The sequence below is a fragment of the Lemur catta genome, chromosome 2 (assembly GCF_020740605.2).
Source record: "Lemur catta isolate mLemCat1 chromosome 2, mLemCat1.pri, whole genome shotgun sequence".
In the NCBI taxonomy this organism is placed as follows: Eukaryota; Metazoa; Chordata; class Mammalia; order Primates; family Lemuridae; genus Lemur; species Lemur catta.
Window position 1 is genome coordinate 118,530,034 of NC_059129.1, and position 72,089 is coordinate 118,602,122.

The 72,089-nt window shown below is 38.1% G+C and overlaps 1 protein-coding gene and 1 non-coding gene across 2 annotated transcripts; one reads left to right on the plus strand and one right to left on the minus strand.

Moving 5' to 3' along the window:
* Window positions 1-19,531: 19,531 nt before the first annotated feature.
* LOC123633626 lies at window positions 19,532-19,647 on the minus strand. The gene has a single exon (XR_006733654.1). It is a non-coding gene; the product is annotated as a U5 spliceosomal RNA (small nuclear RNA).
* An 11,819-nt stretch (window positions 19,648-31,466) lies between these two features.
* On the plus strand, window positions 31,467-56,584 carry TMEM200A (transmembrane protein 200A). The gene is made up of 2 exons (XM_045542316.1): window positions 31,467-31,723; window positions 53,630-56,584. The coding sequence occupies exon 2, from the start codon at window positions 53,646-53,648 to the stop codon at window positions 55,119-55,121; it is 1,476 nt and encodes a 491-aa protein (XP_045398272.1). The 5' UTR covers window positions 31,467-31,723; window positions 53,630-53,645; the 3' UTR covers window positions 55,122-56,584.
* Window positions 56,585-72,089: the final 15,505 nt, after the last annotated feature.

The window sequence follows — 72,089 nt, forward strand, 5'->3', positions numbered from 1 at the left end:
TTTGAAATGCAAAATGAACATTTGAGAAAATTATCCTCCAGTTGAGGAAGAAAATCCCATTAAGTTGTTTTTATAATTGTAAGGGGGCTCGTAAACTTAAATTTTCTAGAATTTTCCTCTGTTCTTTATTTCACTTGTGTGTATGTGTCTAGGTGTGTATCTGGGTTTATGAAACAACATTCAGTTTGGGGGCAAAATAATCGATAGCATTGAAAGAGCTTTTTGGTTTTCATTCTCTGAGGTAATCCCATCCCCATACCTGAAAGGTAAATGATCTCTAATATGGTAAATCCAGGAGCTTGAACAGGGGCCAGTCTTGTTCACTGAAGCTCAGAGGAAGGGTAACGCCTACTGGGAGTGACTTTGGTGTGCAGCACTTGAGTGTTTTGAAGTCTTTTCTGCTGAAAGGGTAGCTGCTGAGTTTGCTTAGGGCAGGGGTGTAAACTGCTGTGGACCAAGGTTTTGCCTGTCCGAGCAAACTATGATTGCCCTGAAGGTGCATCTTTTATAAGCTACTCTTAGAGTCACTAAAGGAAACTAACTGTGTTATTGTCAGCCATAAATACTGGCACATGGGAATTGATGACCTTTTTAGACCAGCAGAAAGAATCTAGGAAAGTGATTAGAAAAGCCTTCTAACCTCATCTTACATGTCCGTTTTTTTCCTTATACATGGTTGCAAAATTGCCCCAATTCTTACCCCTTCCAGACATCAACCTTTAGTGCAGAAAGGAAACCGTGGATCTTTAAAAGGTACCAGTCTAGGTGATTAGCACTGAGATTTTTTTTTTTTTTCACCAAAACAAAACAAAAATCCAAGAAACTAGCAAGAATGTCATCTTGACAGATATGAACTTGGAACATTTTCAAATAAAACAAATTTGCCTTGCGTTAACATACTGCTATTTTTAAACTTTACTGAAAGACGGTGTCCCTTTCCCTTCACCAGCAGCATTTGAGAGCTAGGTCCTTTTATAGGTACTCCTTCACAGAGAACTAATTTCTAAACCTTAAACCTGCAGTTGTGGTGGAGGCGGTCACACAGCTCATTCATCAATAGGAATCCTTTAATGCCAATGGAAAGAGTGGGGAGAAGAAGGCCTTCTTTAATTATCAGTGCTGAGAGGCCTTGGCCTTTAAGATCCTTTGCAACTCTATCATTTTGTGACAATATATCTTTCTTACACAAGGGTGGTGGTGGATGACACCAAAATGCTTAAAAAGAAAAACTCTTTTTACTTGTGTTTATAGTAAAAATAATAAACAACATTAAAGGCCTTTGCAAAAACTCCCATAATTCCTTTGTAGCAGAATGGATGTTTTCCTTTGGATAGGATTCTTAAAAGGGCGGGCACCTCCATATATTTTCTGTTTGATTGTGATCTTCTAGACTTGGCCACGTGACTTCTCAAGTTTGTTTGTAATTGGTTGGACCAACAGGACTCAAATCTGTAGAGGGAATTCTAGACTGAACTTGTGACTTAGTTTCTATACCCTTACGTATGTTTCCCGAAACAGTCATGCACCAGGCTCTTTGGCAACTGGCTTTAGGAATATTTAAGTTTAAATTTTTTGACTAGAGTGGTCTAGAGCTCTGTCCAACTTCTGGGGATTTTTATCTTGAGAAGCTTTTAAAAATCCTGTTTGTTCTTGTGGAGCTAGGAAAGAACACGAAAGTGTGTAGGTATTCATATGTCTTAGGGAATTGAAAATTTATAACTTATTTCCAATTCTCAAACTAGTTTTCCTTCCACAGGTGGAAGTTTTCATGATGAGTAGTGTGGGAGTTGAAGGGAAAATGGCAAGTACCACTCAGGAAAGGGGAGAATAACATTTTAAAATTCAGTAACTTTATTATATGCACTGTGGAAATCTTTTGAAGATTACCACGTCTACTTTAGTAATCTACAAAAAAGAAAGAAATGAAAGAGTTGAGATTGTAGGCAAGCAATAAGGCTTAAGAAGTTGGAAAATGCAAAGGAGTTAGAATTATTCTGGAAAAGAGAAAGTTTGTATTAGTGGCTTTCAAATGTAGGAATCAAATATCTCCCTCCTTAGGGAAAAACCAGTTAAAAAGGAAATGTAGTTAAACTACAACATTAGGATAATAGATATGTAAATGTTTCTTAAGTTGATAACCCCCAAAATGAATTATCAGGAAGGGTGTTAAATCTGTCCTTAGAGAACATGAACCTGTCCTCAGGGTGTGACAATTCATTGCTTAGGTAAGTTCTGTTTCTGCTGATGTAACATGTGCATTTTTGCTTGTGTATGTTTTCACTTGTGCATAATCTAAATTCATATATCCTTACTTTTTCTATTTCTGATAAGGTGATTGGTTCTTTTGCTCAGTGGCCTAATTAGATAATTATGTTTTCTCAATCTTGTTACCAGAAACAAAGACTAATAATTTTTATATTTGTAAGAGTATGGTTGATTTTTTTAAATAATTCTACTACTTAAAAAATATATGTAACACTCAACTGTAAATACTAAAATTACCAAGATTGAAAAAAGAAAGCATTAGAATATCCTTACAGAAAGTATAATTCCTGCAGTTCTTGGGAATTACATCAACCACTGCAGGTATGTGTGTTTATAAAAACCACCTAACTCGTGATATTTGCCATACCACTAAGTGGCAATAATTTTAACACCAATTATTATGTTTAAGGAGAAGCCAAGAAAACTTATTAGAAATACCTTCATCTTTTCTCAAATAAGGATTTATTGAATATAAAATAAGATAAAATGTATTTTATATAAAATAAATATAATATGAAAATACTGGCCGGGCGCAGTGGCTCACGCCTGTAATCCTAGCACTCTGGGAGGCCGAGGCGGGTGGATCGCTCGAGGTCAGGAGTTCGAGACCAGCCTGAGCAAGACCCCGTCTCTACTAAAAATAGAAATAAATTATCTGGACAACTAAAAATATATATAGAAAAAAGTAGCCGGGCATGGTGGTGCATGCCTGTAGTCCCAGCTATTTGGGAGGCTGAGGCAGGAGGATCGCTTAAGCCCAGGAGTTTGAGGTTGCTGTGAGCTAGGCTGACGCCATGACACTCACTCTAGCCCGGGCAACAGAGCAACACTCTGTCTCAAAAAAAAAAAAAAAAAGAAAATATTGCCATGTTCCAGCTCCATTATCTTTAGATAAATCAATGATACTTTCATTGTCACTCAACAAATTTGACTGTAAAATATAGTTTGATATTGGAACTGTAGATTGTTGGATTTGGATAGCCTAGAAGATCTTGGAATGTAGTCCCCTGATGTTACAGATGAGCAAATGAAGATTCAGCATTGGCACCAGTTACACAGCAAGACATTAACTGAAGCAGAAGCAGATGAGGGCTCTCCTAATCTTCAGTCCAGGGCGCATTCCACTGCAGCTCCTGACCAGAAGGCCACCTGTGGATTTTGAGACGAGCAGTGAAGGCACGTGCTGAGTATACCGATGAGGAGAGTAGATACTTCACTCTGCTCGTACCATTAGCTAAAGAGAAGAAGCTAGTTGTGACCCTGCCAAAATGAATTAAGGAGACCTAGGACCAGGAACTGCAGTTCACCTGCCAGCTCTACTTTGTGTGTGACCACTACGGGAGGTAGCCTTTTCAATGTGAAGGGCGGTATGAGGTAAATGTTACTTTACTTAAAATTTTTTTTTTTTTTAATTTTCCTGGATAGAGCTAGAGCCCATTCTACTAAGTGAAGTATCACAAGAATGTTACTTTAGAACTTGAGTTTCATCTTTCTATAAGGGAAAATGGCTAACATTTGTTAGCGTGTACTCTGTGTACTTTGCTAAATACTTTGTACATGCATTCTCATTTGATTCTCACTGCACTGTGTGAGGTAACAGTATTCCATATAAGAATATTCTAGAAAGGTGTAGGAATTTGTCCTTGGTTGCTTACTGGGTAAGGTTTCTATCACCAAAGCTCTTGCTCTTTTTAACACTATGCTGCTTTTTCCCTAAACCTGTAACTCTGTCATTATAATGTAAGAAACAATTTGAGAGGCAAAAGGTGTTATAAACTTGAAAGTGATATATATTGTTAATATGGATCCCAGAAACCTCTGCCAAAAAAAAAAAAAAATTGAATAGGAGGAAAGAAATGACATAGCTCTTTAGAGTTTTGAGAAACCATTAATTTTAGGTACAAAAGATCAAGGCCAGATTTTAACACTAGCAATTGATTCTGAGTAATTCAATGAACTTCAGATTTTCTCAGAAATTTCAAAATTTCTCAGTAAAACTTCCCAATCAGTTGTGCTAAGTAAGGGAGTTAGTTCAAGATTCCATAAGCTCATTTTATTACATGGGCTTCCCTTGCTAGAAGCGTTTTAGGGTCCCCATCTGGTTCTTTGTTAACGTTTTACTTAAGAAGGTTTAGCCATGTAAAAATTGCTCATATTGACACCCAGGAGTTACTAATAAAAGTTATTTTGCTCACAAGGGCATCAGGCACTTGTCAAGAATGGCTAGAAAATAAGAATTTTGGTTTTTTAGATGTTCTGGTTAACTGAGAATTACTATAAACGCGTATCAGTTTTCAAAATGTATAAAAAATGAAATGCCCAACAGTCCCCAAATTATTTTTGATTGTAATTTAACCTTTCTTTGATTTACAAAATCTTGGGGTCAGATAGATATGATTACAAATCATACAGTTTATTTTATTTTATCTCAGTTGTTTTAATTCTGGAGAAATAAGATGTCATCATACTTCTCAGTCATCTAGTTTTAACCAAGAAGCATTCTGAAGTTCTGTAACTTTAGCTGTAGAGTAAATTTGAGGCTTGCATTTTGGTGAAATGACCACCGCCTTTTACCATGTCATGCGAATGTGACACACATTATGTAGGGTGCTTTTATGCAGAGAGCTGGAGTAGGAGGAGAGAGACTTGGGTTCAGAGCTGTCCTGTGTGGTTTGAAGTGTGGTATTTAATCTCAGTGAACCCTTTGTGACTTGACAAAGTGAAACTAGTACTGCCTACTTGACAGAATTGCTGAGGTTTAAGTGATGATGTCGAAAAGCTTGACAAGGCTTAGTATTCTGTATAAACTTAAAGGTGCAAATCCTGTCTTTTTCATGAATATTTCTCATGGCACAGAGGGGCACACGTTGCATATAATACTATTTATTGCTTAATAAATACTGATAATGGATTGAGACTATGAGAAACAGATACTGCCCAGCAGGGAACAAACATCCACTAAAATCAAACATTGACACATTAGCCTGTCAAATTGCTTCTTCAGGAATCAGCTTCCATGTTTGAGAGGCTACTGTGATCCTCCAAGGTGGCCTTGAGTTGGTTTTCCCTTGCTGTGGGCTTTTTCCTTCTGCTCTCCTTCATTCCAACAGGGGTTCTCAACCTCCACACTGTTGACAATTTGGACGGAAAAATTGTTTGTTGTGGAGGACTGTCTTGTGCCTTGCACAGTGTTCAGGTCATCTGTAACCTCTACCTACTAAATGCCAATAGTGCCCCACCCCAAGTTGCAGCAATTAAAAATGTCTCCAGACATGGCCTAGTGTCCTCTGGGGGACAGAATTTCTCCAGGTTGAGGACTGCTGCATTCCACTGCTTTGTGATGTAAAACCAGTTTGCCGGTGCTCCTCCCACCGCACCACCGGCCCCTAGAGGGCAGCACCTTTTTCTCTGAGTTGTAGCCACAGCTCCTACACATGGTAGAAGTGCAATCAATGTGGAAAGAGGAAAAGGTTTAAGAAATACTTAAGGAGGCCAGGTGTGGTGGCTCACGCCTGTAATCCTAGCCCTCTGGGAGGCCGAGGCGGGTGGATCGCTCGAGGTCAGGAGTTCGAGACCAGCCTGAGCGAGACCCCGTCTCTACTAAAAAAAAAAAAATAGAAATAAATTGTCTGGACAACTAAAAGTATATATAGTAAAAATTAGCCACACATGGTGACGCATGCCTGTTGCCCCAGCTACTCGGGAGGCTGAGGCAGGAGGATTGCTTGAGCCCAGGAGTTTGAGGTTGCTGTGAGCTAGGCTGACGCCACGGCACTCACTCTAGTCCGGGCAACAGAGTGGGACTTTGTCTCAAAAAAAAAAAAGAAATACTTAAGGAAGTAATCAGTTATAATGCTTGTGTTGGTTCATTATATGCAGTGGAATTTTATTTACTTCTGGACCTAAAGGGCGAAGACTCACTGTAACCTCGGCTCTCTTTCCGGAAACAACCAAATGGCAACACCTTCTTCGCAGATTTTTCTCTTGTTCATACCCCATCTTTGATACCATTAGGCAATGTGTTCATCGAAGAAGAGGGTAATCTGGGATTGGATACCTGAGACTTTAGGCTTCAAGGTCCAGGCAGAAATTAAAGACATCTGTCTCTCTCTCCTTCTCTCTTAAACTCTGTAACAACTTCCATACTTGGGCTCCAGCAACCACCTATACCCTAAAGATCCCCAAATGTGTATCTCTAGTTGGAGCCTACCTGTTAGTTCCAGAATCACATTTCCCAGCCCTGCTAGAGAGCTCCTCTCCTCTTGCATATTTCACAGCCTCCAGAAATAGAAACCTAGTGTATAGAAAACTCAACTCTTCATCTTCTTTGCTTCTTTTAAACTCCTTTCAAGGTTCTTTACCCCAAGGAACGGTGTAGGGGTTTTGCAGTCAGAATCTTGCTTTGCTGTTTGATAACTCATGACCTTGTGCAGATTATTTATTTGCTCTTTGCCTCATTTTCCTTATCTGTCAAATGGATACTGATCTCCCAGCACTGTTGTAAAGATCAAATTAGGTAATGCATGTAAATTACTTAATGAGATAATGCATGTAAATCACTTAGAAAACAGTGCCTGGCCTGCTTAATCAATGAAAGATGCTATCATTATCTAAAAAACGGGCTTTAACCAGATACTTGAGAACAATCTCTCACTATAGCCCTCATTGTTTCTTTGTTTCCACCCTCTATACTTCCTTACTCTTGTCTCCCATTTCAATGCTGTGTGGACCATCCTTAGCCATTTCAAGAGCTGTGGCTTCAGTGCAGGCTTTGATCCATTCTTCCCTAGTCATTACAGTACCCTTTTAACCAGCCTTACCACCTCCAGTTTCACCATGGGCCTACCTGTCCATTTTCTTGCTGCCTGGACAAAGATATTCTTTAGTGTCTCCCATTGCCTTCGTAGTAAAGTTCAGCCTCTCAAACTCCATGTACCCGGCCCTTTGTGGTCTGTATCCTTCTTACCCTTCAGTCTCACCATCTGTAGTATCCCAACGTGCCTTAGCAACTCAGATCCCAGTGTGCTTCCAACATCCCTTAGCAACTCAGATCCCAGTGAGCTTCCATGCCTTTGTGTCGGCTGTGCCCACTTCTTTGTTTCTGTTTTCTCTTTGTGGGGCTAACATCTACTCAGCTTTAAGACAAAGCTCCAGCAATTCTTCATCTTAGAAGCAACACCTAACCACTCTTTCCTGAGGCCATTGCTCCACTTTGTGCCTGTCTTCTCACCATGATAACATTTTGCACATACGTATTTTCTGACACTTACCATGTATAATCTGTGTTTCTTAATTGTGTCCCCCACTAAATTGTGAGTGTTTGACATCTCATTCATTTTGGTTTCTCATTTGTTTTGGTTTCTACAGTATCACATTTCTTGACACATATAGGGGGTTTAATAAGTTTGTAGTTAAATAAAGCTAGGATTTCATGAGATTGAATCAGGCAGTATAGACTTACAAAATCATAGGAACAAAACCAAATCAGAATAAGTTGATGGAATTAACCAGCCAAATTAGGAATGAAGAAACCATGCAGGCATCTCTACTGGATAGAACCAGGAGATCAGTAGATACATAAACAGAAGCTAAAAGCTGTAATACAGTTAGAGGCCCTAGCCAAGTAAGATAATCTATAATAAGTGGTAGAGGGAGGAAGACGAAGGTGGGTCTGGGTATTAAGCCATGCTGTCTCCTCCAATTGTCCCTAACTTTAAGGAACTTGATCTTTAAGAGAGAAACATTAGAAGAAAAAAAAATGAATTCTAATAATAGAATGCCATTTATTAATAAAAAGATATGTACCTAGAGGCAAAGTAATTTTTCAACAAGTGGAGTCACATTGTCGCCTGTGGACCAGACATGACCAGCTCAAACATCAGAGGTGAGTACTGTGGGCAGATGAGTTTCGTCAGTCTCAAGGCCTCCAGTGTCAGTACAGCTTCACGTCAGGACCCTGACGAGAGATCATGTTTAGCGTGTCAGACTGCATTGGGATCACATTGCTTCAGCCTCAGAAGGTGCCAGTGTTTTGTCATTTTCTATGTAAGCATAATTTTTAGTCTAGTTTGCTTCTAAAAACAATAGTCTCCAGAATTCTTTTTTGGGGAAGATTATTTTTCAGGCCTGTCATGTAAAGCAGAGAAACAGGATACCGTTTTCTCAACACTAAGGAGATGGCCAAAACACCATTTAGTGACATCACTAACCATTTTAAGCCATGATTTCTTCAAAGGAACCATGTTGTTCTCTTTAGTCTAGGAAACATGTTCTACACTACCCAATGACGTGCTTTTAAAAATTACATTTGAAACACTTCTAATCATGGTTTATCTACTGGAATCTCATCCCACCTTCTGGATGAGGACTTTTCTTCCTGTCTTGATCCTACAGATTGAGTATCGCATGTAGCTCTTTGATTAGAATAACCAATGAGTTTCCATTCCCACTGTTTGTACACTGCTTTGCTGTAGAGGTGAAATACAATGAGTCACATCCTTAATTGTAGTTAGTGATTCAATAAACTGTACTTGTGATTTTGTTGTTAGGATTTGAAGTCAATATTTGTCCACTTCTCAAAAACCCTGGAAGATTTGGGTCTTGACTGTTCTATGTTGAAGGAGTCAACACCCTTCTCTTGCATGCAGCCTAGAGTCTGTAAGCCCAAGACTGCTTAAAGGGAAATGCCGAACTGATGCACAAGAAAGAACCTTTATCAAGGCTTGATATGATTTTGCTGTTTCACAACTGTCATATTGAAATTCCCTTCCACTCCCATAGAAGGGAATGCTTACCTCTGCCAGCAGGTTCCTGTAGGGAACTGGAATGTATCCCTGTAAATACTCAGAATGGCAGAGTGGAAGAGCTTTCTTCTGTCCCCACGCTGCTTCTGCTTTTGGCAAAGGCTCAGGTATTGGCAGGGGCACCCGCCTCTGCACAGTCTGCTCCGGGAGGTGGGGGGATTCCTCTTACTTCCAATTACCAGTTTCTTTATATGTGGGAGGACATTTTTTGGCAGGGACTATCCTCTTTTCTTCATGTCTGGCTGACAGCACCCTTGCTAATTTATTTTTTGGCATCCCTTATGCATTTGTTAAAACGTCAAAAGGTACATACAAAGTATTGAAGTGAAGATTGCATTTACATTCTGGAGCTTCCAGTAGACAACCTGAGTGTTAGAAACTCTCTCCTTGGAACAGACGGAAAGGTACAGGGTAAATAGAGGAGAGTGGGCATGATTTACTTGCCTTCTTGCAAAAGTCCCAAGGCCCTGTAGTGCACAGTGCCTCAGAGTCCCAGCTTGTATGAGGGGAAGGATTTGAAAGTCTGTATGATCTGCTGCCTTCATTTCCCAGCTGTGCAAATTGAGACCAGGAATAGTTAAGTGACTTGCTCAAGGCCACCCAGCCAGCCAGTGCTAGAGCTAGGATCCTGGTCTTCCCTCTCTGCCCTGTATTATTTTCACTATATTGAAAGGTTTTGAAAGTAGTAGGCACTCAGGAAATATATATTAGGTATATTGAATATCTATTTTCATAGTTTCTTTCTGCATATAGGATGGAAAAGAATACCACACCCTGTTCCCCTCCAAAAAAATTCTAATTAGTTCCATAGCCATACAAGCTGAATTGGTTATAATTCTTGCAGCTAGATTGAGTTGCCTGGAAAAGGGGTCACTTCAGTAGTTTTTTCCTTTCCCAAGTGGATGGAACCCTTAGTTGAAACCCAGCCAGCTGAAATGTGTCAAAATCAATCTGTAATTTCAGAGGCTGCAGAAAAGCAGTTCCAACGGCCTGCCCTGGACAGTCTGTTCTGTTATACTGTCTGCAACATTAATATAGCAGATCTATGAAGACATGCTCACGAACAGCACATCTCACAAATTGTCTCCTCAGAGGGAATAATTATCCAAACAACTAATTTGAGTGAAAGTAGCCCAGAAAATGTTTCGGGTTCTGGTTGAGAATAATCGTAAGTGCCCAATTACATAATTTTTAAAAAGCTCTTATTAAACTGAAACTAGGAAGTTATTTTTTAAAATAAAACATTAGAGAACTAAATTTGTATTTATAATTGCTTTTAGAGTCACTGGTCACATGGAAGAAAGTTTTGCTGGTAATGATGATAGAACAGGCTCATCACACACTGTCTTGATGAGATTGTTTTATGTGTCCAAGAAGGTAACTCAAGCTGGATTGAAGTCTGATTGAATTTAAAGCAAGCATTACACTTAATGGCATACTGAGACCATAGTACGATGGCCTTTTACGACAACCATTTTGTGATGACAGTTCTAAGTAGGGTGTGGATATCCAACTTGTCATAGTGACTCTAGTGGTTACAACTTAATGCTTAAATAGCTCCATCTTCCTGGAGTAAATATGAAAATAGTGAAATGGGATATTTGATGTTGGCATCATTTCAATGAAAAGTCTTGGACATGCTTCAGTTATGAATTTGTGTGCAAAGCCAATATAGTTTAATTTTTTTAGCTTAAAAATATAAACTAAAGCTTTTAAAAAATTTCTCTACTTTAAGATTTATTACTGATTAAATTAGTATTTCTTTTTTTTTTTTGAGACAGAGTCTCGCTTTGTTGCCCAGGCTAGAGTGAGTGCCGTGGCGTCAGCCTAGCTCACAGCAACCTCAAACTCCTGGGCTTCAGTGATCCTACTGCCTCAGCCTCCCGAGTAGCTGGGACTACAGGCATGTGCCACCATGCCTGGCTAATTTTTGCTATATATATTTTAGTTGGCCAGATAATTTCTTTCTATTTTTTTAGTAGAGACGAGGTCTCGCTCTTGCTCAGGCTGGTCTCGAACTCCTGATCTTGAGCGATCCACCCGCCTTGGCCTTCCAGAGTGCTAGGATTACAGGTGTGAGCCACCACGCCCGGCCTAAATTAGTATTTCTAACACTTATGACTATGGGGCCAACACTTTCTTGCACGTAGTGGGTGCTCTGCAAATATATTATGATGATATAGCAGATAAAAATATTTAAGAAAAACATTTTGCACCAGTTTTTTATTTGTGTGTTTTTGTTTGCTTATGTATTTATTGGAACTTTCACAAATTCCTCAGAACTTATTTTGGATTATGACCAGTTTAGTTTTTATAACTAACAATATTCCAATTTGGTGAGATAAAGGTTGTAAAGAATAAAATTGCACAAGAGGAAAGGAGGGAGTTCTTGTTGTTGTTTTGGTTTTATGAAAATAATATTTTTTTCTTAAAAAATAAATCAGATAATTTAGAAAAGTATAAGTCAATAAAAGCAATAATTTCTCTCTCCAGAGATACTGACTATCCATATTTTGAGCATAGCCTTCCTGATTAAAAAAAATCAAAAACGTATATATTATATATGTGCACATATTTTGTATATTTAATATATTTAACAGCAATGGAGTCACCACATCCTTTTTAATATGCTAATGTTTTATATTTAATAATGAAATACTTTAAATATACAAAAATATACAGAGAATAGAAGGTACCTGTGTACCCATTACCAGACTTAATTTATTTTGACATTCAGTCATTAAAAAATATTTTAGAAATACTTTTTAAGAAATAAAATGGAGGTACTGCTGGAGACCCATCCCCCAACATCCCAAGTTCCATCTTCCTCCTCAGAGGAACTAGGACCCTGTGCAGCCTTCACCTCCCTTTTACACTTTTACTACATCTGTTTGTACCTGATTATTTAGAGCATTGTCTGTGTATTTTTAAATTTATGCAAATGGTTTTGTAGTTCACATGCTCTTTGTACATTTTGTCATGAAATATTGTTTTTTAATTTAACCAGATTGATACTTGTAGCTCTAGTTGATTGTCTGGACTGCTGTGTCGTGTTAGATTACACGATTATATCATCCACTCCCTGTTGCTGGGCCATTAATTTGTTTCCAGTTTTCCACATTATAAATGATATTGCAGTGGACAATCTCCTTGTACACATATATAAGATTTCTCTAGGTTTTATATTTGCAAGTAGAATCATAGATTAAGGGCAGCTTCAAATTTACAAATAATTGCAAATATGGACTCTAAAATGATCGTGCCAATTTATACCCCATATTAACAGGGATCAGTTCTTTGTAATTTAATCCATTTTGGCTTTCTATATTTTGAACTCATGTTGTTGGATAAACGCAGATTCAGGATTATTATATTTTAACAGTAAATTGTTCCTTTTGCTATTATGTAGAAACTCTTTTCATCCTTAATAATCTCTTTTTTCCTTAGGTGTCTATTTTGTATGATATTAATATTGCCACACAAACTTTCTGTTGGTTAGTATTTGTCTTTTTCCATCTCTTTATTTTGTGTCATTTATGTTTTAAGTTTGTGGAGTATTTTTAATCCAATATGAAAATTTCAGGCTTTTAACTGGCAAATTTAGTATGTTTGGTTTTATTAATATTATGATTACTGTTGCATTTGGATTTATTATTTATGATATCTCACTGCTTCACTTAGCATTTCTTGATTAATAAAGTGTTTTAAGTGTGCGTTTATGAACTTTTTCGATTTTTCTCTTTTATGAATTGCTTGTTTATGTCCTATTTTTTCATTTTGTTTAAACCATTGATTTCTAAGAACTCTTTATATAGTAGGGAAAATATTCCTTTGCGGGTCATGTAGGTTGCAGTTTGTCTCTAAATTTGTTTGTGTTCTAAATGTGACTATGGTGGCTTTGTCTTACAGGAGCTTTAAATTTTATATATTCGCAGCTACATTTTTTAAAAAAAAAATCCTAATGGCTTTTGGTTTTATTACTATGACTAAAAGACTCAAAAGAAGGAATTTATGAATTGCTTTCATGGGGAAAAAATTCTAACTTGCCATCAGAGTAATTCATATGATAAACAAATGGAGCATTATATAAAAATAACATTTCCCAGAATAAATAAGGAAAAAACTTATACCTTTAAAATAATTAAAATGATGAAAACTTTAAAGTGAAACACAACAAACAATTATCAAGGAACAAAAATTTAAGCACTGCATCTGTGAGAGACGTGGACAATGGGAATCAGTTCAGCAAAAAATGGAGAAAAGGTTGAGACTTAGTAGATCTAAAGAAAAGGAGTATAAAAACCATAGTAAATTTCTCTATTTATCTATTACTAGGAATTTATTATTAACTGGATAAGATCTACAGAGGAACTTTTTATTACATTTATGAGAGTTATTTGGGGGTCTATTCAACTTTAGATAAACTTAATTTATGTTCCAAAAAAATAATTTGTGGGTGATAATTTTGCCTTACTAGATGGATCCATATGAAACTGCTGGTTTCACCACTTTTGACCTGTAATATCAGCAACTTCATTTAGTTCAACCTAACAATTTAACTTCATCCGTCTCCCCTCCTACCTCTTGTCTACCCCACCCTAGCTGCTAGAAGGAGCCAAGACTCACTTACCCACATTCAGATTCCATGATTCCCCTTCTTTTTCAGAGCCTGACTCCATTCATTATTTCTGTCTTTCTATACATTAGATATTTCCTTTTCCCTTTGGCTCCAGTCCTTCAGCATATATTAATAACACAGCCCAGACTTTTCTTTTTTTCTTTTTGTCTGTCTGCCTATCTCTCTATCTATGGACTATACTGCAGAAACAAAAGACAAATATAACATTGTATGTAATTTAAACAACTGGTAACAAACTCAAGGAATGTGCGTAAATCCTTAGTTTTCAATTTATCTGATTTTATAGAAAGTTGACATACGAAGTTTATTAGAAGTGCATATGTTAGATGAAGTAAATACCCCTATCTTCTATTTGAAATTTTGTTTATATAATATCTTCTTAAGTTATTGTAAAAATATAGCCTCTTTAAATTATCTGTATGTATGCAAGAGACCACCTTCATATACCCCCATGTTACTTTTACTATAATTTGTGTATGTTGGTCCTAGTTATCACCCTCAATCCTCTGAATCTGCAGTGGCTTAATTCAATATTATTTCCATCATTGGCAGTCCTGCTTATTTCTTTATATCTCTAAGTGGAGCAACACAAGGTAAAACCACTGCGGAAAATCACATAGATAGATGCCTCCATTCTGTAAGGCATCTGACATGTACCTACATTAATTATCACTAATTACTAAATTGAGCTCTATTGATAAATGTACCAAGACATTCATAAGAAGCCATTTTATAATTAATTTTGCTGGCGGTAGATCACAGATTTCCTTTCCAGATGTTCAGACAGAATGTATGACCAGAGAAGACAGCACTTTCATACTAAGTAAATTCTAGATACTGTAAGAATGAATTTTATTTTTATTATTGTTACTATTTGGATAAGCTATCCAGAATTAGTTCTTGATTTTTAACTTTGAGGTATTTTTTTCTCTGCTAATTAACATTGGTGATCATGTATATAATCACGGTGTTATTAGAAGAAACAAATTATCTGCTTGGAATTACAGAATATGGAGTGAAAAATGTATGATCATTGATAATATGTATTTTTATGGTGGAAAAATATGGATCATTCTATAGTTCTGGAGTACATTCTTATTTCAGAAACTTTTAAGAATTGTTCTTATTACTTAAATTCAACTACTGCAGCAGTTTTGTTTTGGTCTCTTCTTACGGTTCACTTTCCATGAGTTGACTTTGTGTCGTGGTAGGGAGTCATTCCCACTTAGAGTGAGGAATTAAGTGCATTGATATCCACGTGAACACTCCCTCACTTGCCTCTGGCAACTGGGTTGCTCAGTGCCATTGGAGAAAATGGTGCAACTTTGCTGGTTGGTGCCATTGCACAGTCCCAGTTTCCAGCCCCATGTGCTTGGCAATCCTGTTGTGCATACCTGGAGTCACCCTCTCCTTATGCTGGCTCTCACTGCCCTATCCAGGCCTCCTGAGTCTGTGCTGGCTTGCAATAGATGGGCTGCTTCCTAGTCCAGAGGACAGACGCTGTGCCTGGTTAACACCTCACTGGCTAGTTGTTTCTCCACGTGTTGAGTGCACCCTTATGACATGGCCTGTATATGACTGGTTTTTAATTTGCAAAATCTGCAATTTCATCTTTTCATCTACTTCAAACTAAGACAGGCTTATCTTCATCCTCTATAGTTCCCTGACTTCTGGGAATAGATGACCCTCTTCTCCAAAGTTAATTCATTCCCTTAGGACGGAACTCATAAATCATTTTTCTTCTGGGATCTGGCCCCATCAGATCCTTTTCTTTTCATATCTTCAATATCTAACTTTTTGTCTTGGCTTCTTTCCATTAACCTACAACATAGCCAAGTCTTTTTCTGTCTTATTTATATTTGAGTTTTTAAAATATATAAAACATTCCATATGTACAAAGGAGAAATATAAAAATATGTGTGCAGTTTAAAGAATAATAGTGAAGTAAATACTGTCCACCTTAAAACTAGACCCTTTTTAATTTGTCTAATGGTCTTATATGCTGTGGTCACTCCTCCTTCACTCTTCCAAGATCTTGAATTTTGTATTTATTCCCATTTCCTTTTCTTTATAGTTTATTCATTACTTTTTCTTATTATTTTGGGGTCTTTATTTTTTATTTCAAAATATGATGGGGGTACAAATGTTTTTGGTTACATGGATTGCTTTTGTAATGCTTGAGTCAGGGCTATAAGTGTGCCCATCGCCCAGATAGTGTTCATTGTACCTGTTAGGTAGGTTTTTGCCCATCCCCTTCTCCTCCCTAACCCTTGCTTTATTTCCACTGAGTTTACTTCCCTCTGTGCACATGTGTGCTCATCGGTTAGTTCCAATATGGTATTTGTTTTTCCATTCATTAAATACTTTACTTAGGACAATGGTCTCCAGCTCCATCTAAATTGCTGCAAAAGGCATTAATTCATCCTTTTTAATGGCTGAGTAGTATTCCATGGTATACACATACCACATTTTGTTAATCCACTCATGAATTGATGGGCACTGGGTTAATTCTACCTCTTTGCAATTGTGAATTGTGCTGCAGTAAACATTTGAGTGCATGTGTCTTTTTGATTAGATAACTTCTTTTCCTTTGGTTAAATACCCAGTAGTGGGATTGCTGGATCAAATGGTAGTTCTACTTTCAGTTTTTTGAGGAATCTCCATACTGTTTTTCATAGAGGTTGTACTACTTTGCAGTCCCACCAACAGTGTATAAGCATTTCTTTCTCTCTGCATCCATGCCAGCCTCTATTGTTTTTAGACTTTTTAATAAAAGCCATTCTAGTTAGAGTCAGGTGATATCTCATTGTGGTTTTAATTTGCATTTCCCTGATGATTAGTGATGTTGAGCATTTTTTCATGTATTTGTCGGCCATCTGTACATCTTATTTTGAAAAGCTTCTGTTCCTTTCTTTTGCCCACTTTTTAATGGGGTTGTTTGTTTTTTTCTTGCTCATTTGCATGAGTTCCTTGTACATTCTAGTTATGTGTATGTATCTCTTAAAAATCTTCTGTTTAGTCCCACATGTTTTTAAATATCAGTGGAACCTTCTGAAACTAGCTTTCACTCTGCATTGTGTTTGTGAGATTCATCTATGTTAATATGTGTGACAGTAGTTTCCTCTGGTCCCCATTTTCCCCAGGTGCACCGTTGTAGACTCTATACCTGATGCATGATGTCTTGAATTCCAGACAAAGGAACTTCACAGTTTTTACTTCTTGGAAGTAGTTCGTTTGGTTTCACTTTGTCAGCCTTGTTGCCAGAAACGAAATTCTTCTGTCTTAAATAGAAGAACAGTCCCCTCTCCTTAACTGTGTATCTATCATTGACTCATGCTCTGTCTTTCTTCTTTCCTTCAAGACTAAAATCTTAGCGAGAGTAGTTTGTACTGACTGTCTCTATGTCTTTAGTCCCCCATCCAGGCATTGTTTGATCTCTTGATAGCTGACTTTTTCATGTTTTTAGAACTTTCTTCTTTAGTTTCCTTTACAAAGCTCATGACAGGCTCTTCCCCCCGCCCCCCACCTGCTGAGGGTATAATAAGTGTAAGGCTCAAAGAGTTTATAATCTGGTTTTATTGGTTTTGAGCACAATGTACTTGATTTTAACATAACATCCCTTTTATTTTCATATGGATAGAGTGAGGACTACATTACATAATGTGAAAGGCTCATGGAATTATAATTGTGCTGCGCAAGTCTCATGGTGCTGTATTAAGCCTGTGTGGATGAGAGGATGAGGGGAGACAGGGAAACTTTACTTTGCATCTGAAAATGCTTAAATGTATTTTAAGCACCTTCTGAAATACAGTAATAGAAGCAAAATTAATTGGAAGAAATCTAACCTAATGTTTTCTTTTATTCAGGGATTTAGTTCACTTTGGAATGTGGTTCAGGCATCAAGATTGTGAAATACCACATTTGCTTGGCAGCAGTATTGCGATCTTCTATTGGGGCAAGGATCTTGCTATAGTAGGATTGTTAATCGGTCAGGGGATATCTTTTGTCTGCATTTACAAAGTTCAGCAAAGAAAATTAAAATAATGATTCAGGTAATTCAAATCCCAAATCTGGTTGCCTCAGTTATCTCTCTTCAGAACAATTATCTCAATAATCATTTATCCATGTCCCTTTACACCTATGTCCATCCATGAAGATACTTGGTCAGCATCATAAATGCCTACGATGTTTAATTCACTGGTATTGCAGAACATTCAGAAAGGAATAGGAGATTGCTCTCAAGTTGCCTCCAATCTAGAGAGGAAAAAGCAAGTGAACAAATAATTTATATTGCAAACCAGACTACAAATAACATTTAAGAAAAAGAAAAGGTACATAAAGGGTCATGGCCTGACTCTCACAAACTTTGAAATTTATTCTCTTTTGAAGCAGTTTTAAGAGACTACATCTTAGACCTGATCTCTGAATTTTATATCCTCTATCCTTTTGACTTTTATATAACAATTGTATTGATGTATCATTTACATACCATCTATATCCTCATGTTTGTGATAAATGCAGTTTACTTATCAAACCTGTGTTGAGTACTTATTGTGCTCCAACTACAAAGTGTGGGGCTTACAAACGTTGATTGGTGAGACATGGTCAAGGAGTTCAGAGCAGTGCGGAGACAGATATGTAAATGGTATTCCCAGGGCGGTGCTAAAACTTTTCCATTGTGTATAAGAATGTAGTGGCTCAAAGGAGGGAGCTATGAACCCTGATGGATCACACACAGCAGACTGTACAGGCTTCAGACCCCAATGTGGGTCTTGAAGGATGAATAGGCATTTACCAGGGAGACCCAAGAGGAGAGCATCTGAGTTTTCTGCCCAGGTAGGCACCTTCCGGGTTTGTTCCTCCAGCCACACCTGGGACTGGAGAAAGTCTATGATAAACCTCATCGCAGACCCTGAGGGTGTTTTAGGTATTGCTTCTGTCTCTACCCTGCATCCTCTAACTCTGACCTACTCTTTACTCTTCCCAGAGGCCAGAGTGGATTTGGCAGGGTTGCATCTTAGGCTGGGTTGGGGAACCAGATACAGACCGGCCAAGAAAGGAGCATTTGAAAAGCCAGGGAAGCAAAAAAGACATGAGGCATGGCTGGAGGCATAAGGAAATATGCGTGCTTTGAACATAGGTAGGGTGCTTATGGACGAGAGGTAGGAAATGGGGTTGACCAGATCATGAAAGACTGTATGTGCTTTGCTGAAGGATTTGGATGTTATTATTTGGGTCATGGGGAACTTTGAAAGGCTTTCATGTAGTAGAGTGGTACGAAAAGACTTGTGTAGTATGTGCATACTGTTTTGCTAGTTTGACCGCTTCTGCTTTGAAGCCACGGATGAAGGGTGCTACTCAGAGCTCCCTGTGGAAGAGGACTACTGTAGGAGTCGTTGGCCAACAGCTGCAGGTGGCGCATCTGATCCACCAGAGGTGGCAGATTCACACGGGGTCACACTCCCCCCAGGCTGCTCCCAGTCAATGACTGAGCATGGCGGGCTGCTAGCACCAGGCCAGTTCTGCCCCACATGGGACTTCTTTCTCTGAAGGCAGTCTTTGCTTGGTACTTTCTCAGAGCCTCGTGTACCTGAGGCGCCTTCTACTCCTTCTTTCTCCCTTTTCTTTCCCAGGTGCCCAGGCTTAATGGTGGCCTGAGGTGTTCTCTGCCTATCCCCACACCCTCTCCCCTTTATCCATCACAGGTGTTTCCCAATAATCTCTTATTTCTAATTCTCTCTTGACATCCGATTCCCATAGGACATGAACTGACACGATACCTCAAAGTCTATTTTTAATTTTTTTTCTTTTTTTTTTTTCATAGAGTTTTTCCAAAACAAGGCCTCAAAAAATTGGTATAAGACTCAGAATTTTTTCTCTCCACGGACATCTTTAGTAAAAGGTGAAAGAGTTATACGATCTGAAGAGAAACCAGAGTGTGTCAAAGTCTATTTTTAAACTTTAGTATTTATCTTTAAGTGGCTATTTATGTTTTACCCTTTGAACTAGCATGCGTTCCTTTATATAAAATGAACTTTTTTATAAAGTCAGAAATAATCATAAATAAATGATCTCAGGACAGATGGGACCGCTGGGCCATGCCAGGCTTCTCGGCACAAGTTTATCGCTACAACTACCTGGGATCTAACAGGCTTCTGGGGACAGTGTGGAGGTGCCAGGCTTGCTCAGTTCTACTTAGTAATATATTCATATTTGCCACATCCTATCTGTGGCAGAATTGGCTCAAATTCAGATTTGATGGACAGGAATTTCTTCCGACAGATAGGATTTCTTTTTTTCCTGACTGTCATTCTTATAATACAAAGTATTTTGATATCTCATGACTAGCAGGTGGTTAGATGAAAGAGGAGGATAATTCAGCATCTTAAAAGCCAGTGACCTAGCATTTGGGAGGCCAGGATTAATTATAGTGAATCGCTGTGTGACTTTTGAAGAAGTTTTTCCTCTATGGAAAATTATGCCTTATGTATGAAAGGCACTTTCTCTCTCTCTCTCTGTTTTTTAATACAAATTTACCGGAAAAACAGTGAATAATGTTCTTGAAGCAAGTTGTAATCTTCAAATGTCAGAAAAGTATGGAAGTCAATTTTTAGTTTTTAGAAGATCTATTGTATTTATTGCAGTTTTTATGACTATCACAGCAAAATTGCACACTACTTTTATTTAAAATAAAATGCCAGGCTGAATATCATGTATTTTGGAACTAAAATAAATGTGTTTGAGTTAAGTTGTGGAATTGAGCCTTGCCTTATCTCCTGGGCGGGCTTTTGGGTGTTCCTGTGGTCAGAGATCCTTTGGGAGTTCTCTGGGAGTATGAATTCCCTGTGCTGCCTGGATGATTTAGGAAGGAGCTGAACCTCATGGTTTTGGCTTCATTGCATCATTCTCATCTTACACATGAGAAACTCCTCAGTGAGAGACTACTAAAAGGTCAAGAAAAATTCAAATGAACTGAAAAATCTGTGGAGTGATATAAAGACCTTTAACATTAACATTTTCATTTTTTAAAAAACATATTTTTTAAGTTCAAATGATCTCATGGTAGTTGTGGATATTTTCTAGAAAATTTTTAAAGGGATACATAGCAGTTGCTTAAATGTGAAAAGAACCATGTGAAACCTCGTATTTCTGTGAAATTGTCTAATAGTGCTCTAAGTCTATTTGGTAAAAGGATTTCATATGATTTCATAACTTTGTAGTAGTTACAACCCATGCACACATGAGCTGCTGCTTCTTTTGGGTGTGACAGTTCCCTTGTTTAAACAAAGCTAAGAGTGATAATCAGCAAACATGACAAGGATGATTTCTTCAAAAGCCCAAGTGAAATATTAATGAGCTTATGTCTTAATTCTGGTAAGATTGAATTTAGGGGGCATGACCTTCTTATGTAATTAAGAATAAGTTATCAGTGTTATTGTAGATTTAGGAAAACTGCAGTGGGTTGTAGACTCAGCTATTACAGGGAGGCTGCCCGCCTTAAGAGGAAATTTTGGGAAAAAAAGGTTTTGGAAAACCAATATGGTATCTCACATTGACACTTCAGGTTCATTTTAAACCAGTAGTTGACTGCATTGGGATGAGTAGGATGGGGCATTAATGCAAATCAATGCCATTTTTAAAAATGTTTTTTAATCTTTATGCTTGCAGAAATTTTGCAAGTATAGTACAAAGGACTCTTTTCCTAAAATACCTGAAAGTAAACGTGCCCTTCCCTCCAAGTACTTCAGTGTGTATTTCTTACAAAGACATTCTCTGTATAACTACAATACAACCATCAAATTCAAAGCATTAACACTGGTATATTACTACCATCTAATTCTCAGATCCCACTCAAGTTTTACCAGTCACCCCAATAATGTCTTATAGCAAAAGGATCCAGTCCAGAATCATGTGTTTGATCTAGTGGTCATTTCTCTTTATTTTCTTTCAATCTGGAATGTTTCCTCTGTCTTTTCTTAACTTTCATGAACTTGAAAGGCCAGTTATTTTGTAGAAGGTCTCCCAATGTGGGTTTGTCTGATGCTTCCTTGTTTTTAGATTTGGGTTTGGCAAGATTATTACAGAGTGGTATTGTATTCTCATTGTGTCACTGCGTGGTTTCAGTTTGTCCCGTGTTAGTGATGTTCACTTTGATCACTTGATTAAGGGGTGTCTACCGCTGTAAAGTTTCATGTTGTTTTCCATTTTTAATTTCTAAGTATTTTGTAAAGTGGTACTTTGAATTTATGAAAATATCTTGTTCTTTCTTAAACTTCCAATTTATACATGTGTTGGTTTATATTATTATGGTCTCACGGTTTAGTAGGTTATAACCTGATACTATCATTATTTATTTTGATGCTCAATTATCACCTATTTGGCCAGTAGGAGCTAATTCAGTCTGACTTCTGTGTCCTTTTAATATACCCCATCATTCTTTGAGCATTTCCTTTTTTTTTTTTTTTTTTTTTTTATAGGTTGTTGTGAGCTTGTGTTGTACTTTCCCTGCTCTAGCTCTGAAATTAACCATTTCTCCCAGAAGCCTGATTCCTTTTAGTGGAGAATGGTATTTAGAAACCAAGATCTGGATGACAGGTGTGCTCATTGCTGTTGGGGTGTTGCTGCCATTCAGGGGCCCTCTCACTATGTAAACAATCTCCCCTCGCTGCCAACCCTACCTTACCCTGCCCCACAGGGACTCCTGCATCACTGTGAGAGCTCCAGTCCCTGCACTGCGCTGCTCTGCACTACCACTCTTTCCTCATGTTGCTTGGGTCTCGACACTCATGTCAGGTCCCCTTCTCCCCTCCCACAGGGAGCCCCATCCCACCTCGCTCAGGTTCTGACACCTTGTGCTGGCCCACAGCCCCATGAGGCAGTGCTCCTTGCTCACTGGGCTCTGAAACTCTGCCTGGACACCCCTGCTCCCCTTCCTCTTTACCCTGCTCAGACTTTGACACCACTGTTAGGTCTACCACCCTTTGAGTGACTGTCTCCCTTATGCTAGCCAGGCTCTGATACCCCACTCTTGGTCACCAAGACTCCCGTACTCTGGTGGGGTTCCTACCTTGCTCAGCCCCACCAGCTGGCTTTAGGAAGGGAGCTCGATGATAGTTTTGAATGTGGATTTAGAAGTTACCTAATGATTTGCCAAACTCAAAAGATCTGTGGTCATATTTTTAAACCAAGATTCTAGAACACATAATTGAAGAGAAATGATTTCTTAAGTGTCCTCATATCAATTTATTTTTTAATGTGAAGGTACATATTTTATTAAGGCAAAACTTTGATGTTTGATTAATTCTGCATTTGGTGAGAAATGAACATATATTTATAACATATCTTATCTAAAATATATATGTACATAAATTACTTAGGAGTAAATTCTCTTGAGAGGATTTTGTGTCCAAAGTAATCTATGATGGAAATTTCAGAATCAAGTACCAGCAGTTCCTCATTTGCAGTCCATCGTCTCTAGGGTGTTTTACACAGATCAGAGGTCTGAGGCTCATCTCCTTCAACACATGGAATGTACACTGATGACTCTGAGTTTATATGCCAGCCCAGATCTTGGCCCTGGAACTGCCTTCAAGCCCTCAAATTTGGATTGCCCTTTTGTCTCAATTGTGTTAAACCTTTGTCATTGAGATGCTTGTGAGATATCAAAACAGATGTCAAGTAGACATCCCCTAGGCCTAGTGCTCCTATAGCCAGGGTCTCCATAACATCTCCATTTTGACATCTCTCAGGCACCTCAAACTTGATGTGCCCACACATGCACTTGTGATTCCCTCCCCAGGACAAATCTTCCTCCTCCCAGTCTTCCCTGTCCCAATAAATGGCACAGCCATCCCCGAAGCCAGAAATCTAGAAATGTTCTTGGTTCCTGTCTTTCATCCACTATGTAGAATATATCAGTGCATCCTGTCTTCTTTTCTGTTCTTTTAAGCATCTCCTGTCACAATCCTAGTCTGAGACGCCAACATCTCTCACCTGGTCTACTTCTTGCTTCCATTCTTGCCATTTTGTGATTCATTATCCTCATCGCTGCCAGAGTGGTACCTGTGTATCCAATCATGTCACTAACCTGCTTAAACACACTTAACATATCACCCAATTCTTATGTAGGCTGCAAGAGCAGCCCCTTGTGCATCTCTGCACTCTCATCTGGTGCTGTTCACCCCACATTCCGAGCCCCAGCCACTTTGGCCTTCTTTATGTTTCTGGAACATATCAAACTTTTTGCTGCCTTAGAGCTTTTGAACATCATCTGCTTAGAATATCATTATCTTCCCTCTTCCAGATAGAAGCTTTGAATCCTCACACTAGAATTAAATGCTAACTGATGAGTATGATTTGGGGACTAATTTCTGTTCTCTTACAGTATTATTTGTTTTATACTTGAAGGAGAATCTCAGTGGCAATTAGTATGGAATAATTGTTAAATTTAATTTGCTATTAAGAAAACAGCAAGAAAAAACCTGCTTCTGACTGCTTCCAAAACAAGTCTTAATAAAAATCAATGTGATTATGCCATTGAAAATATAAAAAGAAAAAAAGAGTATTATTGTTACCGAATATTACTAGTTTAACTTTCAAATGACTTGTTTCAGTAAAGATGATGAAGTTTCATTAATGGTGCTTATAAATACTATAATGTGCGCATGCATTGCCCGTCTTGAAATTCACAACCTCATGGGCACAGAGAAGTTAAATGACCTTACTTGGCCAAGTCCAGTTCTCTGGACTCCACCTTCATTCAATAAATACTGTGTGAGAACATACTATGTGTCAGGCACTGTGCTAGGAACTTGTGAACAAAAATGTTCCCATGGAGTTTGTAATCTAATGGAGGAGACACTTCATAGACAAGGAAACTAGCAAATACATGTCTGGTTGGAAGGATATTTTTCCTTGCTCCACATACACTGTTTTCATGGCACCAGGAATATACTGAATTTCAAACCAACCTTTGGATATAAAATAGAAAAGAAAGGAAGAGTCAGAGACTCTTCAGCATATATTCACTCATAGGAGGTAAATTACTTGGGATGGTATAAAAGGTTTTATTGTTTGGTAGATAATCTACCCTTGGGGACTGAAAACCCGTCCCTACCACCCTATGTGGAATACTATTCAGTGGAATGGAAGGACCTGCAAGTTTAGCCTCAGGGGAAATAGGAAGAAAGAGGTTATTTTGAGGAAGGATCCCACTCTTCCCCCAGGGGGAGTTAGGGACCTTGAGGGGCTGGAGGGAAGAAAGGTTTGGCCCAAACGGAAGGGTTTTTTCTTCTCCTATCAGGACTAGAGGAGTTAGCAGGACAGGCAGAGAGAGGATGATCGTTCCCTGTGTACCCTGTAGAGACTAAAAGTTCAAACCTGAAGGGATGCACTGTTTAATGTGTTCTCCTCAATTCTGTGTGCTTGAATTGCCAACAGCAAGCTTGATTATTAATGAATTGCGTCATTCCATGGTGAAGAAATCAGCTCTTTATAATGAAAAGAGAACTATATGTAGGTAGTTAGAAGAAAAAAAAAGTCTCCATAATATGATAGATTCCTACATTTTGAAAGGACAGTGGGGTCCCTTTGAGGCCCACTTTCATAGTATACTGCATTACGATTCGTCTTCCCACCCCTCCCCTGCTCATGAGATATCCTTTCCTCTCTCCAAGTGTCATGAAACTCCTCTTTTCCAGCTGCCCACAAGACAATTCTTGTAGCATGTCTGAGGTTATGCCCATATCTAAAATAAAAAGCTGTGATCTGATATATACAGATGAGTTACTGTGCTATATATATGTAAGGAACTGTCATAGTATCATTAATGAAAATTCATTATCTTTATTGGAATGAGTCATTTGAAAATTAAACTCAAAATAATTTGGTAACAATAATACTTCGAAATCCCTCTTGTTCCAGGGTTTCTAGTGTTTCATATACTGAATATTTTCTGAATATTGCAGTAGCTTTTTTTCTTTTTATAATTTCAATGTGATAATTACGTTGCTTTTTATTAAGACACTTATTTTGGAAGCAGTTGGAAGCAGGGCTTTTTTGTTGTTTTTTTTAAATAGTAAATTAAGTTTAACAATTATTTCCATATTAATTGCTACTGCAATTCTCCTTCAAGGTATAAAATAAGTAATACTGTAAGAGAACAGAAATTAGTCCCCAAATCATACTCATCAGTTAGCATTTGACTCTACTGTGAAGATTCAAAGCTTGTTTTTCACTAAGAAAAACAACGTTATTATGATTCATATTTATTAAATCTCATACTTATTTTATTAGTGGATTAAATTTTTAGCTTTTGATTACCGGATTGCTGTGTGTGTGTGTGTGTGTGTGTGTGTGTGTGTGTGTGTGTGTCTATACATACAGTCAATTAACAGTAAGTCTCTAGAATATAAGAACCAATAACATATTCAAAACTAAACTCTTTCCTCAAACAGCTTCTTTTCATTTGTTCTCATTCCAGTAACAGGTGCCCTCATCTATCCAGCTGCTCAAGCCAGTAACTGGACATCATTCTGATGGCTTCCCCTTCCTTCTCGCTGACATCTAATGTCAGGGTCTTTTTATTCTGTCTTCTAGATAGCTGTCTGTTCTGCCCACTCTGTGTGCCCCCATGACTACTACTCCGATTCAAGCTACCACCACCTCTTGCCTGGATTGCTGTAGGGGTTTCTTAAATGGCCCTCCTACATCTATTTTTGCCCCTTTCCATACAGCAGCAAAAATCTTTTACAAATGCAGATCTGATCATGTTCTATGTCTGTTGAAGCCCACTCATGGTGTGTCCTAAGGTAAAGTTCATAACCCTTAATATGATCTATGAATCTCATATGCTCTTGCCCCCGCTATCTCTTTACTCACCCCCCTGCCCAAGCCACATTGTTTTTTGTTCATGCCTTTGAGACGGGATGCTGTACTCTCTGAGTCCTGGCACATGCTGCTCTTCCCTCACTTCCCTACACTGTCTCAGTTTAAGGGATCACCTCAATAATCACTGCTCTGCCATCCTACGTGTTCCCTGAATACATACGACACTTGTAATTCTTTACTTGATATCTGTTTTTTCCACTCAAGATTTAGATCCAAAAAGGTTATCAAGTCTGGTCCCCAGGCAGAGTGCTTGACACATTGTGGATACTCAGTAAATATTTGTTAGATGAATGAAAATAAATGAAACAAGCGAGTGAATGAATGACTGATTTGAAAGTCACTCAAATACTTTTGATGTTGAATTATTCTAACAATCTGAGTTTGAAAAAGATCAAATTATGAAAATTTGAGCACAAGTGGGTGGTGCTTTTTAAAAGTTAGTTTGAAAGTGTCATCAACAGTTTTGTCTACCCGGGTTGAAATTGATTTGGCAATATATGAATGTAAGAATCTTTCAGGAGAGGAAATTTGGACATATTGATAAACACTGAACATGTGGAGGGAGGATTCTTTATGAAAACATATAGGGAATATAAAATCTAGAACAGATATTCTTTCTTAGATGATACAACATATCTAAACAGCTCTTTAACCATTTAAAGGCTACACCAACATTGTAACTTTACACTCAACAGAAATTTGCTTATAAAGGATGAAGCAAAACCAAGAAGTAGATACACACACACACACACACACACACACGGTCAAAAGACAAGACAAACTGATGTCATAAAGCCCAAAACCTATGTATACTCAAAGTCTTCACTCCAAATTTGCTTGCTCTCATTTTTCACAAAGTATGAAAACTATTTACTCTGTTATTAATATATCATTTCTGGGGCCACAGTAAATTAAAACCCTCAATCAAGAACAGTTCCCTAGCTCACTAATACCAATGGTGGTGTTGGCCCAGTGGGATCACCTCTCCCTCCTCCAGTCTCCTGTGGATCTTTACTTGTGTGAACATACTAGCCACCATCACCTGTTGGCACCATTATGCTTTAAAAAGTCATTTCCCATTCATGATCATAAGTTTCTTAAAGAAAGACTTGGGTTTTTCACACAGCTGTCAGAGTATCACACAAAACCATGTCATAGTTGATATTCGTAATCAAAACAAAGCTAAGCAACCCTGAGTCATCAAGAGAAAGTTAAATTATGTTTAATATTGTTTGAAGCACCTAGAATGAAGAATTATGTTTTAGAAATATTTTTATCCCAAATAATGAAAGTAAAAAGCTTTTCTTCTAAAAGAGGCAAATACAAAGTTATTACTACTTCTTTCTAGAGCTACTCATACGTCAGGAGTGTCCCACAGCTAAAGTTTTACTATTTATTGTTTCTAATTCTAGTGATGTATCATTTGCAAACCTTTTAAACTCATCCTAGCTCATAGCAACCTGTGAGGAAGGGAGGGTAAATATTCCCATTTTACAAATAAAAACCTGAAGCCATTGCTTAAATTATTACCTCAACGTTGCAGTTATTAAGGGTACTAGGTTGGTTCAGGGTACATTTAGCTATAAAAACAATGTAGTATTGTGATAAAATCACAGGCTTTATAGTGAGAAAGATCTGAGTTTTGCTCACATACTGAGTAACAGTGGGCAACATGCTTAATCGCTTTAGATGAGGGTTGTTTCTTTTTTATTGATACATATTTGTGCATATTTATGAGGTACATGTGCTATTTTGTTACATGCATAGAACGTGTAATGATAAAGTCAGAGTATTTAGGGTATCCATCACCTTGAGTATATATCATTTCTATGTGTTGGGAACATTTCAAGTCCCCTCTTCTAGCAGTTTTGAGGTATAGAATACATTGTTTTTTATTATGGTCATCCTGCCCTGCTATTGAACATTAGAATGTATTCTTTGCATCTGTATGTTTGTACCCATTAACCAACCTCTCATCATTCCCCCGGCCCGCACTCACACACCCTTCTGAGCCTCTGGTTTCTAGCATTCTACTCTCCACCTCTATGAGATCAACATTTTTAGCTTTCATGTATGAGTGAGAACATGCAATATTTTTCTTTCTGTACCTGGCTTATTTCACTTAACATAGTAGCCTCCAGTTCCATCCATATTGCTGCAAATGACATGATTTCATTCTTTTTATGGCTGAATAGTATTCCATTGTGTATATGTAGCACATTTTCTCTATCCATCCATCTGTTGATGGACACTTAGATTTATTCCATATCTTTGCTATTGTGAATAATGCTGCAATAAGCATGAGGGTGCAGGTATCTTTCTGAGATACTGATTTCTTTTCCTTTGGATAAATGCCTAGTAGAGGGATTGTTGGGTCATATGTTAGTTCTATTTTTAAGTTTTTGAGAGATCTCTGTACTGTTTTTCATAGTGGCTGTACTAATTTACATTCCAACTAACATGTATAACATGTACATGTAACATGTAATTTACATCCTCCACATCCTCACTAGCATCTGTTATTTTTTGGTCTAGAGGAAGGCAATTCTGATCAATTATTAGTCACGTGATATTATCACATATCAACATGGCAAAGTATGTACTGGAGTCACAAGAGGGAATCTTTGTGGAATCAGAGCTAATTGGATTTCTTTTGGCTCCTAAAGCCAGAGGATCAGGCATTAAACAAAAAAAAAGCATTTACCTGGTGGTACCACCTATCTTAGTCTGTTCTTGCTGCTGTAACAATATACCACAGGCTGGGTAATTTATAAACAACAAAAATGTTTTTCTCACATATCTGGAGGTTGAGAAGTCTAAGATCAAGCTGCCAGCAGATTCAGTGTCTGGCAAAGTCTTGCTCTCTGCTTCCAAGATGGTGCCATGTTATTGCATTCTCACGTGGCAGAAGGTAGGAGGACAAAGAGGATGAAGGCTGTGTGAAGCCTCTTTTATAAGGGCACTAATCCTATCCATGACAGGGGAGCCCTCCTGACGTAATCACCTCCTAAAAGACCCACCTCTTAATACTATCACACTGGTGATTCAGTTTCAACATACGAATTTTGGGAAGGCACATTCAGACCATAGCACCACCTTTCTGTATTTTAGTAATTTATTTTAACCCCTCTTTCACTTCTTTATACATAACATTGGAACAATACTAGTACCTACTTGCGTCAGTCAGAATAGATAATGTGCAATAACAAACAACACCCAAATCTGAGTGATTTAAAACAAAGAAATACAAAGATGTATTTCTCACTCACTTATGTCCATTGTGATTTGGGCAGTAGCTCCTTACGTCATCCTTATAGGAAAACCTGAGATGCTTAACTCTTTGCCATCTGCAAGGTTGTTGGTATCCATGGCAAGGGGAAAAGATCATGACATATCACACACTGGCTCTTAAATATTTTTGCCAGCAAGGGACACACATCTCTCCACTCACATTTCACTAACCAAGCAAGTCACCTCTCTATGCCTAATTTCATGGGGATAGGAAATTGCAATCTACCACAATGAACCTATGGGCCCAGAAGGAGAATTAGAATTTTGGTGAATAGCCCCTATAACCGCTACCTGGCCTTATTAGGGTTTCTAGGAGGCCTAATTAAGTTTGTGAATGTCAAACACTAAGCACAGTGCCTGGTAGCTTACAAGAACTAAGTAAATGTTAGGAACTGTTATGACTTACTTTGGTTATAAACTTTATTAATAACAGTGACTTGGGGCTTACTTTAGCTTGTTGCATGTAGTGTCACTTCAGAGTGTGAAACTTCTGAAGTAAAGCCTGTGTTTAGAAAAAAAGAACCACAGGGCTGCATAATTTCTAACCTTGTATGACAGAAATGTTCAGTGTACAACACAGACATAGCATAATGAATGGTTGAGGGACTCAGGTGATTTGGGTATAATGGTCGTTATTACTTTATATCCAGATGGGAAATTTGTGATTTATAAACTGCTAAAGAACGAAAAGGACTAGACTTACACATTTCATCATATGGATCCAAGTTCATTATTTTGAAGGGTACAACCCTGTTTCTGCATGTTCCATTGCACAGCGTTAAGCTGAAAACCCATGGTTCTCTGGGTGCCTCAAACACTCTGCTTGTGGCTCATGGATTCTGTGGTTTCTTCAAGGTTGATAGTAAGCAGGTCAGATCATAGTCAAAGAAGTTCAAGCAAAAATAAGTTTTCTTGGTTTTGAGAGTCTTCTTTCTTCATCTTTTTACTCCTGGGAAGAGACTTTTCTCATACCTATTTCTTCACTCTCTTTTCCCTTCTAACCAGAAAAACATCAGTCATTGTGATTGATTGATGGTTGATTACATTTTATCACAGAGGACTTTGAATATGTCACTTCAGTTGGCATTTTCATCTTAATGTACTATTCTGGCCTATGAGTTCCTCTGGAGGGACGAGTCTGTCATTCATTGCCTTGGGTCCTCAGTGCCCAGCAATGTCTATAACTTGGTCTTCCAGTAACGGTGAATGAAGAACTGAATGAATGTACAAGAAGAAAGCATTGTTCCCATTTAGAGGAATTCCAGGCATAGGGAAAACATGGGGAACATTTTCTCAGTGCTGTGCCCCCTGAAATCCTTTGCATATGACCTTTTCCTTCCTACTCATTTCTTCTTCTATTTTCATGGCCAGGCCATGACCACTGAGGAAGCACTGAGAAGTCTGCCTGATCCTGCAGCTGGAGATGGTTGCCTCAAGCCATATTTCTTTAATGATAGCATTCCTTTTTCCACCTCCCCTCATCTCCCAAAAAGAATCTTTCCTGTTTTAGAAGAAATGCAGTCAGCAGTCCCCTCCCCTTCTGTTTCATCTGAGCAGAGGCTGGACCTGTGCTGGAAATTCTTCGAGCTCTGTGACTCTCAAACGTCATAGGCATCCAAATCACCTGGAGGGCTTATCAGAACAGTTTCCTGGACTCACTTGGTCCAGGATTTCTGATTCATTTAGGGGAAGTGGGCCCAAGAATTTGCATTTCTGACAATCTTGCAGATTATACCTGTGTTGCTGGTCCGAGGACACTACTTTGGGCAGCGTTACTCTCTTCTCGTTCCCTTCCCTCCTTACGTCCCAAGACTTCCTGATGCTAATTTCTTTTCAGGCATTGGTTTTGCTTAGTTTTTTTTTTGCTTGTTGTTGTTTTTTAATTGAAATGATATATATTTAAAGTACACAGCATGATTTTTTGATATACATAGTAAACTGATTACTATAGTAGACCTAATTAACATATCCATTTCTTCATACAGTTACCTTTGCGTATGTGTGATGTGAGTATGTGTGTGCGTGGTAAGAACACTTAAGATCTACTTTTAGCAATCTCACATATACAACACAGTATCATTAAGCATAATTCATGCTATACATTCGATCGCTAGAATTTATTCATCTTACATAACTGAAACTTTGTACCCTTTGACCAACATCTCCCATTTCCAACCCGTGATAGCCACCATTCTACTCCCTGCTTCTATGAATTGACTTTTTTTTTTAGTTTGCAAAATAGTCAACTTTTAATTCAATTTAGTTAACTACTAACCAAGCATCATCCTAGATCAAATACAAAATGAAGCTTTTCTCAAAGAATGCTTGTTCCAAAACAATGAATTGCTCACTAGAGTTAGAAGAATCTTTGGAGATAAGTTAATGCAGAATTCTTCAAATTAGTATTTGCAGACAGTCCATAGACATTCTTTTGAGAATTCAGATCCCCTCCCCTCATTTCCATAATCCTGAGGGCTTTGACAAGTTCTGGACAAAATAATAACCACAAGGCACAAGGCAGTACGTGCATGCAGACTGTTCCACAGGAGCCAGCATGTTTACATTTCAGTAAAACAGGAGCATCCATTCCATGAGTTCTTTTAGTTTTGTTTCTGAATGCATTTATTTCATAAGTCTTTTCATTAAGGCCTATAAACAAAGCTTATATCAACTTTTAAGTTTGTATAAATTTAAGAAACAGAAGATAAACAAAAGTCAACATTAAATCAACATAAGTAGTCACAAGAAATTCTCCCCTTTAGACAGAGTGCACATATACAAGGGAACTTCAAAAAGTTCATAGAAAAGTGGAATTAAAAGATAAAAATAAAAAAGACAAACATTATTTCTCAACACAAGCTCCATCAAGTTGAAGACTCTTTATACCAGCCCTTTAGTCCATCCCTAAAGAACTGAGGGTGCAGGGAATTTAACCATGTCAATGCAGTCTTTTCTACATTATTAACTGAAGAAAAGTGAATAGGCTTTAAAGACTTTCTCAAGATTAGGAAACAAAAAGAAGTCAGAAGGAGTCAAATCAGAATTGTAAGATGGATGTCTAATGATTTCCTATTGAAACTCTTGCAAAATTGCCCATTTGATGAGAGGGGCAAGCAGGAGTGTTGTCCTGGTGAGGGACTCTCTGATGCAGCTTTCCTGGATGTTTTTCTGCTAAAACTTTGGCTATCATTCTTAAAGCACTCTCTCATAATCAGATGTTTTCATATTTTAGCCCTCCAGATGTCAACAAGCAAAATGCCTTGAGCACCCCAAAAACAGTTGCCATGACCTTTGCTCTTGATCTGCCCTCTTTTGCTTTGACTGGACCACTTCCACCTCTTGGTAGCCACTGCTTTGATTGTGCTTTTTCTTTAGAACTGTACTGATAAAGCCACATTCCATCTCCTGTTATAATTCTTTAAAGAAATGCTTCAGGATCTTGACCCAACTTGTTGAAAATTTCCATTGAGAGCTCTGCTCTTGTCTGGAGCTGATCTGAGAACAATGGTTTTGGCACCCATCAGGTGAAAAGTTGGCTTCATTTTAATTTTTCAGTCAAGACTGTATAAATTGATCCAATTGCAATGTCTATGGTATTGGCTATTGTTTCTGCTATTAATTGTTGATCCTTTTCAATCAGGGCATGAACAAGATGAATTTTTTTCTCGAAAATTTATGTCTGCCATGGCAGGTTTCATTTTCAACATCATCTCATCCCTTCTTAAAACAAGTTATCCATTTGGAAACTGGTGATTTCTTTGGGGAACTGTCCCCATAAACTTTTCATAAAGTATCAGTGATATCACCATTCTTCCACCCAAGCTTCACTATAAATTGGATGTTTGTTCTTGCTTCAGTTTTAGCAGAATGCATATTTCTCTGATTGGGGCTCTATTCAAACTGATGTCTTATCCTTCTTATTGCTTCAAACTAGATCCTTGCTATAGAAATCTTCAAATTCTTGATCAAATAAATCTGACAAATGATGTTCTCTAAGAAAAACTCTTCAATTTTATTCCTTGCGTGCATGTTTTGAGTTATTATCTTCCAAGATCCATGCATCTTTTCCCAACATCTCTGAGAGTATAATTCCTTGATATGAATCTTTTTGACTGGAACCTGATTTCCTTCTTAATTCCCTTATTGTGGCAAAGTGGGTTTCAGAAAAGTGTTCATTGAATTAAATGGCGGCATTTCCTATCACACTCTCATCATCCTCTGTAATCTCACACCTCCAGCCAGCCTGGTCAAGAGCTCCTGCATCATCTCTGCAGCAGAAAGTGGCATGTTCCCGGGTTCGTCTCAATTCTGGTCCTGCCTCTTTGCTCCACATTCTCAGGCATGGCCCCACGAGAGGCACAATGGTGCTGGATTTATGAATTGACTTTTTAAGATTCCACATTGGGGAAGGATACCAATTGGATATCAGACTGAGACGGGGGGGGCGGGGTGAGGGGAGGGGATGGGTGTATGCCTACATGATGAGTGCGTTGTGCACCGTCTGGGGAACGGTCATGCTTGAAGGTGCTGACTCGCGGAGGTGGGGGGGGGGAGGAGATGGAGGTATGACTACATGGTAAGTGCCAGGCGCACTGTCTGGAGAATGGACACGCTTGAGGCTCTGACTCAGGGGGATGGGCGGGACATGGACAATGTATATAACCTGAACTTATGTACCCCCTTGATGAGCTGGAAAAAAAAAAAAAAGATTCCACAAATAAGCACCATCATGCAGTATTTTTCTTTCTGTGTCTGGCTTATTTCACTTAACATAATGTCCTCCAGGTTCATCCATGTTGTCCCAAATGGCAGGATTTCCTTCTTCAAAAAGCTGAATAATATTCCATTATATGTGTGTGTGTGTATATATGCACACACATATGTATATATATATATATCACATTTTCTTTATTTATTCATGTGTCAGTGGACATTTAGGTTGATTCTATATCTTGGCTATTGTGAATAATGCTGCAGTGAACATGAGAGTGTAGGTATTTCCTCAACATACTGATTTCATTTCCTTTGAATAAATACCCAGAAGAGGGATTGCTGGTAGTTCTATTTTTAATTCTTTAAGGAACCTTCATACTTTTTCAATAATGAGTATGTGAATTTACATTCCAACCAACAATGCACAGGATTCCTTTCTCTCTACATCCTTGCCAATGCTTGTTATCTTTTGTCTTTTTGATAATTGTCATCCTGCCAGGTGTGAGGTGATAGCTCATTGTAGTTTTAATATTGCTTTTGAACTGTTGGAATGGTTCTAATTATTTCTCTTTTTGATATCAAAATAGTAGTGCTGTCTTTTATGTGTCTGCCCAAATGTTGTTTTGATTGCTGCAGATTATGAATTCCTAAACATGGGAACTGTCTTGTACCAGAAGACCTTACAGAGAAAGCCAAGAGAGTTGCCTGCCGAGTACTTACGAAGGCTATGTTTGGTCAGAATAGTAAAGGGATGGTTTCCTTTGTAGTAAAGACATTTGGACCCCTTTAACCAACAATTTTAAAAACTTACATGAGTGTTTTTATTTTAGTGCTGGTATTTAGCTAGTTAGCCAGTTGCCCTTTTTGAAATCATTAAAAAGGAGTTATATCAGCTGTATTAGTGGAAGATAAAATTAATGTGTTTGTAATTTTACACAAGGAATTTTAGTTAATTGACTGATTCAAACTATAAATTCATAGTTGTAGCTCTTAAATTGATCTTGACACAACAAAGTAATTTGACTTTTTAGAATAAAGATATACATGATCTTGAAGAAATGAAAGGCCACATTTTATGTGACCTCCTATTTGGGGTGTTTCTTAATAGGTGAGCAAAATTAAAATTATATTTAGTTAGACTGTGGAGTGAGCGCTTTTCCAAATAGCTTATCTGGGTATTTTCTCTATGTATATCTTTTCTTCATGTTCCTCTAGTAACAACAGGGACATTTGTGTTGCCGAATCTGCAGTATAGACAGCTGTGTACACTTTGGTATCTATTCTCCAGCTATGTGTGTGTGTGTGTGTGTGTGTGTATGGTTATGTGTGTGTTAAAACCTCAAATAAATGAGATTGCTTACCGCATTGTGTTTTTTATATTCAATTAACATATTTATTGAACATTTCTTCCTGTCATTAAATGTTTTCCTACATTTTGAAATGATTACATAGAATTCCTTTATTTGAATGTACCATAATTAAATGGAAAATCATTGTGTTAAAATAATTGAAAGGAAAGAAGAGTACATGTTGCCAGATTACCCTCTAGAAAGAGAGAAATCTTTTATACAAACATTGCTAACAAAAACACCTTTTGTTAATATTTCCTTAGGTTATTATTCTCATAGATACTTTAGGGGAAAAATGAAATCTTTAAACTGTTTAGGTTTAAAAATATTATCAATCAGTTTGGGGTGATAGGAGTCATTTTTTAATATCCTCTTAGTTTTGGAGACAGATGGTCCAATCTGTAGCAATAAAGAGCTAAAATACCAGAAATTGTACCTCAAAATAATGATAGGCACACATAACCCTGACTCAAGGATAACAGAATTGATACATGTAACCAAAAACGTTTGTATCCCGATAATATTTTAAAATAGAAAAACACAAATGAAACTTTAAAAAAAGATACATAAGAAACTAAATAATTTGTGTTGCCACCATTACTTGCTTTTTGGAATATTTCAGCTTGATCTATGCATTGGATGGTATGTATTTGTTTTTGTTTTTGTTTTCAGGTGTTTGATTATTTCTCACATACAATTTTGATAATTTTTATAGAAATAAGTTCCTATAAAGGTTAGAAGTTGAACTCATTTTGTCCTCACCAACAGTTTGCAAGTTGTTGAGGGCAGGGCTCTATGCTATGCGATTCAGAGATGCATGTGATGTCTTTCTTTAAATAACATATTTTTAATATTTTCTTTAAATAGCAAATTTTTCTCACTGAATTCTAAATTCATAATCATAAGCTCTTCTTCCTTTGCCTCATCTCTTTGTTTCCTCTCAACATTTTTACTTATGATGCTTCCTTCTCCTAATCCTATTTCTGTTAATGTGCAGTATGATGAAGGAGAAAGTGCATGTTCTTTAAGCTAAATAGATCTGGATTTGAAACTTTGCTCTTCTACTTTCTAGCTGTGTGACAACTGAGAAAATTACTGACCTTCTCTGAGCCCCAATGAAATGAAACATTTTTTCCTCTCTCATTTTTCTGAGGACTAAACACAATAATACATATATTGAGTACTTAAAAAATAATAAAGGGCTCAATAAACACTAGTTCCCTTCTGATTTCTCATGTTTTTCACTCTTCCTTCTCATTTTTCATACTTTTCCCCAGAGTCTCTAGATGAATAATTTGAACTTCCTGGCAGTTCTCTTGGGAAAGATTCAGGATAAAACATTTTTTTATGGAGTTCATTATTAAAAAATTACCATTTGACTAATATTTACTTTGATCTCAATAAGACTGTGGACCTTAGTTTAGTCAACTTTATTCTATTTAAATATGAACAAATCCTGAAATGATCTTTTAAGCAGTAGACAGTTTTTAACTTATTTTATGGGAAGGAATGACTACCCAAGACCACCAAGTGCGAGCAGGCAGTGCTGGGAGCCATGATGGTGACTGGTGTCTCCACCAAGTAAAATCTAGAGATGTGACCACTGGATTCTGTCCTCTGCTTGGGGGTTGCTGATATAAAGTTATACTTCCTAGGCCTAAACCCCAACCCATCTGAATTCATGTAAGTCAGTTCATGCCATACTAGTAGCTCATCTTCCCTCTATTTTCCCTGCTGGAAATTCCTCTCTGCCTCTCTGCTTTTCTGCCTCCTTTCTTTGAAAATAGCTCAAGGGTCACCTTCTTAAAACCTCTCCTGCTCCCTCTCTTCCCTTCTGCCCCATCCCCAAAGGTCTCCTTTCTGCCTTCTCTTGTACCCCATGAATACCTCCATCACGGTGCCTAGAATGCTTGGTACCCACTTGTCCCCCTGCTTCTAGGCACTCAGTCCTGTAAGAGGACAGAGGATGTCAGATTCCATTACAGAGTCTGTCACATGGTCAGTGTTCAACAAATATCTGTTGAATACAGAAATAAATGTTAAAACATCACAGGAGTTTAAAATAAAAGTCATGGATCCCTGAGATAAAAGAGCATAGAAGGTTGAAATTATAATTGGTGGTGTCGGTTAAAAGCAACATAAGCAGGGCCAAAGAGAAATGAGATGCGCTGTCTGCTTGCCAATCAAAGTGAACTAGAAATTTGAAGCAATTATCAACATTGTTCTGGAAGAATTGGGAATGCTATTTGATTTGCCTAATTACTTGATATCATTATCTTATGCAGATTTAGGAAGAAAGAAGAGTCTTCTTCATCATTCAAAAAGTAATACAAAAGTAATCCAGACACCCTATAAATATATTAAAGCAAAGGATGTTGAAGCCTGAAGAAGCTTAGTAATTACTTCAATGCTCTATGTCCTTTTCATTTTGAAGACATAGCTAGTTTGGAAGCAGTGTAGTGGCTAAGAAAATTGTATAGTCAGAACTTGAGCTGGAAGAGCTGCTAAAATACCACTTACATACAAATATCACATCCTCTTGGACCTTAGTTCATCGATATAAAGGGATGCTGATAAGTACTTTGCAGGGTCGTTGTGAGGATCTAATGAGCCAATATATGCATCACCCAACAAATATTTGATTAATCTCCAAAAGACTACAAATGAAATCTGTGGTTTTGCATGTAACTACAGCAAATCTAAAAAAGATATTTAGGGCATTATCCTTCAGTGGTCTGTCTGTGGGGCTAATATCGTTGAGGATCAAAAAATGTAAACAAATGCTAAGTATTTGTTTAGAAAGCATACACATATCAAAAACTCATTACAACATTATTAGTAGTTGTTTTTGATGGAAAAACCCAAGAAGGCATTTTTAAAACTCTGGTTGAAGTAACTTGAATTTATAGGACTGCTCTCCCTTGTCATAAACTCATTTTAAATAAGCCCCAGGGATTTTGATGCCTTGAAGAAAAGTCAGATGTAATTATTCCTCCTGTAGGTTGAGATTAAGCAGGGAGATGCCCAGAATAGGGTAACCCTTGAGTGCAAGGGACAGTCACATCTCGCCACCCCCAGACCCTCACCCACTTGGAGGACTCATGGGGGCTCTGTAGCACACGAAAGGTGAAACAGGGTACATGTAGGGGATGGGATGGAGATTTAATTTGAAGGCATGAAAATTAAATAAAATTCAGTCTTGCTCCGTCATCCTTATGAGATGAATGTAAATCAGGTCAAGTGGAAGAGTGCTTTCTGGAGCCTCAGCTCAGTTTCTCTGTCCTAACAAAAGCTGAAAATCTCTGTCCAGCCTCTGTGGCTGCATGCTTCATGAGAGCGGTCATTCTGAAGTTGCAAGATAGTCTCAAAACATCCACAGATGGAAACATCTGTGAAACACAGGTGTAACGCTGGGGCAATGAAAGATCATTGATGGGTTGGCATGAAGGTCAACATAAAAACAGTGACGACTGAGCTTCAGGGAAAGAAAGCAAGCCACGCCCCCTTCGGAGGCCAGGAGGAAGCTGTGACTAAGAAGATGACACAAATGCAGAGAAGGCTGATCCCTGCAGATAAAGGCTAATCTACTGCTCATCGGCTTCACAATGCACAGCATTAGCCTTGAACAGATTCTAGATTATAAACTTCATGAAGGCAGATACCAATTCATAATTCATACTCTCTGTTACCTTACACTCAATAGATTCAGATGTTGTCCTAGTGGGTAGAATTGTTTTCTGTGCTTTAAGGTTATGATATATCATGAGTAAACCTTTCTTTCCTGAACTTCTCATTTAGTCTGGTTACTGATTTCAGTCATTTTCTGGTTTCTCCAGTCCTGCATTTTTGCCTCCAAGGCTACACTACACTTGTTTTTAAATTAGCACCTAATTACCCTACCATGTATCAGATTGGTCTGCCTTTTACTCCTATATTTCCTAGCCTTCAACATCCTTTTTAGCTTTGTATTTCATTAGCGTCCCATAGTGGAAATGAAATAAAAGCAGTGCATGTTCCTTGCAAAAAGGTATAATACCATTATAGATAAACTGAGTGTTCTGTTACATATCAGCAACAACCCCACCCTTTAAGTATAAGCGGTGCTAACAGTTTGATGTCACCTTCCACGTCACTTACATGCATATCTAAACACATTCTGTGTGTTTGCCATAAACAGGATCTTGCTCTTCATTTCTGTTCTGAAATCTCAAAATATGATGTGAACATTTTTCCTAATTAGTGTACACGAATCCATTTAAATATCATATAATATTCCATTATATAGATGCAGCACGATTGATTTAACTGATCTTCTGTTGCTGGGCATTTTGGTTGTTTCCAGGTTGTTGCCTTTACTATAGTGCAGTGACTGTCCTCATATCTGCTTTCATATATATTTGTGCAAGTCTTTCTAAAGGTGGTATTCATAGAAGTAAAATTAACAGTTGGTGGAGGTGCAAATGGAGTGGACATTTCAATTTTTGAAAGTCACCCTCACATTAACTTCACAAAAAGTACTAATTTGTCCTCTCATTGACAGCTTATTAGAGCGTATTTCCTTACACCTCACCAATCATGGGCATAATCAATCTGTCTATTTTTTTACTTCTGTCTATTAGCAAGTAAAGTTATTTTTACTTTAGAAATAGCCTTAGTTTGCATTTCTTTGCTCATTATTCTTTTCACTTGTTAATTGGAAATTTGTATTTTTTTTTTTAAATGATTGACAATGTCTTTTGCCCACTTTTCTCTTGGACTGCTCGCTCTCATAGGATATTATGAGTGAAACAAACCATTATAAAGATAATTGAAGCCAAATATATCTCAAGCATGATCCAAAAATACCCTATCTTTATAGAAAGTGGTAATGGGCATGTACAGAGTTTTTCAAAACATGGTTTTATCCTCTATTATTGTTGTTAAGCTTCCCTGGAACTCATTTTTACTGTGAAGCATTCTTTCCGATCTTTTTTATACTCCCAGCGTCTCATGCAATTTATCATTCTTCTCAGCTTTTCCCTTTCAGCTAATATATTTGGTAAATGATTCAGTAATCCCCAAAACCCCAGGAGGAAAATTCCTGCCCTTAGATAAGTGCTTTTTAGAAGAAGAGATGAAAGAAGTAAGGTCTTTTAAGAAAATATATAGGAGGTGTTACTCATGCTTCCAGATATTTAATACTGTCATTAATAATCCATAATTTTCTCCCCCGACACAACTTTTTCTTTCTCTTCCTCCACCTTTTCCTCTTCTTTCTTTTCTTCTCTTTGCCCTTTCCCCCTCTTTCCTTTGACTCCCTCTGTCTTCCTCTCTAGCAGCAACTCTGAATCAATTAATTTTGTCCTCTGGAATTCTAGGTGAAAACTCAATAAAATAGACATTGATTGATATTTCTTCAGGGCTGCAGCAATAGATGCTCCATGAAATTCAGGAACAAAGCCAGGATGGCCATCCTCATCCCATTATGTTTACCTTTGTTCTGGAGGTACTAAGTGATACAGTTAGAACTTAGCAATTGTGTTTTTTAAATGGGGAAAGGGAGGCAAATGAATCTAGATGATATAATTTTATTTCTAGGGCACTTGAGAATGAACTGGAAACTCTTTTTTTAAACAGTGAGCAAGTTTAGCAAAGTCGTTTTGTACAATATTAGTTCACAAAAACAGTAGCCTTTCTATATCCAAACAACAACCACTTGAAGATAGAAATGATAGTGAAAGAAAACATAGCAAAATGCAATAGAAACCCAATGACAAAATACCCAGGATATAAAAAGTTATAAGAAATGAGGTCTATGTTAAAAAAAAAGACAAAAAATAAAACTTATTTTAGATAAAATGCTGTAACAATATAACAATTTTAATTTTCCCTGTATTTATGTATAGATGTAGCGTGATCACAATAAAAAATGACTAACCAGATTTTAAAAACTCAAAGTCTACATTTCATATACAACATAAAATGTATAAAAATAGATGAGACTTGACAAGAATGATGAGAATAGGCTAATCTTAATGAGATATTCAAGTATGTATTATAATACTAATAGTAATTTTATCAGTTTGGTTCTGGCAAATTAATTGACAGATGAAAGAAAGAGAATGGTAACTCTTAATACTGACCCAATTACATACTATTTCCTATAAAGCACAAATATGAAATTAATATGTAATGAAGGTAGCATTTCAAACTAAGGGGAGAGAGATTATTTATCTGTAAACAAAATTTGGATCTCTACCTTGATTCTTACCCAAAAGGAAATTCCAGATGTATCAAAAAATTTAAATGCAAGGAATTAAACCACAAAATTACTAGAAGGAAACATGGGAGAACTTTTCATATATAACCTTAGATCGCAGAAGGGCTTTGTAAAGATTGCATGAAGCCATCAGTGGTCATACTGATAAGGTTAACCACATACAATTGCAATTTTCTGTATGATAAAAGATACAGTCAAAAAAAGTAAAAATATAAATTAAAAACATTTGCCAGGCCTATCACTACCAGAAAACTGATTCCTTCAATACGTAAAGAACTTGTATAAATCAATTCTAAAAGCCAAATGAGAACACATTCTTCTCCCTTCTCTGGGAATAGCTGCAAGAAATCCAACACCAGGCTCACCTCTGGGAAGGGAAGCTTGGGAACCAGAGATCAGAGAGACTCCCTCTTCACTTTGGACTGTTGGGTTTTTTACCATGAGCAGGAGGACAGTCCTGGTCTGCTCAGTCTGCTATAATAAAAATATCTTAGACTGGGTGGCTTATGAACAGCAGAGATTTATTTCTCACAGTTCTGGAAGGCAGGGAGTCCAAGACCAAGGCACCAGCAGATTCAGTATCTAGTGTGGGCCTGCTACCTGGCTCATGGATATTATCTACTCACTGCGTCCTCACCTGGTAAAAGGGGCAAGGGAGCTCTCTGGGGTCTTTCATAAGGGCACTAATTCCATTCATGAGGTCTAATCACCTCCCAAAGGCCTTACCTTCGAATACCATCATCACCTTGGGGACTAGAATTTCAATATTTGAATTTTGGGGAGATATAAACATTCTGTCTATAGCAAGTAGTTTCCAAATAGCTAGAAATAGATGAGAGTAAAACAGACTGGTGAACAAATACTTTTTAAAACTGGAAATCTAAAAATCTGCGTTTTCCTCAATTCACCTTGCTGCCGCTAATCTGTACAAGTAGGAGAAGAGAGGGGGAAGGAAGAAAACGGAAATAGTCACACACATCCTCTCCCCTGTTTATTTTTTTAATAGGTTTACCATTGGGGTTTTACCAGTGGGGCTTCTCTGACAGACCCATAAAATATGTCCCTTAAATGCTAAAGAACATTTATATTTCCAAGTGTCATAGGTTCATTCTTTTTGTGAGTGGTGGGGAGTTTGGTCTTGCTATCCCTCGGGAGGCCTCTGTTCTTTCTACCTTGCTTTAAGGAAGATCCCGATTAGATTTTACTTATGGGAAAAGAAATGTAAAATTCTTCAGCAAAAATGATGTAATTTGAACTATTTTCTAATGTTTTTATAGGATTTATAAAATGCTTTACCATTAATTGAGCTATCATCAGTTGAAAAACTTTATAAGAAACTTAATGTACAGTAAGTATATTACTGTGGATTAAAAGATGGCGTAGCTGCTTGCTAATTGAGATGGTGATTTTGCTCTGGCAAGGGGTGGTTCCTTATGTTCAGTAGACAAGAACGTAAGGCCGTTAGTAGTCTTAACAGTATGGATGCAGCTGTGTTATTTGCAAAATTGGTAGACTTATACAAGATATTTAATAGTAAGTAGAGTGGCTAGAATTGAAATTTCTATTGCTTTCCAGCTTTCCTCCTTGTCCTGTAGAATGCAAACAGTGTGTCTGGGATTTTCCAAGCATTTAAAGCTACTGGAAAGGATATTAATACTTATTAGAGTCTCACTATCCAAAGGGGTCTCCAAAAACGTGGTCACTGTACCTCCAAGTGAAGTTACTATGTGTGTTCTCCTATGCTAGAAGGATCTCTATAAAAAGTCCAATTTGCGATTTTAAATGCTTCGGGTCTTTATCCAGGAATATCTCAGCTAATTTCCTGCAATTTAGTAAATGTGTGACTTTTTTAGTGATAGCTTCTTTACACCAGTTTCCAGTGTCCTTCCTGTCAGGAAATGCAGTGAATGGGGAGCGAGACAGTGATTGGAGGAGCTTGTCCAGATTTGAAGAGTCGGGATGCAGGGCGGAAAGCATATTTCTACTTTGGGAGAAATAGGCTTCTAATTTCTTTGGTTCCTGCAGAAAATGTCTCCCACAGGGTCTCAGCAGGCTGTTTTCTAAGCTCATTATGGATCTGTTATTTGGCCTCCTGGATACTTGTGTGTTCCATGGGCTTCTGGCTTTTAGTCCTTGGAGAGCAGTTGTTCTGTGTCATTGTCACACAGCTTATAATTGGTGTGGGCCCATATTTTAAGTTTGTCAGGCTGGCAGGCTCCGAAGGCATTATTAACAGAACATGTATACATTTCCAAGTGCATTCTCTGTTTCTGGCATTTCTGCATTCTCAGGATGTACTTGACCATAAAGAGATTTTATATTTAATGACTTGAATATCAATTCTGCTAATTATCTAAACATTCTGTATTTCCTTTTAGTTCCGGCATGTATATGAATGTAGAACTACAGTATACTGAATAGTAAGAAAGTATTCTCTCCAAGGAAGACTAGCAAAGATTTTCAGAATGTACATAAATACAATCATAGCTTAAATTTCTTACCACTGAATTAACATTTTGTAGATTACCATGTTATATCACCTTGATGCCATTCTCTTGCTCCCATATCCCCAAGCCCCGTATTCCTTGTTGTTTTCGATCTGTTTTGTGCCTAAGTGTCCCAGTGGAAACAGAATGGTGCTTGCAGAACTGGTCAGATTACTCATGCATTTGATCCAATTGCATCATGAAGATAACCAACAACATCAGATAAACTGGTCTGGGTTTTCCTACCTTGTTTTTAGTATTGCTATTCTGTTTGTCACAAGACAAATCTCTAAATCTGAATAAATAGAATGAATTAAAAAGAAAGACATGATTTATATATCTCCCAACTGTCTCTCTTACATAAACACGATTGTTCTTTGCAACTACCAAACTATTAATGCTTCTGCCACTAAAATACATAGATATCATTCAGTGTTTGATTCTAAGTCTCAGTTTAAACTTGCCATCATAACTACCTCCCCATACACAGTGAGTCATCATTAATTATTTAACTTAATATGTTAAAATATATTTTTGATTTGCCTAGCTGAGCAATGGAAGAATAATATGAGCAATGAAGAATTATTAATAGCTATTGTTTATTGAGAACTTATTAGAATCAACACAATAGTAAACATTTTATATATAACTTCATTTTACCCTTTAAAAAGACCTTATAATCAGACACAGCTGACAACACTAATGTGCACCTTAATTGCCAGACACTGAACTGGGCTATGCATTCATTATCTCATTTGCTGCACAACAATTCTACTGGTACTATTACTATACCTGTTTTACAGATGAAGAAACTGAGACTCCAAGAGGTTAATTAATTGTTCAAGTGTGGGTATTAAGTGCTGTGTAGGGATTCAAGCCCCCCAGGTCTTCTGCCTCCAGTGCACTATATACTGTATTTTAAAGAAGGCTTTTGCCATTTTACAGATGGAGGAACTGAGAGAAGAGGAGTTTAAAATAACTTGTCCAAAGTTGCACGGCTATCAAGTAATGAAGCAGGGACATGGACCTTTTGTCTCTCCAATTCCAATGTCCGTGTGCAAAACCATTATAATTTTAATTCAAAGATGATTTCTATTCTATTCTCATTTTTAAAACTTTGCATGATTGGAGTATTAGTCACCCATAAGAATTTTCTCTTTCAAACTCTGGTAAAAATATAGATTAAAAATCCTATTCTAAAAATTTAAAATGTCTCAACTGGGAAGAAAGTCCTAAAACTGTTCTAGCTTGAACAGAAAATATTTCCATCTGTCACATTTGTGGATACCACATGGGGTTTTTATATAATGTTTTTGTTTGGTCCTAGAGGCATAGATTAATTTTTACTTCCTTCGGGCAGATAGTCCCACATTCTGGTGAATTTTTAAACCTCCAGATAAGGATAAAAATTCAAACATATATACGACAGTATCAAATATATATAAAATAATAGGAATGCTTCATCTGGAAGACGATGAAAAATGGTAGGGCGATAACTCTTGCGAAATAGTCAGGAACAAGGACGAGCTAGAATGCATCTGCATGGCACACTCCTACTCACATGCCAAGCCCCCATTTACTGCCGTCGCTTCTTGGAAGCCTCTCCTGATTCCTCCAGATAGTGTAGAAGAGCTTCTCCAATGCTGGTATAGCTCCAGCATAGCAATTATCTCATTTGAAATGTTTACTTTGCTTTCCCACTGGACTTCATACTCCTTGAAATCAGATACCAAGTTTGAGTAAGTTTGTGTCCCTAGCACATTTCAATCATACACATCAAGTCAGTTCACAGTCAGCAGATGCTTCCTGAGCATTTATTACATGCCAAGCACTCTGCTAGGCACTGGGATAGCACGGAAAACAATAGAAAGAGGAGCATATAACCGACAATGAACATTGGACTGGAAGTCTGAAAACTTGAATTCTAACACTATTCTTTCTGCTAATTCAATGTTTGATCTTCCACGACATTCCTGGTCCTTAATTGGCTAAAATGAATGGCTGGATCCAAAGACTATTCTAAAGTCTCTCAACTCTGCAAGTCTATTTAGTTATCATTATCTCAGATACAAGTATGTGAACCATGTCTAAATCATAACAGGCTCACAATGTGGTCAGAATAGTAGGCCAGTGTGGTCAGAGGAGGATCCAAATGTATAGAAATACATTTCTGTGAGGGTGGGAATACTAGAAACTGGTATGGATTAGTGCTATGGAAAGCAAATTCCAGAATGTGCTTAAGCTTCTAAAAAGGGTAAAGAACAACAACAAGGCTTTTAAGGTTATAATCAGAGCAAGATCAGGAGAGGATAAGCCTGAAGATTAGAACGGCTGGTGTATGATATAGTGTTCCATGTGACACACAGAGCAGAAATCTCAGTTCAGGGGAAAGAGCTTGTGGCTGAAAAGGGTAGAATAAACACGGTTCAGAGGGAAGTGAGCCCAAGGCAGGCATGTAGACGGTATCAGAGTGTTTGAGGATAAGAGTCTACCTTTCTCTGAGGTGAGAAAGGTGGCAAATGATATTGAATTTCTACAGATGATTTACAAGATCCACAATGAACCTTGGATTCACATAAGATGGCAAAGGCCTGGAGATAGCCCAAAAGTATGCTGGTTTGCACAGTGAGGAAGTTGTGTTTTGAAAATTTTAACCTGGTGATCTTGATGCCTGTTGCTTAGCAAAATTGTGGCTGGTTTGTGAGCACTGGGAATGGAAAATAAAGATGATCACTATGTAGCCAAAAGTTAACCCAAACTAATTTCTTATTTTCAGTTGTTGGCAGAAGAAAAAAAAAATATATATATATATGTGTGTGTATATATGTATATATATATATGTCTTTTAAGTTGGATTTTGACAAAATTATGACATCTTTTTGGAGACTATGGAAACACTGAGTGTGGCTGACTCTCTAGTTAGGTTTATTTATAATTATCTGAATGGCCTCATCAAAAGGATAGTTGCTGATCATTATATTCTTCAAGCCAGAAAATATATTTTGAGCCCAATATCTATTGCAATGCCAGGTATCCATTTTTACAAATCATATGAGTGAATGAATATCTAAACAAATTAACAATGTCCACCTAGGAGAAAGAAGGTTTCTAATGGAACACCACAGGGCTTTGGTCTGTGCTTTCTTCAATTTCCAAAAGCTTAGGGGAAGGTTTGAAAGTTAGGTTGACAATATTTGCAGATGAATATGAACCAGTATAGACAACATGATTTTGGAAGACAGACTCAGGAGCCAAAGAGATTGACAAGCAAAAACTCTGTGCCCAAGTTAACAAATTGAAATTCAGGGTAGTAAAATTCTTCACTCGGACCTGTGAGGAAATAAGTCCCAGCCCTGCCCTATCAAGGATGGCGGAGAGCAAAGAAAGAGGTGGGATGTGGAGGTGGAGCATGTACTGCATCTCATCTTCATTTGCTGAAGGGGATCTAGACAGGTGTGAGAGGCCAGATGCTCACCCAAGGCCGGGCCTTCAACCTTATGTATTCCCCATGGCTTTCCTCAGGCGGTCATTGTGATTTGAAAAATGGTAGTTGATTGGTCTGTAGTCATAGTTTTAAAGGCAGAGCAGCCTTCTTTGGGGTCTGGTGTTATGATGGTAACAGGAATCAGAATAAGAAAAAAAGACATGGAAAGACAACCTCAAGTGAAAGCAAATTTGGAAACCCATCCTCATCTCAGATTCTGTAGGAACACAGGCTCTAGAGTCGCTCACTAGCCAGGTGACCTTAGGCATGTTACCTAAACTCTATGAGCCTCCATTTTCTTACCTGCAAAATAGATATTATAATTATTACACCCACCTCCAGAATTGTTGTGAGAATAAATATTTTGTACCTAAAGCAGTTAGAAGAATGCCTGACCATAAGCAGTATGGATTGCTATTATTACTATTTTTTTAATTTCAAAATATTAAGGGGTACAAATATTTTTGTTACATGGATACTTGTATAATGCTTAAGTCAGGGCTTTTGGTGTGCCTGCCACCAGAATAGTGTTGATTGTACCCAGCAGGTAAGTTTTTATCCCTCACTCCCCCTCCAGCACTCCCCTTTTCTTGGTTTCCAGTGTCCTTTGGATCTCTTTGCACCTTTGTGTACCCATCGTTCAACTCCTGCTTATTAGTGAGAATGTGGTGTTTAGTTCTCCATTCTTGAGAAACTTCTCTTAGGATGATGGTCTCCAGTTCCATCCAAGTTGCTACAAAAGGCATTATTTCATTCCTTTTTATGGCTGAGTAGTACTCTGTGATATATATATATCACATTTTGTTAATCCACTCATGAATTGATGGGCACTTGGATTGATTCCACATCTTCACAATTTTGAATTGTGATAAACATTTGAGTGCAGATGTCTTTTTTATAAAATGACTTCTTTTCTTTTGGGTAGATATCGAGTAATGGGATTGCTGGATCAAATGGTAGTTCTACATTTATTTCCTTGAGGAATCTCCATACTGTTCTCCATAGAGGTGGTACTATAATAATTTGTAGTCTCACAAACAGTGTGTAAGTGTTCCTTTCTCTCTGCATCCACTCCAGCGTCTATTGCTTTTTGACTTTTTGTTAATGGCCATTCTGACAGGGGTAAGGTGATATCTTCTTATAGTTTTAATTTGCATTTCCCTGATGATTAGTGACGTTGAGCATTTCTTCATATGTTTCTTGGCTATTTGCCTATTTCCTTTTAAAAAACTATTGTTCATGTCTTTTGCCCACTTTTTGATGGGGTTGTTTTTTCTTGTTGATTTATTTGAGTTCTTTGTAGATTCTGGATATTAGTCCTTTGTCAAATTATATAGTTTATGAATATTTTCTCCCATAGTTGTAGCTATATGTTTTATTTCTGGGTTCTCTATTCTGTTCCATTGGTCTATGTCTCCACTTTCGTACTGGTACCCTGCTGTTTTGGTTTCTATTGCTTTGTAGTATAATTTGAAGTCAGGTAATGTGATGCCTACAGATTTGTTCCTTTTGCTTAAGATTTCTTTGACTATTGAAGCTCTTTTTTGATTCCAAATGAAGCTTAGGATTATTTTTTTTCTAGATCTGTGAAATATGACATTGGTATTTTTGTGGGGATTGCATTGAATCTGTAAATCACTTTCAGGAGCATGGACATTGTAATTTTAACAATGTTGATTCTACCAATTCATGAGCATGGAATGTTTTTCCATTTATTTGTGTCATCTACAATTTCTTTCACCAGTGTTTTGTAGTTCTCCTTGTAGAACTATTATTACTATTATTGTTATTATTAAAACTTAGATGAATGTTACAATGTGTTACAATAAGGAGACTGGTTAACAGGGTCCCTACATCCCCCAAGCCACACACACACACACACACACACACATACACAAAACACATACAAAAAACCAAAACAGTGATCTGAAGTGTAGGATGGAGGAGATGTGGCTTTGCAGCATCAATAAAAAAGCAGATTTGGGCTTTTTTGGCATGTACTGAACACTTTGGACCAACTGGCATTGCAGTTAGAAGATGCGGACCCCTATGGATTCACTCACTCTAGCTTTTCTGGCTTCTCTAGGCTTCTTGTTGTGACACTGCCTTTAGCATCATCATGCTGCTTCCCAGTACCAGCCCCTCTTTCCTGCTTTCATCTACTAGTTGAGATTAATTTCCCTAAAATAACAACAACAGTATTTGTGTCTTACTCCAACTCCATGATGGATGAGTGCAAAGTTCAAGCATTTAGGAATGGTATTTGCCACCTTTCAAAGCCTGGTCCTCCCTCCCCCTCTCGCCTTACCTGGCTCACCTGCTGCAGCACTGACCTGGGCGCTAAAGGCAGCCCAGGCTCCTGTTCCCCAGCCTGCTTTCTTTCTCACAACCTTCCCTGAAATGCTGCTGACTTGATTTTTGACTGTGATCAATGTTCTATCTCCTGTAGGAAGCCTGTTGGAAAGGTCCTTCCTGAATGGAAACATCCATTCTAGGAGTCACCTCATTCTGTTTTATGTAGATATATTAACTCCTTCATTAGGTTTCAAGCTCTTGGAAGCAGTGACTGAATTTGCTTACCTTTGCTTCTCCCACCCCATGGTTGACTTTGGGTCCCTGAGTCATAGCAGAGGCTCACGTAGTGTTGAATTGCTTTGAACTGAAATAAAGGAGGACCTGGGCGTTTTGCTCATCTTTGGGAGTCTCCATGCCCTGTCTGGGACTGACCAGGGGGACTAGCTGAAGAAACTGTGTGATTCCTCCTTCCCCGCAACCACCACCATTCTAGTCTTTATTTCTGAATTACTCTAGAAGTTTTTGTCTCCATTTATTTTCTAGAAATGTTCACATTCTTAAGTTACCCTTGCCTTTTTCTTCCTGTCTGGTCTAACCTGCTTACTCTGCATGCTCACACAGAAAATCAGCCATCTAGCTCTCTTTTTCACCCTTCTGTCCTCATATATCCTTCTTAAAATATTTTTTTCCCCTTCTAGCCCTTTCTTCTATCAGCCTCAGGATAGGAAATGGCAGTGCTAGTAGAAAATGTTTTAAAAAGTGGGGGAGGACTAGAAGTTTGCATGGAATGCAGTTCACTGTGGTTGCTTTTAAAACAAATGAAAGGCATTTGCCCTTGTTTCTATTCTATTCAACAGGATTTCAGACTAAATCCTTAGCCTGCCATATGGAAATAATTGGGTTAGACGGCTGCTATCTAATCTAAGCATTTTATTCAAAGATTTGGAACTGTTTTTGGTTCAAGAAAACATAGGTTGAGACTAAGCTTTGTTTTACCCAAGGTTTGGGAGAGGTTCTGAGCTGTGGTATGTGCACTTTGATAACTTTCATAGACTAGAGCTACAGGTTACAATTTAGTTTGTTCTTCCAACATTAAACTATTTTAATCCTAGTTATAATTACACCGAAGGCTGGATTTACTCACCAGCTTGCTAAAACTGTAGATACCATCCACAACCCTGGTATTTAAACACAATTCAGAAATCATAAATAGAAATTCAAAAGGAGAGCTTAATGCTGCAAGATGAGATTCGACGCCCTGATCTTAAAATATCCTTTGTTTTCCTACCAGCCAGATTTGGCAGTTTGAGAACTATTTATTACAATTCAAAACAGATATTTTACCAACTCACAAAATGTTGTTTTTTGTTTGAGTATCAATTTTGTTTGTTTGTATTTTTAACTAGGAAAGTTAGTATAGTAATGTAATGGTCATCCATCAGATCCCAGGGGAAGAATTACTCCCTTATTTAGCATTTTAGCAAATACTTCTATGTATTTGTGCTATGTGGAGGGTACTATAGTGAATGTTTTTGGTAATAACAATATGAATTCAATTTGATGTTTAACCACATGAAGTGGAAGAACTATGGCGTTATAATATGATTAAGTGCCAGAGCAAACTTGCTAAGATGCTTTGAAAAATGAGCACTAGCATGGGGTGTGGTACGTCAGTCAGGGAAGGCTTTATAAAGGAAGTGGAATTTGAGCTTTGGACACTAGCCAGATGTCCGTATGTGAAGAACTGGGGTTGTGGGGGTGGGATTCTGGACAGCTGAAACATTCTTTAAGTCTCAGAAAGAGTGCAGTATGGAATATGAATGAGACATGGGAAATGATTGTTAGGTTTTAGTTTTATGAAAATTAAAGGGAAAAGTTAGAGGAAAAAGTTACGCTCCATGGGTCTGGATTCCCAGATTAAACTTTGGTAGATAGTGGGGAATATTTTATCTATTATTCCACTCTTTAAACAACTTCAGAGCTGTATTTTAGGACAATTAATCTGCCATCTGCATGTAAGCCTGATTATAAAGGAAGAGAAATTGGAGTTGGGAAGACCAGTTGGGAGGTTATATAATGGTCTAGTGAGAGTTAATAAGAGATGCACGAGGCTGGGAAGAGTAGGACTGGAGCAGAGGGGTGAAATTGAGAGACATCATGTAGTGAAAATGTCTAGGATTTAGAACCTGATTATGAGATAAGAGAAAGAAGAAGGGAGGAGTTAAAGATAACTGTAAAGAGCCAAGCGTGAGAACCCACCCCATTTGAAAAGACGGAGAAGGCAAGTGGAACAGCTGATGTGTAGCGGAAGGTGAGTCCAGTTTTGCCAGCTGTGCATGAATGTGTCATCCAATGGGCAGTTGAAAATGTAGAACCTGAAATATGGACTTGGGACTCATTAGCATAAAGGAAATAGTGGAAATATAGGAGAGATTTGAATGCCAAGGGAGAGTATAGAAGAGAAGATGGCCAAGGATTCTAGGGGACAGTGGTCTGCTTTGGGGTGAGACTATTGAAATAGTCTGCAAGGTCAGGGCAGAACCAAGAGGATTTAGTGTCATAGAAAACTGGGGAACAGAGAGTGTTGAGAAAGGAGGGCCAGTAATATCCATGGAAACAGAGAGACAAGGAAGATACAAACTGAGAGGGGAAACTAAATGTGGCAGTGAAGAATTCATCGATGACTTTCACAAAAAAGGTCTTAGAACCGTGAATTGCTGGAAAGGATTCTTTTCATTACTCTGGGTTCTATTTGTTTGACTTATTAAGTATTACAGATTTTTCCATTTCTTTAACACACATGATATGTGTGTGTCTGTGAGGGAGAGAGAGAGTGAAAGAGAAGGAGAGATAGTCAGTCTTGTGACCAGGGGACTGTTTTACATAATAAGTGATAAAATTATTTAAATAAAATAGACCTTGAGCTCACATTTCATCAATAATAGAAACAGGTAAAACAGGAAATCTCCAGATTTTTACGTGAATCAAGAAACAAAGCTTCTACCAAAACTATGTCCATTAAAAAGATATTCTCCCACCCCATTTCATCATATGAAACAACAGCAACAAAAATTATATGTAAGCAAATTTTGAATTGAATTGATGAGCCTACCCCAGGAACATATTTAGATCATCATCTTTTTTCCTTTCTTTTCAGAATAAAAGGCCAAGCTATGATAGCAACTGGTGGAGTGATAACTGGCCTGGCCGCCTTGAAAAGGCAAGACTCTGCCAGATCCCAGCAGCATGTCAACCTCAGCCCGTCACCTGCCGCCCAAGAGAAGAAACCAGTCAGGCGTCGGCCCCGGGCCGATGTCGTGGTTGTTCGTGGCAAAATCCGACTTTATTCCCCATCTGGTTTCTTCCTCATTTTAGGAGTGCTTATCTCCATTGTAGGAATCGCAATGGCGGTCCTTGGATATTGGCCCCAAAAAGAACATTTTATCGACGCCGAAACAACATTGTCAACAAATGAAACTCAGGTCATTCGGAACCAGGGCGGTGTGGTGGTTCGCTTCTTCGAGCAGCATTTGCATTCCGATAAAATGAAAATGCTTGGCCCTTTCACAATGGGGATTGGCATTTTCATTTTCATTTGTGCTAATGCCATTCTCCATGAAAACCGTGACAAAGAAACCAAAATCATACACATGAGGGATATCTATTCCACCGTCATTGACATCCACACTCTAAGAATCAAGGAGCAGAAGCAGATGAATGGCATGTACACTGGTTTGATGGGAGAAACAGAAGTAAAACAGAACGGGAGCTCCTGTGCTTCAAGATTGGCAGCAAATACGATTGCCTCTTTCTCAGGATTTCGGAGCAGTTTTCGAATGGACAGCTCTATGGAGGAGGATGAACTTATGCTAAATGAAAGTAAAAGTTTGGGGCATCTTATGCCCCCTTTACTCTCTGACAGCTCTGTCTCGGTCTTTGGCCTCTATCCACCTCCTTCCAAGACAACCGATGATAAGACCAGCGGCCCTAAGAAATGTGAAACCAAGTCAATTGTGTCATCATCCATCAGTGCTTTTACATTGCCTGTGATCAAACTTAATAACTGTGTTATTGATGAGCCCAGTATAGACAACATCACCGAGGATGCTGATAACCTCAAAAGTAGGTCAAGGAATTTGTCAATGGATTCCCTTGTGGTCCCTTTGCCCAACACCAGGGAATCCTGCCAGCCAGGCAGCATGGTGCTCCCGAGGAATAATTCCGTTGGGGAGTCATTGTCAAGTCAGTACAAGTCTTCTATGGCCCTTGGACCTGGGCCTGGACAGCTCTTGTCTCCTGGAGCTGCTAGAAGACAGTTTGGGTCCAACACATCATTGCATTTGCTCTCGTCGCACTCAAAATCCTTAGACTTAGACCGGGGTCCCTCCACTCTCACTGTTCAGGCAGAACAACGGAAACATCCAAGTTGGCCTCGGTTGGATAGAAACAACAGCAAAGGATACATGAAACTAGAGAACAAAGAGGACCCAATGGACAGGCTGCTTGTGCCCCAAGTTGCAATCAAAAAAGACTTTACCAATAAGGAGAAGCTTCTTATGATTTCAAGATCTCATAATAATTTGAGTTTTGAACATGATGAGTTTTTGAGTAACAACCTAAAGCGGGGAACTTCTGAAACAAGGTTTTAATGTTTAGAAAACATATCATTTTACAAGAGTATATATTTTAAAACTCTTTTCAACAGTGTTTCCTTCTTAAAGCATTGGCCGTAAGCCTTTTTAATCAAATGGTTTGTAGTGTATTAGAACTGGCTGCTTAGTTCTGTGATGGAGATGGTTATATGTTTGGGTTACTTCTGACTTCAGTACTTTATGTTACCACATATGATTTTATTTTTCCATTCCTTTGAAAGCATGATCTTTTTTTATTAATATGAATATGATACTTGCATCCAAATTAAAACTCCTTTTCTTTACTTTTAAGTTCTTTCATTGATTGTCATATTCATAGAATGAAGTATCCAGTATGGAAAACATAGGGTTCCAAAGTGTGAACTAGAAGTACCAAATTCATCCCCAATAGTCAATATATATTTGTAAATGAGTATCAGTGCAAATAGTAGGATGTGATTTTCTGAATAATTGCTCTCGTATAGAATTGGTTAAATTATTTAAGAGGAGAAAGATCTAGTTTCTATATGAGCTCAATACTCTGAATTGGTTAAGTTGGCTGTGAATCTTATCCTGAGCTTTAAGTAGGTAGTGTTTTCTTCAACATCAGTTCTGGTTTAGTAATGTTTTATCAAGAAACAATGTATTCAAGAGCCATGGCTGAGAATGCCGGATATACTTAGGGATAAATATGAAAATGCTATTAGCTGTAACTTTAGATAATAAGAATCAAAATTTCTTTGCAAACTGACTTGAAGAAATAAATGAACCAATATAGTTTGTAGAAATGCTATCTTGAAATAATTATATACATGAAGAAAATGTTGACTAATGAATGAAGATACGTTATCTGCTAGTTAATGCTAACTAGTCTTAGTACCTTTTTTTTCTAGCCATCTAGTACCATCCAATATCCACTCATTCCCACATCCTTATTTTCCCCCAGTATTTTTTAGATCCTGGTATTTAGAAAACAACAGCTAACCTTGACATTTCTTTTAATCTTCACATACCACTAGCTTGATGCTTCAAGAAAATTTAGGCCTTGATAAATTGCCTTGAAATTTACTTTGTGCTGGAGAGAGCCTTATGATCACTCCAAAGACTTTATACTTTTAGGATTGTGGTTCTCAGTTATTGAAGATAATAAATATTAAAATGGATGTTTCCATCAGAAAAATCTTCATGTTTTCCATTAAGGAAACATAATTTTAAGAATTGTTTAATGGAATACTCAGGAAATTTTACAGGTTTTCCTCCATGCCTAAACATTTCTGAACATCAGGATGCAGTTGCCATGGATGAGCAGAAGGCGGGTACATTTGGCTGTGTAGCACCCCACAATCCACCTGCATTGGCATCACAAGCTTTCTCAGCTGAGGCACAGTGTTACTTGTTAGAACCTCCAGCCTGTGTATTGTAATAGAGTGGGCTCACTATTTTACTATAAAGCATTTAATAAACTTCTGTTATTAATAGAAGTTTGTATTCTTCACAACTTTGCTATTATTTCTTAAATTAAATATACATTTCTGCTTAAAGTACTATTTTTCAAACTTTCAGATACATTGTTTTGAGGGTACTCACTGTGCTAGTCTGTATATTAAATAGCTTGGCTTTGTGGTTTTGCCTCTGTTAGGTTAAAGAGCTAGGTCCATCTACCTATTTAATTAGACTGTTTTCATATTTTGTTACCTTGAGATCGTTTTCACTTAAAATGTCATTGCCGCTCAGAAAAATGACAAAATACATCCAGCATCCAGCAAATGTCAGTGGCACTCCCAGATTTGAAAGCAGTGGCTTTCAATACCCCTGATGGGACAAATGAGTAAAGCCGTATACTTTGCTCAGTGCACCCCTCCCTGAAAGAGCTCTAGAAGTTTGAGGAGCATTAAGCAGCATGAGTCTTGGATGATCCACATAAAGGAATTGGGGGCTTAAAAGCAGTGGTTCCTGCTCAATGTTCTCTTCATAAAAAAGCTTGAGTTTTTAATTTATCAAACAAATGAACTTTATTAAATGATAAATAATTTTCTCATTTTAAATTAATCAAAGGCATATATTGCTAATTAAAGTTTCAGATAAGTATGAGATAGCTGATGTTACTACATTGATTTGTAATAATTCTACCTAAAAGCAATGAAACCTGGAATTTTAGTTAGACTGTATTTTGTACATTTCCCTTAGACTTCTATGATATTGAAAATTATTTAGAAACTCCATTTTTCTCTTCTGGGAAACCCCAGAAATCTGAACCATGGTCTAACTGCTTCTAGCTCAGTTCCTAAGGCCTATGGCCTATTTGGGGTGTATTAGTTTGCTAGGACTGTGATAATAAAATGGGTGGTTCAAAGAATAGAAATTTATTTTCCCACAGTTCTGAAGGTTGAAAGTCCAAGATCAAGGTGTCATCAGGACTGGTTGCTCCTGAGGCCTCTCTCCTTCACTTGCAGACGGCTGCCTTCTTACTGTGTCCTCACATGGCCTTTCCTCTCTGCATTCCCATCCTGCTGTCTCTCTCTCTTTTTTAGGACACTAGTCATATCAGATTAGGGACCCACCCTAGAAGCCTCATTTTACCTTAATTACCTTTTTAAAGGCTTTATCTGCAAATATGGTTACTCTGAAGGATGGAGCATTGGGACTTTAACATATGAATTTTAGGGGGACGTGATTCAGTCCATAACATGGGGTGTGGAGAGCAGAGTGAGGGTTCTTAGCTTAGACTAGGTAAGGAGAGCACATCCCCCAATGGCTTTGCCATTCTGGTTATATAACTTTGAGTTAATGACTTAATCTCCCAATTTCAATTAATTTCTTAATTTCAAGGCTTTAGTTCCTTCAACTGTGAAGTGAGATGAGTAAGTACATAAATTATAAAGTCTTTTCCAGCTCGAAAGATCCATCATTCTTGGTGCCCTTGGATGAAGACCCATCTCTTCACAGCGGGTTGCTTCTCAAAGGATGAGGGGCAGGAACTGCAGTAGAGTAGAGTGGTTGGACTCGTGGATGTTGGAGCCAGAGTACCTGGTTGTAAATCCTAGCTTTGCCACTTTCCGGTCAAGTGGCCTTGAGCGTGGGCAATCACCTGTCATAGATGCTGAGAACTGCTGATGCAAGCCCACTAGTGTGTGCCAACAAGTGCCAGCCCTGCAGCCAGGATGCTGTAGAGTAAATGGACTGATACTTGTAAAGGGTCCAGGATGGTGCCAGGGTGGACACATAATGAGCACTCAACATACATGTGTTATTATTGTCAGAAAGTGCCACCTGAAAGCTTTTCCAGCCTTCATCCCAATCCCAACCCACCCTCAAGTATATCACCTGTAATAGAATTAATAACGATGTCCATTTCCCAATCCCTGGAACCTGTGAATCTTACCTTCTCTGGCAAAATGGACTTGCAACTGTGATGAAGTTAGGATCTTGAGTTGGAAAGATTATTTTATATTATTCAGGTGAGCCCAGAGTAATCACAAGAGTCCTTATAAGAGGGAAATTTGATGACAAAGAAGGTGGAGGTGTGACCAAAACACTAAGAAAGGGGAGAGACTAAGCTCTTCCTTTTGCAGTTGGATGGAGGAGCAAGAAATGCAAGGAATAAAACTCTAGAACCTGGAAAAGGAGACATTTTCTCCCCTCATCCTCCAGAAGAACCAGCCCTGTTGACACTTTGACTTTAGCCCAGTGAAACAGATTGTGGACCTCTAGCTTCTAGAACCGTAAGAGAATAAATATGTATTGTTTTAATCCATTAAATTTGTGGTAATTCTGTTACAGCAACAGTAGAAAACTAATAGATCTCCCCAAACCAGAGGGGCTTCTTCAGAACAATGACCCAGTAGTCAGCAAACTTAGAAACAGGGTGAAAGGCGTCCAACCTGGGGGATGGGAGGTGGTTTGTTTACACACAGTAAACATAGTAAACACATAGCACAGATAGTCTTTTTTTTTAGAACTGATTTTTTTTTTTTACTACACAAGCAAAGAGAAGAGAAGCATTGATAATGTAACTGTAATAACTTTTTTTAAAAAAAGAGGTATAGCATCTTTGAAGCAGGAAATGTTGATTTTTGATAGAGAATAAAAAATACAAAACCTCATAGTTGGCTTAACAGCAGTCATCACTTGTAAAAGTTTTCAGGTTCAAATACATGTTTCTATCTCTATAATCCTAGAAGAAACAATGGTAATATAAGTAAAAAGAAAAATATTGTTTAGCACAAGTTTGTATCAAAATGGGTATTATACTTCAAATTTTACTCTTTTAAATCCATGCCAGAAACTCACCATGGATGACTAAAGGAAGTAAAATATGTTATTAAGAAGAAAAAGAAAAGATCCATCAGCTTATCAATGCTTTTCCTATTGATAGGAAAAGACTGTCCGAGGATAAGGGCTGCCTGCCCTGTTCAGATTGTTCGAAATCTTAATCACTTGTTCTCTAAGTAGGAACCGTGCGATTGGTACATGGCTTATCCTGTCTCTTACTTTCAGTGAATTGCCCTGTCACCCTCCCTGACCCGGCAGATAATCCTATTTTAGGCCTTATATCAAGGTTTTAAAGTGTATAACCTTGATGTTGGCTTATTGAGGGACTTTGTCTTTAATCCCCCATTTGATGATTAAAGTCCTTTGTGATGTGAAATCAAACTGAATAACTCATTGATTTCTCTCTATATGCTGTTTTTCCCAGGATGATGGCACAAGAGAAAAAAGGCCTACTTCACTAAAGTGTCTTTTACTTAATAGTTGATGTCATTTTAAGAAGGTAGATTAGTTTGCTAGGGTTGTTATGACAAAGTACTACAAACTGGGTGGTTTAAACAACAGAATTTATTTTTTTCATAGTTCTGGAGGCTAGAAGTCCAAGAATAAGGTATTGGTTTCTTCTAAGGCCTCTCTCCTTGGTTTGCAGATGTGTCCTTGCGTGGTCTTCGGCATCCCTGGTGTCTCTATGTGTACTCAAATTTCCTCTTCTTATAAGGACACCAGTAAGATGGCATCAGGGCCCATCATACCAGGCTCATTTTAACTTAATCACCTCATTAGAGGCCTTATCTCCAAATACAGTCATGTTTTGAGGTACTGGGGGTTAGGGTTTCAACATAGGAATTGAGGGTGGGGGCATAATCTACAGAACTAAAATAAGATACTTCCATCCATATTCAATAAACCACATGTGCGAGAAGGAAGGCAGAAAGACAAAGAGGAGTGTGGTATTTGGGAGATAAGAGGAGGAGAGAATGCCATATGTTTTTCCTGCTTATTGAAAACCGATGCATAGCAAAAGGCATTCCATTTATACTTTATTTTGGAATAAAACCAAGCTTATAATTTTTAATCACTGAAGCAGTGAGAAAATATTCTTAGTTGATATTAAAATACATTTTAGTAGGCATTAACAGTGTTTATTATCCAGCTCATTTGAGTCAGTCACCTTAAGGGTTAGTGAATTAATCATTGATTTGAAGTTGTCAACTGATAAGTCATCAATAGCTCAAAGCTGTTCAGAGATTATTATTTTAACAAATAAAACTACTTTTTTTCTGTACTCAGATATTTTCTATGTTCGTTAGGTGTGTATTTTTCCCTAAAGCATTTCCAATATTACAATAAGTGAAACATATTCTCTTTGGCATGTGAACACTGCATTGTGTTTTATATTGGCTAGCAAGATGTTTAGCAACTTACAAAGTAAATTTAATATAAGCCATTCTTTTGTTACTCCAGGCATCTTACGGCAATGTCATACACTAAAAAATTCTGATACAAAAGTATTGTATGTTTACAAAATTCCAACAAAATCATCTAGTTCTAAAAGTATAGCCTGCTCTCAAATATTTAAATACTTAGTATTTAATCTGTGGGTTATTCAGGTCTTTCTCTTTCAACTGTATTTATTTATATACTTTTGTTAACCTAATTTTATGGCTATTGTCTCTGGTTGTTAGGTTAAAGGAGAGGTAAATTTGATTATTAGCCACTGGCTCCGGGCTTACAATGGAAGAAAGGGAAGAATGTGTGAGAAGGTGTGATGGGCAGAGGGGGTATTTCTAAGTACATTCCTTAAGTGTTCTATTTTTGTTCTTCCACTCCCATTGCCATAATCCACTAAGAGCTGGCTCATTGGTCAGAGTGGAGGTTACTGGCAGTCCAAGTATGTCCCTGAATTATTTGAATGCTGCAAAATCCAGGAAATTCTGTAATTAATTTTAACATATCAGGGTCTTACACAGTGCTGGTACATATTGGGTTCCCAATGAATGTTGAAACTTATTTGCTTTTTAGTTCATAGTTGAAAATATAGGCTAAATTGTATTGTCCTACTCTTATGAGTCAGTTTGCCAAAGAGACTATTATAAGAATGGGAGAATATATGTAGCTGCTTATAAAATTTTAAGTTTTACAAGGATGTAAGGCATTTACTGGTCTATAATCCAATTTCAGGAAGTTAGAAGAGGGATGAGCACAGTGAACATTTGATCTTAGAATGAATGAAGAAAATAATTTCAGAGACTGTGTATATATTTTCAAAAACATAGGAAATATAAAAGCTATTTCAGAAATGCAAAAAGAATTCAATACATTTAGAATTGGCCAATGGCCTTTTTTGAAACATTAACTTTGTATTATCTTTTTGTCCCATATATTTGCCTTTTAACCTTAAGGACCAAGTCCTATTTGAAATAAAGGAGAAATCTCCATTTGATCAATGAAATGATTACCCAGATGTACATAATAATTCAATTTCATGACTTTATAAATCAAAATGATCATCTTCAGTTAGTTTCTTGAGAGTTGTAGATTACATTCCATTTACAAAGGTAAATGGTATAGCACATTTCCCTCATTCTCTAGTCTCCCAGGAATTCCAATATTACCTGTGCATGCAAATTATCTTCATTTCCTAGATGTAAACCTGAAATAGAAACCTGCTCTTAATGAAATTTTACACATTTACATATTCTGGTAACAGCAGATACCAGTAGAGTGGGAGTATAGAAACTTTAGAGGCAAATATTCACTCTTCCAAGTTGAGTAGTAAAAAAATTTTGACACTATTAATTTTATTAAACAAGTAACTAGATTTTTGAGAAGACTTTCAGTACCTTATGCAAACTCATGTGACTTCTGTTTATGGCATTGGGAACCAACTATGAAACCTGCACTATCCTTGATACACTGAAGGAATGTTAAGAAGGTAATGCTCTCTGCATGAAGCAACTTGAGGTCAACTTTGAAGGATTTCTATGAATCAAGGAAATACTTCAAGGACAATCTTCTGAAGGGAAACAGCAGCTAAAGTTAATACCTAGAACTGGGAAGAAGTCAAGTCCATTGCAGGACATGTGGCCTGCCTGGAGTATCAAGTTTGAATTGGGAGGAACGTAAGATAAGGTTGGAAAGGTACCTGGAGTTCAGACTAGTAATAACTTTAAAAGCCAGATAAGGAACGATGCCCTAGGGTAGTGGTAAGACTTCCTAAGCATAAGAGAAATATATTGAGAAAGGTTCTCTAGGAATATAAACTTGGTGATAATCTGAACAGTCATGTGGGAAATATCGGAAACAAACAGAAAAATAAAGAGTAGTTGGGACCTGGATCAAAGTAGTAACAAGAAAGATAGAAATATGTTTGATTCTCAGTCATCATCTCACTTAATTTACCAGCTACCTTTGCTTTTCTCTCCTTCAATCTCGGTTTCCAGGACACCACATCCTTCTGGGTTTTTTCCTACTTCACAAATCCCTTCTTCCTGGTCTCCATGGCTGGTATTTCCCTTAATGTTGGAGTTCTCTAGAGCAAAGTCTTTGCTTCTCTCTTCTGAATCTACCCTCCCTCGCTGGTGAGCTAATGGCTTTAAAAACCTTATAATGCTCATGACTCCTAAATTCTCTCCTTCATTGCAGACTATTGTCTTTTCCAATTGGATGTCTAATAGACAAATGAAATTTAACGTATCACAAACTGACCTCCAGACTTTTCCCTCTAAATATGGTCCATTTTAGTGATGACAATTCCACCATTCCAATTGTTCCACCCCAAACCCTTTGCATCATTGACTCTAGACGTTATTTCACCTCCCACATCCAATCTTTCCATTAACTCTTCCCTATTTGGTCTTTCAACCATGTCCAAGTTTGCTTTGAATTTGATGCCCCAAGATATTACTTCATCTTTGCTTTCAAGACTTTCTTCAGTTATTATTCATGGGTTCAAAATTATTTGCATGATTTTACTGGTTATAGAAATAATATGCAATGCCTATATAAAAAACACATTCAAACAAAATGGAACTGTATAACTTAGAAAGTGAAATGACCCATGAGGCCACCCTTAGATAGCCACTGTCACAATCACTTTTTAAGAACCCACTGTGAACCAGGCATCATGTAAGGTGCTGAGAGAACAAAGGCAAATAAGACATTGCCCCGTCCTTCAAGGAGCTCACAAGACAAATAACCAAGTCCTCCTCTAATACATGGACACGGCCACTGTGCTGTGACTGTCAGCTCACTCCCCACTCTGGGCACTACCCATCCACTCTGGCCTGGGTCATCCTCCTGCCTTACAGGTACAGAGAACCCCCTGCTGACAGCATGCGGGATGAGGACTCAGAATGAAGAGGCTGGATAAGGTCAGGAAGACCAAAGGCAAACAATTTTGAAAAGACTATTTCTGAGATGATCCAGAAACTCAAAAGTTATTAAGTCATGTCACCTGTAAATGAATGGATTTGAGTATGTTCCTAGTTCTTTTGCCTTCTCAATGAAAGATCTTCTGAGAACTATTATTTTAAAAAAAGAAAAAGAAAAGAAAGAAAAATTCCCTTAGGCTAAAACAGTCTTTACAATACTTGAGAAGCAGAGTGGTGTATATTCTTAGCTACATTTGAAAAAGAGCACCCAGGCCAAGAAGTGCACCTGACCCAGCCCAGAGGAGGCCCCAGGGACAATTTTAATATCTGTCCCTTTGCACTACAGCCTTGTTACTCTCCCCTTCCTTTCTCTGTCATGGTTCTTTGAGAGCATCCTCCATCCCCTGAGCTCCCAAGAGAAAATGATCTAAGATGACCACTCAGGCTTGTTAACTGATGGATTGATTCTGCTTGATTTTAGGCTTTTTATCTCTAACTGTGGAATGAATGTCTTTGTTCTCCAGTAAATGATCCCAGGCTCTGCTAGCAGGGTAGGGGAATTATACTTCTGCAGGCTCCACTTTGCTTCTGGAAACCCCTTGCTCAAGAAGGGAAACCAGGGCTGGCCTTGACAGCTGCCAGATAACTATTTTCAGAAACTGATGAAAAAGAAGGAGCCTAAGTCTCATATCATCAGCTTTTTCCAGGACCTAGAACCTGTATATTTTCTCCATACCATACCTTTCCCCAGCCCCTCTTCCTCTCTTCTCTGCCTAAACTCAATTCCATTCTATCTTCTGGTCCCTTAGTCTAATTCTCCTTCAACTCTCTAACCCTCTATTTCAAGTCGCCTGAGCTTATGCTTTATGGTTTTCATTAGTGGTACAAAGTGATCTAAGCCAATTTGGTCACAAATAACCATTAGGTTCTTTTTAGTTGATTATAATACTCATTAAAAGTTACAGATGGGTATAGCTGGTTTTTTACCTTGCTACTAGGTTACATTAAATAAAATCTATAGGAGGCCATTGATTTGTACTGAGCTCTTGCACTAGAACTAGAGCCCAAGAGACCAAACCCAAATGGAGTCACCCAAGCTAAAGTTCCACATCACCAGACGGAAACTAAGTTGTTTATCTGACTTTATGAGACAGCAGGAGAGACATAATAGCCAAGTCCTGAAAGAGGCCAGCTTTAGCCAGTGTGATAAGGAAATCTCCTCTTTTTTAACCCCATAAGAAAGTGACTTTGAAATAACTGATCTACTGTTTGTTTTCTGTTTCTGATTCCTTTAGCTCCTTTTTGCCTACAAAGTCAACCTCCTCTGCTTGGCTCATGGGAGCACCCTTTCTAAATTTTTAAAGGAGATACTACCCTGATTCACGAATCTCACACACACACACACACACACACACACACACACACACACACACACAGAAATCCAATTAGATTAATTGGTTAATGTATCTCTAAAGAGTTTCCTCCTGTTCCTTTATTTCTTTGCAATTTCTTTGTTGAAAAATCCAGACCTTTTGTCCTGTGTCATTTTCCACATTCTGGATTTAGCTGATTGCATCGCTTTGGTGATGGTCAGTAAGTTTCTCTGCCCCATGGGTTCTGCATATAGGTCGTTTCAGCAGTTAGGGTTTTTGGCAAAAGCACTTTATAGATGGTATTGTATACTTCTCATTGGATCTCTTTAGGAAGAATACAATACCCATGGTCTCTTTCTGTGATATTAAGATTGATAAGTGGGATGTTAGATTGTGTTGGATTGGAGAAATACTCTTTATTGAATTAAACCTCTAAGATTTCTAGGATTTTCTGTAACAGCAGCAAATTTACTCATCATTACTAATAAACATATAATAACATTACTTTGTCCAAGAGGAAGTATTGCTAAGTAAATTATAAGCATCAGAACAATCATCTTTGACATTTTTCAATTTTTAGTAATATTTTTATAATGTAACCCTCTTGAAAAGTGTAACTATTTTTATTATTTCTTCCTCTGCTACTGAAAGTTCTGAGAGAAGTGTGTGATGGGAACAGTCTCTTTGTCAATAATGATTTTATTGTCTTTTAAAACCAGGACTGCCTAATCTCCACACAGCCACACCGGGTAACAAAGATTTTTTTCTGTCTCTACATTCTATTAAGAACTCTTTTGTTTAAGCAATAGCAATTTATTCCTGTCCAATAATAGACTTTCTTGATAATAACATCATGTATTTGATGGTTTGGCAAAGCTCTTTCAAGCAAGGCAATCTCTGTAAAAGCCACAAACATTTAAAACTTCAAAGAGTTACAAGATTCTCAAAAGATGAAGGCTCATAATAAAAAAAAAGAGGAAAAAAAAGCTTATAAGTTTATAAGGTAAACTTCCATTATCAAACCTTCTCTACTGCACCCTCAGAAAGTCATTCAAGACCCCTACAGTTGATCTAGTAAAAAGTTGTTCGGTAATTAATAATGTAAAATGTAATAATTTACTAGGAGGCTTCTTTACTCACAGAAAATGAACCTTAGTAATCATTTTGAATGGTTTGAAAAAGAGGACATTGGCTCTTATTATGCCTTTAAAAGTATGTTTGCTGCTCTTTGTTTGATCATGATTAATTCAGCCAGAAATGATGTGATTGCAACCTCCACTGTTAGCCCTACCAGTATTAATCATCTCCAAGGTGATCTCAGTTTCCGTGGCAACTGTAATATTTATTTTTGTGCACTGCTTGGTCTCTGACAGTTGGGATGGCAGAGTAATCCTGAAATGTTAAGTCTTAGTCACAAATTTCTCGCATCTCTGATATTAGAAAACCATTTCACCACTTCCAAGTATTGTTACTAATACTTATAATTTAATTCAGACAATTGAATTACTAAGGTTTTCTGAACCAACCCTGTCCTTCTGTTTCTGGTTACCAAGCTTTAAGGTCCAAAGGGTTTTTGCTGACTAAAGAAGTTCTTGGTGTTTGTATTTAAATTTTCATAATACCTTTAAACATACATAATGCATCGCTATTATATTTATATGGAAATAGACTGAAGAATTCTAGGTATAACTAACCAAAGAAAAAGAAAATAAATATTAAGTATAACTTTACACAGTCTTCAAATCAAATCGATCAATCAAGCCCAACTGACATTAAGTTAAAGTTTCTGAATTTCATTCAAATTAATAAAATTCAAGAGTGAATTATAAATGAGGAAAAGTCTCTGATCTTTCTTGTCTTCATCAAGAGTAATAAATATTAAACTAGATATCAAGATTTTCCTAGAAAGAGTCTGGGAACAGAGGAGGCGAGCAGGCTGTCTTGCACCTAGGTAGAGACACAAGGGTGAGAGAAAGCTGTTTCTGAAAGACGGCCTGGGGCAAAATTCTGGATTTTTGTCCTCTTGAATTAACACTATTTCTGTCCCTGTCCCTTTTCTCCAAGTTTGTTTCATCCTGCAAGTCTTTTAAGATAGCTGATAAACCCATTGGACTGATAAACTTTAAAATGCTAGCTCTTCTAGGCTTCTTACAAAATCAGGCCATGGAGGCATCTCCCATACTGCCTATGCACAAAATCAGCCCCATCTTTTTCTCTTGCCAAGGATTGGAATGGCACCATAGAGTGACACGTGGCCCTGTTAGAAACCTGTTCTTATAATCTCTGGGGCAGGAGGCAGGGAGAGGTGTGAGCAGGGATAGAGAGGTGGAAGCATGAGGATGGGGATGGGGTCACCAACGCCAGACTGGCCACTTTCTAGGGTCACGCAGCCATGTCCCTCTGATGAGAGTTGCCCCCCACCCCCCGCTAAGTTCCTAAGTGCTCATACCTGAAGTGGTGGCAGTGGCTGCAGAGGATAAGAGGTTTACGAAAGCTGAAAAAAGAGAAGGGGCCTTTACCCAACATGTGCTCAGAGAATACACTGCAAGAAAATAAGAGGAAAAAAAAAAATGAACAAAGTGTTTGTTACCTTATATTTAGCTGTAGGGCACAGTTTAAAACAAAGAACAACCTCTTAGGTTCCACATATCCAGACTTTTGAATTTTTCCTATTATATTCTTTAAGTCAGAGAATCTCCAGATATAAAAATATGACCAAACAGGATGAATCCCATTCTGAGTCCCTGCTACTTCATCCAAAATTTGAAACTCTACAGAGAAGTGGTTCTATTTATTTCTCTCAATGCTTCCGATACATAAAGGGAGGGAGGGGGCAACATTTGGACACAGAAATGGGGTCTGCTTCTCTGTCAGGTTTTTATGCTCCTTTCTAGGAAAATCCCCACGGAATCTGGGGCTGATTTCAAAGTCCACTGTCATCGTGATAAAAGGAGATAAAAGGAATCAGCTGAATAAGACATGAATGTAATTAGCTCCATTCTCTTAAAGGGGGCGCTTTATCTTTGAGGTGGCTATTCAGAGAGTGGACACTCCCACGGGAAGCCTTTAAAATAGGCAGGATGATGTGATACGGAGTCTGGGCTCCTGGCCGTGGTGTCTGCTCTCTACTGGGTGAGGGGAAATATGGGTTTCCTGACATCATCACTTTTTCAGTTTTGTCTGTTTTTTTTTTTTGGAAAACGAGTCCCTTTGGGTGGAAACAAAGGGAAGTTCTGCTTTCTTTATGTTCTGTCAACTTTGCACATTTTTCTTGTGGTGTAATGGATATTTCTCTGCAAACAGGGGCGATCACGACAAAACACTTAACAATTGTTGGAGTGGATGCTTACAAAGTACAAGGCATGATGGCCCTGGATGAAAGCCTCCCTGCTGACATGTCCCCCAGCACAGGTGTTAAGTGGCTCACTTACAAAAATTCTACCCCGATGGTTAGTGTAAATGCACCAACCTGAAACAGCAAGATAGCCTGATGCAACTACATGAAAAGCCCCGAATTGCAGCATTTGGATTTGCAGGTGCCTTATAGGATGACCTTGTGCAGAAAGAAAGAAAGGAGGTGCAGTCCCAGGGCCCTCGTAGCTCTGTCTGCAGCGAGGCCTTAGGCATTGGCCCTCCAGGGGCAGTGCCTCCCGGTAGGGGCATGATACATTTGAAGATCAACCATAGCTTGATTTTATGTTCTCATTGATATTTTCTATGTGACGTGGAGAACTTGAATCTTGGGGGACAGTAAGTAGGATACTGTGTAACACAGTGTTCTGTAACTGCAAAAGTCACATCGTCCTGTCCTTGGGTCCCTGCTGCCAGAGGGACCGTGTTCTCCAGACCAGGTAAGCAGGGAGAGCAAAACCAAAGGAAGGAAAAGATTTCAAAGATGAAAGAATCATGGAAGCACAGAAGAGACCAATACAAGTAAATTATAATAATAATAGACTTAACTGGACATTAAAATTATATGATCCGGTCAGAATATCATGTGTTCATTCTGTCTCTCTCTGTGTCTCTCCCTCACTCCCTTTCTCTCTCTCCCTCCTGCTTTAAATAAAGCAAGCTTGCTGCCTCTTTCCTTCAGACACTCAGCTCCGGCAGCCACCTTTCTTTCAGCCCTGACCTCTCTCCGCATTAGTGATGCACAGACTCCCCGAGGGTCCCTCCAGGACCCCAGAGCCCAGGCTTCCCTGTGGGGTGCAGAGCAGGAAAAAATCACTTTGAATGGTCCTTCTCTTGACCCTTTTATTTTTAAGTGAATGACTTCAGATGAAAGGGAATGTCTTAGAGGGGGAAAAGAAGGCATGAAAGGGAGTATGTAGCAGAAGGCAGAGTATAGAGAAAGAAATCAGTCAGGAGACTATGAACTGGTGAAAGGGCTGCAGTCTACATTTGCACCAGCTGGAGAACTGCACCTCTGTGCCAGTCCCTGGGGTGCCAGGCCCTTGCTTTCCCGCTGGACTCCTGGAGGATGGTCCAACTGACTCCAGCCACCTTCCTCCCAGTCCCTGCTTCAGTCGGGACTGCTCTGCTCCTTCCCATCGTCACCCTCCAAGACTGTGGCAGACAGATAACGATGCTGACATAGAAGGAGCCTCAATTGTGAACTAAAGCAAAAGTTATTATCATATAACAGATAAATTGCTCCATTTATGGCCACCTGTGTGAACCTTTGTCCCTGACAGGGTGTTTTGCAAGTCAAATTCTTTGGAATCTAGGTAGCCCATAATGTCATGGTTAAGAGCATGGGTTAAAAAAAATAGACACCTGCATTCAGATCACAGCTCTACCTCTACACTTGAGTATTCCCAACTGCAATGAAGAATAACAACAGAGTCTTCCTCCTAGTGCTGTTGAGAGGATTAAATGAGATAACGTCCATTAAACACATAGTAAATGTGTTACAAATGTTAGTTGTCATTGTCAGAGTCAACCTGAAGTCTTTTTGTTATTCTTTCAGTTCTTCCACTTCTTACGGGACAAGGGACAACTTCAATCCTCCAATCTCCAGGGCTCCCCTGTCTATATACCACACTCCCTGTAACCACCACCACCCAGCACTCTGATAACATCTAAATCCCTTCCCCAGATTAAGCAAGCACATAGCACCCATGAATTATGCACTCCATGAATTAAAGAATGTTGAGACTGAAGTTGCCTCCACAGAAATATCCCAAGAAGTTGTCTAGTTTAAAAAAAACTTACTTTATATTCAAAACTCAGAAAACATCTCATCCCTTATCTAAATTTAAATGTCTATTTACCATTCTTCCATGCAACTAGGACTAACCTTAAAATTAAGTGGTACTAAGCTATAAACGGTTTCCTCTACCAAGTACTATGTTTGTATAATAATAATGGCTTCCCTTGTCCAAACTTTTATGAATGTCCAGTGGTAGGACTTGCAAGCCAATGGGAGTACAAGGGATGATAATTAGTGCAGGAAAAAATGTCAGTGCCATATGTAGATGGTCACACTTTATTTTGGAAAATACTATATTTAAGTGCAAGGGTTGGTTATGATATCAACAAGCCCTGTCCTTCAGGTTATATAAATAGCTTTCTTAAACAAAATCCTACATTTAAAGGAAATTCATTAAAATGGAGATTTACTTATAGATGTGATGACCATATATTGTTGGGTAATCAAAAACAATCCCTATGTCATATACTAATGAAGACCATGGGTTGCAAACTTCACATATACAAGAATTTCTTCAGATGCTCATGAAAAATACAAATGCTGGGATCCCAGTGATTCTGGGATGGCTCCTAAGACACTGCATTTTAATGAGTATACTACGTGCTTCTCACACAGGTGGTTTAAGAATAATGTTTTGAGGAAAACTGTTGCAGACACAATCTCTATAGCAGTAGCTCTCAACTGGGGGTGTATTTGTCACCAGGGACCATTTGGTAATGTCTGGAGATATTTTGGGTTGTCACAACTTGAGGGGAGGGGGTTGCTGCTGGCATCTAGAGGGAAGAGGCCAAGGATGCTCCTAGCCATGCTACAATGCACAGGACTGTCGTGACAATAAATAATTATCTGATCCAAAATGTCCATGGTGCTGAGGTTGAGAAAACCCGCCCTATCGTCACAATGACCTATCAGTTCTGGGTCCGCAGCTCAGAACACTTGGCCTTTCAGCTGCCGTTCCCCACCAGTCAGACCTATGAGTAGTGCCGGCTCCCCAGTTTCCCCAGCCCGTGTTGACTAGTCCCAGGAGTTACTATCAAACATTCTAACAATCCCGGTTCAAAGATTCAGAATGGAAAATGCTGTCTCATTTCTGAGCCTTTGCAGGCAATTATACACCCAGGCTTGAGGGACAACTGGCTGCTCTGAGGCCACTCCTGAATCACCACCGTATTTGGCAGACCCACTCATGCTGGAGAGAGTCCTCTGTGGATTTCCGTTTTGCTTGCAGTTCCCAAACAGTGGAGTTGGAATCAAAGTAGATGATAGAAAAGCCTGGTTAAACTAGGAAGCTGTGGAGGCTTTGCTGACCGATTACGTCTGTCTCATTCCAACTCAACAATTCAACAAACTGTTCTGTGCCAGGCAGAGCTGAAGGCGCAGGAAGGATCCAGTGGCAGACAAGACAGTGGCTTCCTCAAGGAGTCACAGCCTCAGCCCGGTCACCTCTCTTCTCTCGGTGGTGCACCTCCTCCTAGCCCTCCCCAAATGCCCCTACTTGTAATTTACTTCTACGTATTGACTGCTTAGGACCTACAAGGCTAAGAGGCCCCAAAGAGACCAATCTAGAAGTCTCAGAAAAGACAACAGAACAACATCGCTCTTTATAGGAAGGTTCTACTAACTTATCATTTACAAGGTAACAGCCTTCAATGGGTCTATTAAATACTGAATCCTATATACAAGAAGGTCTCAGTTAATGCCTCTAATTTGTAGAACGCACCCGGTAGCAAATGATGTTACTCTGCTAGTTTAGGTGTGA

Coding starts and splice junctions, on each gene's coding strand:
- TMEM200A (XM_045542316.1), top strand. CDS start 53,646: ATGATAGCAACTGGTGGAGTGATAACTGGCCTGGCCGCCTTGAAAAGG.